The sequence below is a fragment of the Ovis canadensis genome, chromosome 1 (assembly GCF_042477335.2).
Source record: "Ovis canadensis isolate MfBH-ARS-UI-01 breed Bighorn chromosome 1, ARS-UI_OviCan_v2, whole genome shotgun sequence".
NCBI classification, from domain to species: Eukaryota; Metazoa; Chordata; class Mammalia; order Artiodactyla; family Bovidae; genus Ovis; species Ovis canadensis.
The window spans coordinates 31,269,746-31,341,834 of record NC_091245.1 but is presented as its reverse complement, the minus strand read 5'-3'; the positions used below and the strand labels follow the sequence as shown (position 1 = coordinate 31,341,834).

The following is a 72,089-nucleotide window of genomic DNA, read 5'->3' as shown; positions in this document are numbered from 1 at the left end:
CTCCTAATTTCTGTATTTTTCATATCTTTTTTCCATAGCCTTATCACGTATACATTTATTCTCCAAAGAATTTCTTTTAAAATTATTTCTGTTACAATACTGAGTTTAACAATTTGAAATTTACCCAGGGAGCAAACCCAGGTCTCCCACATTGCAAACCCAGGTCTCCCACATTGCAGGCAGATTCTTTACCAGCTGAGCCACAAGGGAAGCCCAACAATATTGGAGTGGGTAGCCTATCCCTTCCCCAGCGGATCTTCCTGACCCAGGAATCGAACGGGGGTCTCCTGCATTGCAGGTGGATTCTTTCTAAATGAGCTATGAGGGAAGCCCTTTTCATAAACGTAGAGGTCTATTTCAGGAATCTCTAATTCTGTAGTTGATTTGTCTGTGCCTGAACCAATACCATGGACTTTCCAGGTAGTGCCGTAGTAAAGAATCCCCTTCCAATGCAGTAGCCGCAAGAGATACGGGTTTGATCCCTGGGTGGGGAAGATCCCCTGGAGTAGAAAGCGGCAACCCCCTCTAATATTCTTGCCTGGAAAATTCGATGGAGAGGAGCCTAGCAGGCTACAGTCCATGGGGGTCGCAGAGTCAGACAGGACTGAGCACACAGGCATGAACCAATATCATAGTGTTTAAATTAATAAACTTTATAGTGAGTTGATATCTGGTGGAAGATATCCTCCCATTTTGGAATTGTATTAGCTATTATTTGATCTTTGTGCTTTCATATACATTTCAAAATTAGGGAGTCAGTTTCCCTAGAACATCCTAATAAACTTTTACCTGGAACTGTACTGTATCTGTTTTACAACAGTTTCTCTTTCCATGAATGTAGTATATTTCTCCCTTAATTCAAGTCTTTATTTGAATTATATTTTCTGGATACTGAAATTTTTCTTATTGTCTTATGAGAGCTGTTTATATTTCCTGTAGGTTTATAAAAATGAAATGAATTTCTCTATATTGATTTTATTAGCAGTCACATTTAAAAATTATTTGCTTATTCTATTAATTGGTACATAGACTCTTTAATCCTGTATATTATTATATAATTCTCAAATATGACTTTTTTTTCTTCCATACACCTATTTATTTTTGTTCCTTCCCTTCATTTGATGTCTCTGTTCATCTGATGAACAGAAACCATGTTCTGTTCCTTAGAGTACTGTGGGACTTTCTAGTACCTAAGACTAAGAGAAAGAATAAGGAGAAAGCTGTAGGATTTATACCTTTTTTTTAATCTAGGAAAATGAGAGATTATTTCACTTAAAATATTTTAAAATGATAATGAAAAACAGAGTTATGTTTTAAGTATTCTACAAATCACACTTATTCATATTACTTATTCTCACATCCCTAATCAAAGTTATTGGGTATCATTATTTCCACTTTACAGATGAGGTAATTGAAACTAAGGATGAAACACACTGTCCACAATCATGACTCTCTGAAGCATGGGATCTGCAATCTGAATCCAGTCTGTCTAGATTGTTCCAGTATGTCAGGCTCACTCAGAACTTGAGGTGAGTAGAGGAAGAGGAAAAGAAGGTCCATGAATTTCTTACAAATAATATAGTGTACTGGGTCCTTATCAGGATGGAGCAGTCAAAAAGGGTGTATGGATGGGTTGGAATAAATGAGTTTGATTCTTGACATGTTTTTACTTTAAGTTAAGACCTATTTTTCTCTTACAGTTTAGTCTGCTGTTGATTCAATTCTCTTTGTTATAGTGAGAAGAATTATTTTATTGGCAATGTACTTAGCACTTTAAGAAAAGAGCACACCCTTCTCTTTTTGCTACACTGCAGCCTGACCCTGTGGCCAGCTGTTCATATATGCCCTTTCCAGCCAGCCAAGAACAGCCGCTAACTGTCAGACCTCAGCCACGTGACAGCCACCTAGTCCATGGCCCACAGCAACGGAATTCACTGTCAGAGCAAATTTAAATAAATCCAAACCTCCATTTAGTACAGCCTGGCAGAGCTCTTGCTTTTGGGGGGAGGTAAGTGTGGGAAGCCCTATTAACATCTCCATCCAAAAAAAGAAAAACTCTTTCTTAAGTCTCCCCAAGAAAGAGCCATTCCATCCAGAACTCTGAGACCTCCACAGGGGTGTAAATCTATAACAGCAGTCATTTTAAGACCCTCAGGCAATCAAAACCATTCTTCTACAATGCGAGGGGCACCAGCTATTTGTATCAGTCAACATCCAAGCTAGAAACAGATGACATTCTCAAACTAGCTGATTTGAGGGTAGTTTCTAAAAAAAGGATTATTCATATGGTATAGTCTTGGATTAGGGAAACATGGAAAGGTGAAGTACCCTGAGGCTAGTAACAACAGGAAATGATTTCAGGCTTGTGCTAGGAAGGTGGAGGAGGGGAGGTGCTTACAAAAATTGAGAGAGGATCAGCTCAGGAGAGGACACTTGACAGGACCTTAAAATCTGGGACACAGCCAGCCTAAGATGATCTTTAACTGAACCCAAGGAAGCCATTGATCTTGGGAGCATATTCATGGGTTCATAAAGGGCAAATCCAGGAGCACAGAGGAGGTTGGAAAATGGTGGAGAGTGATTAAAAATGTCCAGTTGGAAGATAATTGGTCTTGTCTACTGCCTTTGCCCTTTAACTTCCCCCTCTTTCCTTTGTTCAGGTAAATGACTGCCATCTTCAATGTGCATGATACAAAAATCAGATACTGTAACATATATGGAGATCTTTATTTGGCTATATACCCATTTGAGTCTTAAAAGAACCCTAGCCAACACCAAGTTATTAACGAAAGATGGGTAAAAATGAAGGATGGATAAGAAAATAAAATAAAATAAAACATATAGCTATTAATATAACCTCAACCTCCATATAAGTGATTGTTAGACCTATGTAGATAATTATAGCTGCTTTCCTCCACTGCTACTCATATTTCTATTTTTCACTACCTGTCCCTCAGCCAGATGGCATTCTTTACCTATTGAAGTAACCCAGAGCTTTATTTTTATGAAATCTAAGGCCTTGAAAATCATGTTTTTGTTTTTTCTTTTTAACCAAATTTTTAATTGAAGTATAGTTTATTTACAATGTTGTGTTAATTTCAGGTGTACAGCAAAGTGATTTAGTTATACATATACACATCTATATATTTTATTCTTTTCCAGACTCTTTTCAGTTATGGCTTACTACAAGATATTGAATATAGTTTCCTGTGTAGGTCCTTTTTTATCTATTTTATGTATAGTGGTGAATATCTTTTAATCCCAAATTCCTAATTTATCCTTCCCCCACCCCCCTTTCCTTTTGGTAATCATAAGTTTGTTTTCTATACCTATGTATTTGTTTCTGTTTTGTAAATAAGTTTATTTGTATCATTTTTTTTAGATTCCACACATAAGTGATCTCACATAATATTTGCCTTTCTCTGTATGATTTACTTCACTTAGTATGATAATCTCTTGGTTCATCCATGTTATTCCAAGGACAATTTTATTCTTTTATGTGTATTGTGTATTACTTCACTTATTATGATAATCTCTCGGTCCATTCATTTTATTCCAGATGGCAATTTTATCCTTTTATGTGTATTGTGTATATATACCACATCTTCATCGTCCATTCATCTCTCCATGGACATTTACATTGCTTTCATGTCCTTGGTATTGTAAATATTGTTGCTAAGGATACTTGGATGTGTGTATAATTTCAAATCAGAGTTGTTGTTTTTTTTTCTAATATGCCCAGAAGTGGAACTGGAAGATCATATTGTAACTAGTTTTCCATTGAACAGGACTGTTGGAGAACAAGGAGTGGCCCTATGACTCTCCGAGGTTATACAGTCATCTTTACCACTATTGTGTGGTTGCATCTCAATTTCTTTTTGGTGACTGGAATCAAATATCCTTGATGGGACAATGGCACCTTTCTTTGCCTATTGGCTCAGCAGCATGAGAAGCCCAGAAAACGTGGGGAACTAGTAGTCTCAGCATCTTATTCAACAGTAAAAGAATTTATTCTCTGGTGAAAGTATTTCTCCTTTGGGACAATAAGAACTCCAAACCTACTGAACCTAAGATAGTGATTTGGAAAGCAAAAATTTCTCCACAGAATGTTGCCTCCCAGCTGGTACAAAAGATGAGCCTTTATTAGGCCATTCTGTCATTTTCTCAAGTCACCTGTATGTGATTAATGGAGAACATGATAAGGTTAGCAAATTCTGTGAGTGGGAACTCACTGTCATACCTCCTTTATTATAAAATGTTTTCACTAATTGGAAGCAAAGTTATGTAGTAAATTATGGAAATGGATTTATTTGCTATTTTTCACTACACACAACAATGCTTGGTACACAGAAATTACTCAAAAATATTTTTTAAGTGTGGAGTGAGAAAGGAGTAAATTGACTGAGAATGAAATGAATGAAACATAGGAAACACAAATATTTAAGGGGAGAGTAAGGGAAAAAATGAGAAGCTCTGGGAAAGAGTGATCAGAGAGATAGAAATAAATATATAAATAAACAGGGAAAAGTGCTGTCAAAGTAGGGAATGGAAAGAAAGGAATGGCCAAGAGAGTTACCTGCTGCCAAGATACTGTATATAGTAAATGCAGGGAGTGTGTGCAGCGAAATCGGCAACTCTAGGAGAGAGATGAAGAAGACCAAGAAATTGGTGGGTTTAAATGAGGAAATGGAGCCAGGGAGTATAGACTACTCTTTTAATAAAATTGAGTGAGAAAGAAAGGAAAGAAATAAAATAAAATAAAAGGAGATTCAGGGGCAGGTTTTAATTTTGCTTTGATTTTATTGTTGGCCCTAGTATTTTGGGAAGGTTCCAGGTGGTGCTAGTGGTAAAGAACTCACTTGCCAGGGAGGGAAAGATGGCGGAGGAATAGGACGGGAAGATCACTTTCTCCTTCACAAATTCCTCAAAAGAACATTTCAACGCTGAGCAAACTTCACAAAACAAATTATGTAGGCTGGCAGAGGACATCAGGCAACCAGAAAAGCAGACCTTTGTCTTCAAAAACAGTGAACCTCTCTGAGTGTCCCTCAATGTGGAGAAACTTTTCATCTTTAACCTAGATGTTTTATCATCGGTGCTGTATAGATGGAGAAGTCTAGAGGCTACTGTAAAAATAAAACTGAAAGCCAGAAGCAGGAGGCTTAAATCCAAAGCCTGAAAACATTAGAGAACTCATGAATTCAGGGAACATTAAGCAATAGGAGCCCATCTAATGCCTTCATACCTACACCAAAACCAAGCTCCACCCAAGGGCCAACAAGTTCCAAAACAAGACATACCACGCAAATTCTCCAGCAACACAGAAACAATCCCCTGAGCCTCAATATACAGGCAGCTCAATATTATCCCAAAACCTTTGATGTCTTGTAACCCATTACGGGTTACTCCACTGCACTCGAGAGAGAAGAAACCCAGCTCCACCCGCCAAAACTCCAACACAAGCCTCCCTAACCAGGAAACCTTGACAAGCCACTGATAGAACCCCACCCAAAGTGAGGAAGCTCCAAAATAAAGAGAACTCCACAAATTACCAGAATATAAAAAGGCCACCCCAAACGCAGCAATATAACCAAGATGAAGAGACAGAGGAATACTCAGCAGGTAAAGGAACAGGAGAGCTGCCCACCAAACCAAACAAAAGAGGAAGAAGTAGGGAATCTACCGGAGAAGGAATTCCGAATATTGATAGTGAAAATGATCCAAAATCTTGAAATCAAAATGGAATCACAGATAAATAGGCTAGAGACAAAGATTGAGAAGATGCAAGAAAGGTTTAACAAGGACCTAGAAGAAATAAAAAAGAGTCAAAATATAATGAATAACGCAATAAATGAGATCAGAAACACTCTGGAGGCAACAAATAGTAGAATAACGGAGGCAGAAGATAGGATTAGTGAAATAGAAGATAGAATGGTAGAAATAAATGAATCAGAGAGGAAACAAGAAAAACGAATTAAAAGAAATGAGGACAATCTCAGAGACCTCCAGGACAATATGAAACGCTCCAACATTCGAATTATAGGAGTCCCAGAAGAAGAAGACAGAAAGAAAGATCATGAGAAAATCCTTGAGGAGATAATAGTTGAAAACTTCCCTAAAATGGGGAAGGAAATAATCACTCAAGTCCAAGAAACACAGAGAGTTCCAAATAGGATTAACCCAAGGCGAAACACCCCAAGACACATATTAATCAAATTAACAAAGATCAAACACAAAGAACAAATATTAAAAGCAGCAAGGGAAAAACAACAAATAACACACAAGGGGATTCCCATAAGGATAACAGCTGATCTTTCAATAGAAACTCTTCAGGCCAGGAGAGAATGGCAAGACATACTTAAAGTGATGAAAGACAATAACCTACAGCCCAGATTACTGTACCCAGCAAGGATCTCATTCAAATACGAAGGAGAAATCAAAAGCTTTACAGACAAGCAAAAGCTGAGAGAATTCAGCACCACCAAACCAGCTCTCCAACAAATTCTAAAGGATATTCTCTAGAAAGGAAACACAAAAAGGGTGTATAAACCCGAACCCAAAACAACAAAGTAAATGGTAACGGGATCATACTTATCAATAATCACCTTAAACGTAAATGGGTTGAACGTCCCAACCAAAAGACAAAGACTGACCGAATGGATACAAAAACAAGACCCCTCTATTTGCTGCTTACAAGAGACCCACCTCAAAACAAGGGACACATACAGACTGAAAGTGAAGGGCTGGAAAAAGATATACCACGCAAATAGAGACCAAAAGAAAGCAGGAGTGGCAATACTCATATCCGATAAAATAGACTTTAAAACAAAGGCTGTGAAAAGAGACAAAGAAGGCCACTACATAATAATCAAAGGAACAATCCAAGAAGAAGATATAACAATTATAAATATATATGCACCTAATATAGGAGCACCGCAATATGTAAGACAAATGCTAACAAGTATGAAAGGGGAAATCAACAATAACACAATAATAGTGGGAGACTTTAATACCCCACTCACACCTATGGACAGATCAACTAAACAGAAAATTAACAAAGAAACGCAAACTTTAAATGATACATTAGATCAGTTAGATCTAATTGATATCTACAGGACATTTCACCCCAAAACAATGAATTTCACCTTTTTTTCAAGTGCTCATGGAACCTTCTCCAGGATAGATCACATCCTGGGCCATAAATCTAAACTTGATAAATTCAAAAAAATCGAAATCATTCCAAGCATCTTTTCTGACCATAATGCATTAAGGTTAGATCTCAATTACAGGAGAAAAACTATTAAAAATTCCAACATATGGAGGTTGAACAACACACTTCTGAATAACCAACAAATCACAGAAGAAATCAAAAAAGAAATCAAAATATGCATAGAAACTAATGAAAATGAAAACACAACAACCCAAAACCTGTGGGACACTATAAAAGCAGTGCTAAGAGGAAAGTTCATAGCAATACAGGCATACCTCAAGAAACAAGAAAAAAGTCAAATAAACAACCTAACTCTACAACTAAAGCAACTAGAAAAGGAAGAGTTGGAGAACCCCAGAGTGAGTAGAAGGAAAGAAATCTTAAAAATTAGGGCAGAAATAAATGCAAAAGAAACAAAAGAGACCATAGCAAAAATCAACAAAGCCAAAAGCTGGTTCTTTGAAAGGATCAATAAAATTGACAAACCATTAGCCAGACTCATCAAGAAGCAAAGAGAGAAAAATCAAATCAATAAAATTAGAAATGAAAATGGAGAGATCACAACAGACAACACAGAAATACAAAGGATCATAAGAGACTACTATCAGCAGTTGTATGCCAATAAAATGGACAACGTGGAAGAAATAGACCAATTCTTAGAAAAGTACAATTTTCCAAAACTGAACCAGGAAGAAATAGAAAACCTTAACAGACCCATCACAAGCACGGAAATTGAAACTGTAATCAGAAATCTTCCAGCAAACAAAAGCCCAGGTCCAGACGGCTTCACAGCTGAATTCTACCAAAAATTTCGAGAAGAGCTAACACCTATCCTCCTCAAACTCTTCCAGAAAATTGCAGAGGAAGGTAAACTTCCAAACTCATTCTATGAGGCCACCATCACCCTAATACCAAAACCTGACAAAGATGTCACAAAAAAAGAAAACTACAGGCCAATATCACTGATGAACATAGATGCAAAAATCCTTAACAAAATTCTAGCAATCAGAATCCAACAACACATTAAAAAGATCATACACCATAACCAAGTGGGCTTTATCCCAGGGATGCAAGGATTCTTCAATATCCGCAAATCAATCAACGTAATTCACCACATTAACAAATTGAAAAATAAAAACCATATGATTATCTCAATAGATGCAGAGAAGGCCTTTGACAAAATTCAACATCCATTTATGATAAAAACTCTCCAGAAAGCAGGAATAGAAGGAACATACCTCAACATAATAAAAGCTATATATGACAAACCCACAGCAAACATTATCCTCAATGGTGAAAAATTGAAAGCATTTCCCTTAAAGTCAGGAACAAGACAAGGGTGTCCACTTTCACCGCTACTATTCAACATAGTTCTGGAAGTTTTGGCCACAGCAATCAGAGCAGAAAAAGAAATAAAAGGAATCCAAATTGGAAAAGAAGAAGTAAAACTATCACTGTTTGCAGACGACATGATCCTCTACATGGAAAACCCTAAAGACTCCACCAGAAAATTACTAGAGATCATCAATGAATATAGTAAAGTTGCAGGATATAAAATCAACACACAGAAATCCCTTGCATTCCTATACACGAATAATGAGAAAGTAGAAAAAGAAATTAAGAAAACAATTCCATTTACCATTGCAACGAAAAGAATAAAATACTTAGGAATATATCTACCTAAAGAAACTAAAGACCTATATATAGAAAACTATAAAACACTGATGAAAGAAATCAAAGAGGACACTAATAGATGGAGAAATATACCATGTTCATGGATCGGAAGAATCAATATAGTGAAAATGAGTATACTACCCAAAGCAATTTACAAATTCAATGCAATCCCTGTCAAGCTACCAGCCACATTTTTCACAGAACTAGAACAAATAATTTCAAGATTTGTATGGAAATACAAAAAGCCTCGAATAGCCAAAGAAATCTTGAGAAAGAAGAATGGAACGGGAGGAATCAACTTGCCTGACTTCAGGCTCTACTACAAAGCCACAGTCATCAAGACAGTATGGTACTGGCACAAAGACAGACATATAGATCAATGGAACAAAATAGAAAGCCCAGAGATAAATCCACACACATATGGACACCTTATCTTTGACAAAGGAGGCAAGAATATACAATGGAGTAAAGACAATCTCTTTAACAAGTGGTGCTGGGAAAACTGGTCAACCACTTGTAAAAAAATGAAACTAGATCACTTTCTAACACCGTACACAAAAATAAACTCAAAATGGATTAAAGATCTAAATGTAAGATCAGAAACTATAAAACTCCTAGAGGAGAATATAGGCAAAACACTCTCAGAAATAAATCACAGCAGGATCCTCTATGATCCACCTCCCAGAATTCTGGAAATAAAAGCAAAAATAAACAAATGGGATCTAATTAAAATTAAAAGCTTCTGCACAACAAAGGAAAATATAAGCAAGGTGAAAAGACAGCCTTCGGAATGGGAGAAAATAATAGCAAATGAAGCAACTGACAAACAACTAATCTCAAAAATATACAACCAACTTATGCAGCTCAACTCCAGAAAAATAAACGACCCAATCAAAAAATGGGCCAAAGAACTAAATAGACATTTCTCCAAAGAAGACATACGGATGGCTAACAAACACATGAAAAGATGCTCAACATCACTCATTATTAGAGAAATGCAAATCAAAACCACAATGAGGTACCACTTCACACCAGTCAGAATGGCTGCGATCCAAAAATCTGCAAGCAATAAATGCTGGAGAGGGTGTGGAGAAAAGGGAACCCTCCTACACTGTTGGTGGGAATGCAAACTAGTACAGCCACTATGGAGAACAGTGTGGAGATTCCTTAAAAAATTGCAAATAGAACTCCCTTATGACCCAGCAATCCCACTTCTGGGCATACACACCGAGGAAACCAGAATGGAAAGAGACACATGTACCCCAATGTTCATCGCAGCACTGTTTATAATAGCCAGGACATGGAAACAACCTAGATGTCCATCAGCAGATGAATGGATAAGAAAGCTGTGGTACATATACACAATGGAGTATTACTCAGCCGTTAAAAAGAATTCATTTGAATCAGTTCTGATGAGATGGATGAAACTGGAGCCGATTATACAGAGTGAAGTAAGCCAGAAAGAAAAACACCAATACAGTATACTAACACATATATATGGAATTTAGGAAGATGGCAATGACAACCCTGTATGCAAGTCAGGAAAAAAGACACAGATGGGTATAACGGACTTTTGGTCTCAGAGGGAGAGGGAGAGGGTGGGATGATTTGGGAGAATGGGAATTCTAACATGTATACTATCATGTAAGAATTGAATCGCCAGTCCATGTCTGACGTAGGGTGCAGCATGCTTGGGGCTGGTACATGGGGATGACCCAGAGAGATGTTGTGGGGAGGGAGGTGGGAGGGGGGGTCATGTTTGGGAACGCTTGTAAGAATTAAAGATTTTAAAATTAAAAAAAAAAAAATAAAAAAAAAAAAATAAAACTGAAAAAAAAAAAAAAAAAAAAAAGAACTCACTTGCCAATGAAGATGATATAAGAGAGGAAGGTTTGATCCCTGGATCAGGAAGATCCTCTGGAGGAGGGCATGGCAACCCACTCAAGTTTTCTTGCCTGGAGAATTCCCATGGACAGAGAAGTCTGGCAGGCTATGGTCCAAGGGTCACAAAGAGTTGGATACAACTGAAGCAACTGAGCATACACACGGCACAATAGTATTTTTAAAGCAATGTTATTTCTTTTGGATAAAAGAGATTTGATTGGGTTCTGTGCTGAAGGAGGAAGGGAAAGGTAATATCTCAGAGTTCAGTTCAGGTCAGTTCAGTCACTCAGTCGTGTCCGACTCTTTGTGACACCATGAAGCGCAGCATGCCAGGCCTCCCTGTCCATCACCATCTCCCGGAGTTCACTCAGACTCACGTCCATCAAGTCCATGATGCCATCCAGCCATCTCATCCTCTGTCATCCCCTTTTCCTCCTCTGTCATCCCCTTCTCCTCCTGCCCCCAATCCCTCCCAGCAACACAGTCTTTTCCAATGAGTCAACTGTTCGCATGAGGTGGCCAAAGTACTGGAGTTTCAGCTTTAGCATCATTCCTTCCAAAGAAATCCCAGGGCTGATCTCCTTCAGAATGGACTGGTTGGATCTCCTTGCAGTCCAAGGGACTCTCAAGAGTCTTCTCCAACATCACAGTTCAAAAGTATCAATTCTTCGGTGCTCAGCTTTCTTCACAGTCCAACCCTCATATCCATGCATGACCACAGGAAAAACCATAGCCTTGACTAGCTGGACATTAGTCGGCAAAGTAATGTCTCTGCTTTTGAATATACTATCTAGGTTGATCATAACTTTCTTCCAAGGAATAAGCGTCTTTTAATTTCATGGCTGCAGTCACCATCTGCAGTGATTTTGGAGCACCCCAAAATAAAGTCTGACACTGTTTCCACTGTTTCCCCATCTATTTCCCATGAAGTGATGGGACCAGATGCTATGATCTTCGTTTTCTGGATGTTGAGGTTTAAGCCAACTTTTTCACTCTCCTTTTTCACTTTCATCAAGAGGCTTTTTAGTTCCTCTTTACTTTCTGCCATAAGGGTGATGTCATCTGCATATCTGAGGTCACTGATATTTCTCCCAGTAATCTTGATTCCAGCTTGTGTTTCTTCCAGTCCAGTGTTTCTCATGATGTACTCTCCATATAAGTTAAATAAGCAGGGTGACAATATACAGCCTTGACGTACTCCTTTTCCTATTTGAAAACAGTCTGTTGTTCCATGTCCAGTTCTAACTGTTGCTTTCTGACCTGCATACAGATTTCTCAAGAGGCAGGTCAGGTGGTCTGGTATTCCCATCTCTTTCAGAATTTTCCACAGTTTGTGGTGATCCACACAGTCAAAGGCTTTGGCATAGTCAATAAAGCAGAAATAGATGTTTTTCTGGAACTCTCTTGCTTTTTCCATGATCCAGCGGATGTTGGCAATTTGACCTCTGGTTCATCTGCCTTTTCTAAAACCAGCTTGAACATCTGGAAGCTCACAGTTCACATATTGCTGAAGCCTGGCTTGGAGAATTTTGAGCATTACTTTACTAGCATGTGAGATGAGTGCAATTGTGTGGTAGTTTCAGCATTCTTTTGCATTGCCTTTCTTTGGAATTGGAATGAAAACTGACTTTTTCCAGTCCTGTGGCCACTGCTGATGTTTCCAAATTTGCTGGCATATTGAGTGCAGCACTTTCACAGCATCATCTTTCAGGATTTGAAACAGCTCAACTGGAGCTCTATCACTTCCACTAGCTTTGTTTGTAGTGATGCTTTCTAAGGCCCACTTGACTTCACTTTCCAAGATGTCTGGCTCTAGATTAGTGATCACATCACTATGATTATCTGGGTCATGTAGATCTCTTTTGTACAGTTCTTCTGTGTATTCTTGCCACCTCTTCTTAATATCTTCTGCTTCTGTTAGGTCCATAACATTTCTGCCCTTTATCAAGCCCATCCTTGCATGAAATGTTCCCTTGGTATCTCTAATTTTCTTGAAGAGATCTCTAGTCTTTCCCATTCTGTTCTTTTCCTCTATTTCTTTGCATTGATCACTGAAGAAGGTTTTCTTATCTCTTCTTGCTATTCTTTGGAACTCTACATTCAGATGCTTATATCTTTCCTTTTCTCCTTTGCTTTTCGCCTCTCTTCTTTTCACAGCTATTTGTAAGGCCTCCCCAGACAGCCATTTGGCTTTTTTGCATTTCTTTTCATGGGGTTGGTCTTGATCCCTGTCTCCTGTACAATGTCACAAACCTCATTCCACAGTTCATCAGGCACTCTATGTATCAGATCTAGGCCCTTAATCTATTTCTCACTTCCACTGTATAATCATTAGGGATTTGATTTAGGTCATACCTAAATTGTCTAGCGGTTTTCCCTACTTTCTTCAATTTGAGTCTGAATTTCGTAATAAGGAGTTCATTTCTGAGCCACAGTCAGCTCCTGGTCTTGTTTTTGTTGACTGTATAGAGCTTCTCCATCTTTGGCTGCAAAGAATATAATCAATCTGATTTTGGTGTTGACCATCTGGTGATGTCCATGTGTAGAGTCTTCTCTTGTGTTGTTGGAAGAGGGTGTTTGCTATGACCAGTGCATTTTCTTGGCAAAACTCTATTAGTCTTTGCCCTGCTTCATCCTGCATTCCAAGGCCAAATTTGCCTGTTACTCCAGGTGTTTCTTGACTTCCTACTTTTGAATTCCAGTCCCCTATAATGAAAAGGACACCTTTTTGGGGTGTTAGTTCTAAAAGGTCTTGTAGGTCTTCATAAAACCATTCAACTTCAACTTCTTCAGCATTAATGGTTGGGGCATAGACTTGGATAACTGTGATATTGAATGGTTGGCCTTGGAAATGAACAGAGATCACTCTGTTGTTTTTGAGACTGCATCCAAGTACTGAATTTCGGACTCTTCTGTTGGCCATGATGGCTACTCCATTTCTTCTGAGGGATTCCTGCCCGCAGTAGTAGATATGATGGTCATCTGAGTTAAATTCACCCATGCCAGTCCGTTTTAGTTTGCTGATTCCTAGAATGTCGACTTCACCCTTGCCATCTCTTATTTGACCACTTCCAATTTGCCTTGATTCATGGACCTGATTTTCCAGGTTCCTATGCAATATTGCTCTTTATATCATCAGATCTTACTTCTATCACCAGTCACATCCATAACTCGGTATTGTTTTTGCTTTGGCTCCATCCCTTCATTCTTTCTGGAGTTATTTCTCCACTGATTTCCAGTAGCATATTGGGCACCTGCTGACCTGGGGAGTTCCTCTTTCGGTATCCTATCATTTTGCCTTTTCATACTGTTCATGGGGTTCTCAAGGCAAGAATACTGAAGTGGCTTGCCATTCCCTTCTCCAGTGGACCAGGCTCTGTCAGACCTCTCCACCATGACCCACCTGTCTTGGGTTGCCCCGCAGGCATGGCTTGGTTTCATTGAGTTAGACAAGGCTGTTGTCCTAGTGTGATTAGATTGACTAGTTTTCTGTGAGTATGGTTTCAGTGTGTCTGTCCTCTGATGCCCTCTTGCAACACCTACCATCTTACTTGGGTTTCTCTTACCTTGGGAATGGGGTATCTCTTCATGGCTGCTCCAGCAAAGCACAGCTGCTGCTCCTTACCTTGGACGAGGGGTATCTCCTTACCACCGCCATTCCTCACCTTCAATGTGGGATAGCTCCTTTAGGCCCTCTTGCGCCTAGGTCGCCACCACTCCTTTTGATGCTCCTCCTGGGTGCTGGCCCTGGCCTCGGGCTTAGGTGGCTTCTCCTAGCTGCCGCCCCTGGCCTCGGGCTCAGGGTGGCTCCTCAGGGTCACTACCCCTGGCCTCGGGCGTGAGGTGGCTTCTCCCAGCCGCCCCTGACCTCGGACGCGGGGTGTCTCCTCCCGGCCGCCGCCCTTGACCTTGGACACAGGGTAGCTCCTCTCAGCCGCTCCGGCACTGTCGCAGCCTGGCACTCTGGCCGCTGCCCCTGACCTCGGATGTGGGGTAGTTCCTCTTGGCCGCACTTAGTGCGCAGCTCTCGCCTGTCTCAAAGAGATTAATAGAGCAACGTTTTAGAAAAGGCTTAGCCATCCCCTGGAAGAATTGGTTGTAGCTATCATTTTAGCAGCAGTTGGAAGTCCCCTCACAGTTACCTTCATTTTAGAAAGACCTGGCTCAAGATTCATCTGTGTCTTCCTTTTCCTGAGTTTCTGTGCCTGGTTTCTGTCAGCTAATGTAGCTAAGGATGTATCCTAGCTGGAGTGGGGAAGAGGAAATTGAGGAAGAGTTTGGTAAGAGTATCTAACATCCAACGTCCATTTGCGTTCTGGAGCTGACTCACACTCAGCATCTTTCTCACCCGCAGCTGCTTGTGCTTGGGGTTTGTCTACAGAGTTTTTTTTTTTTTCTTTTTAATTTTTCCTATGAAGTACTTCTTATTTTTTCCTCTGAATCAGAGTGGGTTTGGTAATATAAACACAGGAATCATGACAAACTTGCCCATGTGGGAAAGAGAAGATGTCAATGCTGTTTTAGTGGAGCATGTGTGTAGCAGTTATAGCAAGTTTATTAGGACTAAAAATGTTACTTCTTTTCGTTCTTTATCCTTATTAAATAAACTTTATTCACTCTAAGGTGGAAATTCAGGGATGAAAAAGTCAGGTTATTTGTTCTCAAGTAATGGTTGGTGTAGTCAGATACAGAGGTGAAAAATATGGACCAAAAACCAAAGACCAAGACCTCCCTGTAATGGAAGCAAATTTGCAGGTGGGTTCTGTCCTTTCCAAGGCTGAGAATTGAAGATCCCAAGACAAATTAAAAAAGAAATCTTTCCTTGGGGAAATAAGTTTGGAAGTGAATAGAGTGAAGTGGCTGATTCTTCTGCAACCTAGCTAAAATGAAAAGATTAGCAAAAGGAAAAATCAGAATTGAAGAGTACTATTCACTCAGTCATTAAACATGTATAGGGTACCTCATAGTAAACAAAAGAGTCCGAAATGCGGTACTTGGGTGAAATCTCAAAAACGACAGAATGACCTCTGTTTGTTTCCAAGGCAAACCAATCAGTATCACAGTAATCCAAGTCAATGTACCAAGCACTAATGCTGAAGAATTTGAAGAGGTCTATGAAGACTTATAAGACCTTCCAGAACTAACACTAAAAGAAGATGTCCTTTTTATCATAGGGGACTGGAATGCAAAGAGTAGGGAGTGAAGAGATATCTGGAGTAACAGACAAGTTTGGTCTTGGAGTACAAAATGAATCAGGGCAAAGGCTAACAAGAGTTTCACGAAGAGAACACACTGGTCATAGCAAACAACCTCTTCCAACAACACAAGAGATGTCCATGTACACATGGACAATGGTCAATACCAAAGTCAGACTGATTATATTCTTTTCAGCCAAAGATGGAGAAGCTCTATGAAGTCAGCAAAAACAAAATTGGGAGTTGACTGGGGCTCAGATCATGAATTCCTTATTGCTAACTTCAGACTTAAATTGAAGAAAGGGAAAAGCACTAGGACATTCAAGTAAGACCTAAATCAAATCCCTTATGATTATACAGTGGAAGTGACAAATAGATTCAAGGGGTTAGATATGATAGAAAAGTGCCTGAAGAACTATGGATAGAGGTTCATAACACTGTACAGGAGGCAGTGACCAAAACCATCCCCAAGAAAAAGAACTGCAAAAAGGCAAAATGGTTGTCTGAGGAGGCCTTAAAAATAGCTGAAATATACCCATCTGAATGCAGAATTCCAAAGAATGGCAAGGAGAGATAAGAAAGCCTTCCTCAGTGATCAATGCAAAGAAAAAGAGGAAAACAATAGACGGGAAAGACTAGAGATCTCTGCAAGAAAATTACAGATACCAAAGGAATATTTCATGCAAAGATGGGCTCAATAAAGGACAGAAATGGTATGGACCTAAGAGAAGTAGAAGATATTAAGAAGAGTTGGCAAGAATATACAAAAGAACTATTCAAAAAAGATCTTAATGATCCATCAAGATAACCACAATGGTGTGATTAGTTACCTAGAACCAGACATCATGAAGTGTGAAGTCAAGTGGGCCTTAGGAAGCATCACTGTTAACAAAGCTAGTGGAGGTGATGGAATTCCAGCTGAGCTATTTCAAAACCTAAAAGATGATGCTGTGAAAGTGCTGCACTCAATATGCCAGCAAATTTGAAAAAGTCAGCAGTGACCACAGGACTGGAAAACGTCAGTTTTCATTCCAATTCCAAAGAAGGCAATACCAAAGAATGTTCAAAATCCCTCAAAATTGCACTCATTTCACATGCTATCAAAGTAATATTCAATATTCTCCAAGGCAGGCTTCAACAGTATGTGAACCGAGAACTTCCAGATGTTCAAGCTGGATTAGAAAAGGCAGAGGAACCAGAGATCAAATTGCCAACATCCATTGGATCATTGAAAAAATAAGAGAGTTCCAGAAAAACATCTACTTCTGCTTCATTGATTACACTAAAGCATTTGATTGTGTGGATCACCACAAACTGTGGAAAATTCTTAAAGTGATGGGAATAACAGGCTACCTTACCTGCCTCCTGAAAAACCTGTCTGCAGGTCAAGAAGCAACAGTTAGAACTGGATTTGGAACAATGGACTGGTTCCAAATTGGGGAAGGAGTATGTTAAGGCTATATATTGTCACCCTGCTTATTTAACTTATATGCAGAGTACATCATGCATAATGCCAGGCTGGATGAAGCACAGGCTGAAATCAGGATTGCTGGGAGAAATATCAACAACCTTAGATATGCAGATGACACCACCCTTTTGGCAGAAAGTGAAGAGGAACTAAAAAGACTTTTGATGAAAGTGAAAGAAGAGAGTGAAAAGCTGACTTAAAACTCAACTTTCAAAAAAAGAAGATCATAGCATCTGGTCCCATACTTCATGGGAAATAAATGGGGAAACAATGGAAACAGTGACAGACTTTATTTTCTTGGGCTCCAAAATCACTGCAGATGGTGACTGTAGCCATTAAATTAAAAGATGTTTGCTCCTTGGAAGAGAAGCTATGACTAACCTAGATAGCATATCAAAAAGCAGAGACATTACTTTTCTGACAAATATTTATCTAGTCCAAGCTATGGTTTTTCTAGTAGTCATGTATGCATGTGAAATTTGGACCATAAAGAAAGCTGAACACTGAAGAATTGATGCTTTTGAACTGCGGTGTTGAAGACTCTTGAGAGAGTCCCTTCGACAGCTAGGATATCAAAACAGTCAGTCCTAAAGGATATCAACCCTGAATATTCATTGGAAGGGCTGATGCTGAAGCTGAAACTTCAGTAGTTTCCTACATGATGAGAAGAGCTGACTTATCGGAAAAGACCCACATGCTGGGAAAGATTGAAGGTAGGTGGAGAAGGGAATGACAGAGGATGAGATCTTTGGATGGCATCACCAACTCAATGGACATGAGTTTGAACAAGCTCCGGGAGATGGTGAAGGACAGGGAAGCTTGGCTTGCTGTAGTACATGGGGTCACACAGAATCAGACATGACTGAGTGACTAAACAACAACAGGGTGCCTGATGTGAGCTAAGTAATGGGTGGATCAACCTGTAGTAACACAGGGGGTGTTACCTCTCTTTTATAAACTCATAAAACTCATACCCTAGGCAATCTGGGATCCTTAGACTTTTAGAGGCCTGTCATACTGTAGATGCTGTGTAAATAATCTTCTGCCTCTCTGATTGTCCAGTTCTCTTATTTTCATATTCTAGGTTTATATATCCACACCATTTCAGGCAATACTTTCTGCACATAGTTCTTCAAATTGTTATTTAATCGCTTAGTCATGTCCAACTCTTTTGTGACACCATAGACTATAGCCCACCAGGCTGCTCTGTCCAGTGGATTTTCCAGGCAATAATACTGTAGTGGGTTGGCATTTCCTTCTCCAGGAGATTTTCCAGACCCAGGGATCAAACCCACATCTCTTGCACTGGCAGGTGGATTCTTTACCATTGGGCCACCAGGGAAGCCCAGTTATTCAAATATTTCATTCCTTTTCCCTTTCTTCATTTAGTTATTTAAAAAATTATGCTATTTAAACATTTTAAAATATAAATTTATTTATTTTAATTGGAGACTAATTATTTTACAATATTGTATTGGTTTTGCCATACATCAACATGAATCTGCCACGGGTGCACAAAATTATTCTTATTCATTATTTTTAGCTAAAAAATTCATTTGGAAAAATCCTACATCTATTCTCTCAATATTGACTAAACTAGTCAATATTGATCCTGGACTAGTTCTCAAACATTTAGGTCTCAAGAACCCAATACACTCTTGAAAGTCGTTGAGGAACCTGCTGCTGCTCAGTCACTTCAGTTGTGTCCTACTCTGTGCAACTCCATAGACGGCAGCCCACCAGGCTCCCCCGTCCCTGGGATTCTCCAGGCAAGAACACTGCAGTGGGTTGCCATTTCCTTCTCCAATGCAGGAAAATGAAAAGTGAAAGTGAACTCGTTCAGTCGTGTCTGACTCTTAGCAATCCCATGGACTGCAGCCTACCAGGCTCCTCCATCCATAGGATTTTCTAGGCAAGAGTACTGGGGTGCCATTGCCTTCTCCAGTTGAGGAACCTAAACCACTTTTATTTGAGTGGGATATATCTATTACTAGTACAAATTAAAGCTGTGAAATTATAAAGAATATTTGTTAATTTATTTTAAAATAAGTGATAAATCCATTACATTTTAATGACAAATATATTTTATAAAATAAAAATAGTGAAAAGTCTGACATATTTCTTACTTTTGCAACTCTCTTTAATGTCTCCCTTAATAGAAGATAGCTGGATTCTCATAACTGCTCTGCAGTCAGAAACTGCAATATTTGTTTTGTTGAAGTTATGAAGAAAATCCACATACATGGTTGGGTGTAGGATTGATTTTAATAACCTTTTCAGATAATCATGGATAGTTTTCTTTGATACTACACCAAAACTTGACAAGTGTTAATTTTTTCAAGTGTAGTTGCAATGTGAAATTTGAAAACATATCAATGAACCACATATTTTACTACATTGAAATACATTGGCCTATTTTTTGAATGGATTGTTTTGCCCAAACATAATTTTGTAACACCATGTATTGGTTGTATGGAAAATACCAATTTTCTAAATTATGTAGATTTTGAAAATGTTGACTCACTTCATTATACAAAATTAAAAAAAAAATCACATACCTATTATAACCACCAATCTCATCAGAAAATCTACATTAGGATATTGCTCATGATGGCATTTGGAGAAGGAAATGGCAACCCACTCCAGTGTTCTTGCCTAGAGAATCCCAGGGACGGGGGAGCCTTGTGGCCTGCCGTCTATGGGGTTGCACAGAGTCGAACACGATTGAAGTGACTTAGCAGCAGCAGCATGATGGCAAACAAAAGTTTTCAAAAATTCAAGTTTTTGCTTGAAAACTTACATTTAATCATTGGAAACTAACATCACGAGTTATTTTCTTTGAAGTGGTGGGCTCTCTTAATTCATTTTTGAGAATACTTCTGACTTATTCCCAAGTCTGTATAACCATAGTTTTCCAGTTAATCCCTCTTATAAGTAATACAAATAACTTTTACTGCTTCTTCAAGAAGACTTTTAAATGGAATTAGCTTTTATATTGCTTTTAAACTGACTGTGAGTTATTAAAGATTACAACTACTAATAGAATTTTGTACCATTATCTTGACCTCTTTTAAAGCATTAGTGGTTTTACTCACCAGCGCTTTTGTACTGTCAGTTAACACTGTGTAGGCACTGTGGAAAAAAAAAAAAACCAACTTCTATTATTATGAAAATGTTTTTTTCTTTTATAGATTCCCTGAAAAAATCCTGAGTATTCTCAGGATCCATGGACCACATTTTTGGAGACATTGCTAATATTTTTTTTATTTTAATAGATAAGCTCTTCTCCACTGTGGACTAGACATCAAGGATAGTTCGAAGGCAGTTCTCACTTTACTTTGACAATGATCACACCTCCTTTTCCAAATGACATCTGCCTAATATGTCATTGGTGACTACATCCAAGTAAATATGTGGAAAATGAGAGCAAGTGGGTGTGTGGGCTCAGAGGGAATTGCTTGTTTGGGGAATGTTGGGAGAGTGCAGTTCTGGAAGGAGTTCAGTGTTATGAGTGTGTATTTCTAGTCTTCAAAAGATTACCACATACATGCTGTCATACAATTTAAAATGTGCCCAAGAAGATTAGCTTAATATAGAGAAGGAACATGGGTTTTGCACTCAGCCAGGCCTGGGTTCTAATACCAGCTCAGTTGTTACTGTCTATGTGATCTCTTCCATGTTATGTTTACATTAATTGTCCCATCTGATAATGAAGCTACAGTGGTTAGAGCATTATGATGTTAGGCATTTAAAGAACGAGACATTGGGTGGATGCTACCATGTGCCATGTAGATCTTCCCTCAGGAATGGACTTACTTCCCCAGCTGCAGAAAGTACTACCAATGATAGCCCTTGGTGTCAGTCCTTGGCAAAAGAAAACTGCTTTGCTCAATGTCACTCCTTCTCTCAAGAGATGACCCACTTCTAATAATTAATCAATGGTCTTGCCAACTCATCCCAACATGGTGTAGCTCTGAAAGGCATCTCAACTCCAAAACTCTTCTTGGGGTCAGTTGAGGCCTTGTTAGGAATGTATCATAGCTCAGCTTCTCACTCTGTCTCACCCTGTCTTTCCTCTCCCTCCCCTTCCACAAACACTAACCTCAAAGAACTCTTAAATAAAATTGTGAGTGCTAAGTTTCAAGTAAGAGTCTGGTTTCACGACTGAGTGACTTAACTGAACCGAAATTCAACTTGAAGTGTTAGTCATTCAGTTGTGTCTGATTCTTTGTGATCCCCTGGACTGTATAGTCCACCAGGCTCCTTTGTCCATGGAATTCTCCAGGCAAGAATACTGAAGTAGGTTGCCATTTCCTTCACCAGAGGATCTTCCCAACCCAGGGATTGAACCCAGGGATTGAACCTGAGTCAATTGCATTGCAGGTGATTCTTTACCCACTGAGCCACCAGAAAAGTCCAAACTCAACTTGAAGCAGATGCCTTATTAATCTTAAAATTGTTTATAACCCTCTACGCTTTCCTATGATGGGTGGGCCCTAGTGGCCAATGGAGCCCTCTGTATGCTGAGTACTCTGATAGTTGTAAGAAGGTTTTGAGGCTAGATCCAGGAGAAGGTTGAACTAATCTCCATATTTAGAAGCATGTCAGTATAGTTTATGAAGAGGAAGAAGCTGAGTTACAGTGAGATTGGAGATTGGAAGACTAGGTAGAAGAGGACAAGAAGAATATACTCTGTAAAAAGAGGAGACTTGGGAGGTCAGACATGTCTGATGAGAATTTCTATATAGTAAAGATTCTAGAACAACCACATTTAGGGATCAGTCCCAGCTCTGCCTCTTACTTTTACTGTGATTGAGCAAGTTACTTTACGAGTTATGTCTCATTTTCCTCATCTGTAAAATAAGAATAGTAAGAGTATCTATGTCAAAGTGTTATCCCAAAGATTAAATGATTTGATTAAAAATAAGATATTCACCTAAAACTATCACAACATTGTTAGTCAGCTACACCAATACAAACAAAATCTAAAATTAAAAAAATAAAAATAAAAAAATAATTTTTTTTAACCATCTACTTAGCAAACATCTATGTGCTATTATCCAACGAAGAGTCAGAGAAACACATACAAATTATAGCCATAAGGTTTTATGATGTGGATGCACATGATTTGAGTAGTTTCATAGAAGACAGAAGGAGAAAGGGCCACATGGGAGAAAGGCCACATGGGAGAAAGAATGAGTCTTGGCAGAAAAAATGACATTTGAGAGATTGTAGAATGAATGGGGAAGGAGATTAACAGGGAAGACAGATATGGAAAGATATAGAGGATAGATGGTCCTTGTGAGGCTCAGTGGTGTGAGAGGTCTCATAAGGATTTCTAAGGTTAGTGACTTGATCTGACTGAAAGCTACAAACTGTGGAAGGGAGTATGTTGTCAGAGATGACATGGAAGATTGGCCGGAAACCAACCTGTTCTGCTGTATCCTGTGTGCTAGCTAGGATCTCAGCCTGTGGGTGCTAAGAAATAGCAAGTGATAAGACCAGATTAATATTCTGCTACTGGAAGAAGCACAAGCTGGAGTCAAGATTGCTGGGAGAAATATCAATCACTTCAGATATGCAGATGACACCACCCTTATGGCAGAAAGTGAAGAGGAACTAAAAAGCCTCTTGATGAAAGTGAAAGAGGAGAGCGAAAAAGTTGGCTTAAAGCTCAACATTCAGAAAACGAAGATCATGGCATCTGGTCCCATCACTTCATGGGAAATAGATGGGGAAACAGTGGAAACAGTGTTCGACTTTATTTTTCTCGGCTCCAAAATCACTGCAGATGGTGATTGCAGCCATGAAATTAAAAGACGCTTACTCTTTGGAAGGAAAGTTATGACCAACCTAGATAGCATATTCAAAAGCAGAGACATAACTTTGCTGACTAAGGTCTGTCTAGTCAAGGCTATGGTTTTTCCTGTGGTCATGTATGGATGTGAGAGTTGGACTGTGAAGAAAGCTGAGCGCTGAAGAATTGATGCCTTTGAATTGTGGTGTTGGAGAAGACTCTTGAGAGTCCCTTGGACTGCAAGGAGATCCAACCAGTCCATTTTAAAAGAGATCGGCCCTGGATATTCTTTGGAAGGAATGATGCTAAAGCTGAAACTCCAGTACTTTGGCCACCTCATGCGAAGAGTTGACTCATTGGAAAAGACTCTGATGCTCGGTGGGATTGGGGGCAGGAGGAGAAGGGGATGACAGAGGATGAGATGGCTGGATGGCATCACCAACTCGATGGACGTGAGTTTGAGTGAACTCCGGGAGATGGTAATGGACAGGGAGGCCTGGTGTGCTGCGATTCATGGGGTTGCAAAGAGTTGGACACGACTGAGCAACTGAACTGAACTGAATCTTTGAGGAAATGAATAAAAAATGTGGAGTCAGGAGGGTGAAAAAGATATTTCCATCTTTATTTTCCTCCTCATTAGATGATTCATAATAAGGGTTATTGAATTAATATTCACAAAGTTATTCTGGAGTTCTTATCCATACTGTTATTTGCTATTGTTCAGTCGCTAAATTGTGTCTGACTCTTTGTGACCCCATGGACTGCAGCATGCCAGGCTCCTCTGTCTTCCACTATCTCCTGGAGTTCACTCAAATTCATGTCCATTGACTTGGTGATGCTATCTAACCATCTGCTACCTTCTTTTATAGCCTTGACTCTTTCTCAGTTTCAAGGTCTTTTCAATGAGTTGGTTCTTCACATCAGGTGGCCAAAGTACAGGAGCTTCAGTTTCAGCATCAGTCCTGATGAATATTCAGGGCTATTTTCCTTTAGGATTAACTTGTTTGATCTCCTTGTAGTCCAAGGGACTCTCAAGAGTCTTCTCCAGCACCCCAATTTAAAGCATCAATTGTTTGGTGCTCAGCCTTTTAATTGTCCAACTTTCACATCTGTACATGACTACTGTAAAGACTATAGCTTTGACTATATAGACCTTTGTTGGCAAAGGGATGTCTTTGCCTTTTAATACACTGTCTAGATATATCACAGCTTTCCTTCCAAGGAGCAAGTGTCTTTTAATTTCATGGCTGTGGTTGTTGTCCATAGTGATTTTGGAGACCAAGAAAATAAAATCCGTCTCTGCTTCCATTATTTCCCCTTCTGTATGCCAAGAAATGATGGGACTGGACGTCATGATTTAAGTTTTTGAATTTTGAATTTCAAGCCAGCTTTTTACTCCTCTTTCACCCTTATCAAGAGTCTATTTAGTTCCTCTTCACGTTCTGCCATTAGAGTGGTATCACCTGTATATCTGAGGTTGTGGATATTTCTCCCAGCATTCTTGATTCCATCTTGTGATTCAACCAGCCTGGCATTTTGCATGAGGTACTCTGCATATAAGTTAAATAAGTAGAGTGACAATATATAGCCTTGACATACTCTTTTCCTAATTTGGAACCAGTCCCTTGTTCCATGTCCAGTTCTAATTGTTGCTTCTTGACCCAAATAAAGGTTTCTCAGGAAATAAGGTGGTCCAGTACTCTCATCTCTTTAAGAATTTTCCACAGCATGATGCAATCCACCCAGTCAAAGGCTTTAGCATAGATAATGAAGCAGAAGTAGATGGTTTTCTGGAATTCCCTTGCTTTCTCTATGATCCAACAAATGTTGGCAATTTGATCTCTGGTTCCTCTGCCTTTTCTAAAACCAGCTTGTACATCTGGAAGTTCTAATTATACTTAAATGTTAAAATGTAAATTGCAGGAATCTTTTTGGAGAGCAATTTGTCAATATCTTTTCATTTTGAAAAGCACATACACTTTAACCTATACTTCTCACTTCTAGATATTTAATTTTATTAACAGATGTACAAACATATTTGAAAAATTGTGTTCCCTAAAGCATTGTTTGTAACAGCCAAAGACTAAATACACACTTAGTATGTATAAGTGCTGTGCTTATTTGCTCAGTTGAGTCCAGCTCTCTGTGATCCCAGGACTGTAGCCCACCAGGCTCCACTGTCCACGGGGATTCTCCAGACAAGAATAATGGAATGGGTTGCCATGTCCTCCTCCAATGTATAAGTATGGTACTGATTAATTTAAATATGGTAATTTAATGGTATACTATGAAATCGTGAGAAAGAATGAAGCAAAAGATACACATGTAGACATGGGACAGTCTCAACTTTCTACTTACAGGAGGAATAATCATCAAACATAGTGCTTAGTTTCACTTTATTTGAATAAGTATATTATACACAAAATGTTTTTGACAGAATACTCAGACACTGGTGACACTGATTGTCTTTGGAGAAGGAAATGGGCTGACTGATAGTCTAGAGTAGAAGGGTATAATGGGATGAATACTTGTATCCCCCCAAAGTAAATATTTTTATGTCCTAGCCAACAGTGTGGCTTTATCTGGAATTGAGATCTCTAAGGAAAAGATCAAGGTTAAATGCAGTCATGAAACTAAGGTCTTGATCCAATAGGATTAATGTTCTTATAGGAAGACACATCAGAGAGTTCACTGTCCACACAGGCACCAAGGAAAGACCATGTGAGGATATAGTTAGAAAGCAGCCATCTACAAGCTGCAAGACTACACTCACCAGGAACTGAATTTGCCGGCACCTTGAGATCAACCCTAGGATTTCTTTGGAAGGAATGATGTTAAAGCTGAAGCTCCAGTATTTTGGACACTTCATGCGAAGAGTTGACTCATTGGAAAAGACTCTGATGCTGGGAGGGATTGGGGGCAAAAGGAGAAGGAGACGACCCAGGATGAGATGGCTGGATGGCATCACCAACTCGATGGACGTGAGTCTGAGTAAACTCCAGGAGTTGGTGATGGACAGGGAGGCCTAGTATGCTGCAGTTCATGAGGTCACAAAGAATTAGACACGACTGAACTGAACTGAACTGAAGCTTAATAAAGAGCCACTAAATTAAGAAAGTTGAAAATATCTTCCCCTCCCTGTCTAAGAACCTCAAAGTTCTCAGTTGTCCCTCTTCAAGGCTCTTTCCTTTCTCTGGCTGTGGACTGGAGGGTATGTCCACCCCAGAGGCCATCAATGTTTACTGCTACTGTAGAAATCTCTGATGCCTAGAAGATTCAGCAACACCTGCAGCTCTTCAAAATCTGATGTGAGGCATCAGTGTTATTCAGTTTGCCTTAGTCTTTCAGGTTGACCTGACTGGTATAAAGCAGCAGCAAAGCACAGTAGAGGGTGTGTGAGTTTCCAGCCAGACAGGCTTATGTTTGAGACTTTAGCTCTGCACCTTATTAGTGATCTTGCCACAGTCATCTCTAAAACTTCTCTGAGCCTCTGTTTCTTCATTTGATAAAAAGAAAGAAGACAGGAATCAACAGTACCCAAAGAGACCCATCATGAAGATTAGTTATAAAACACACAGAGGGTATCTGGCATCTAATGGGCACTCAGTAAGTGGCAGCTATTAACACAAATGACAGTGCTATTTTTCTTGTTTCTTTTGTTCTTGAAGATGACTTTTCCAACCCAACACACACCAGTGGCCATTTTCTGTCTGATTAGTGGGACTCAGTTCAGTTCAGTTCATTTTAGTCACTCAGTGTCCGACTCTTGGCGACCCCATGAATCGCAGCACACCAGGCCTCCTGTCCATCACCAACTCCCAGAGTTCACTCAGACTCACATCCATCGAGTCAGTGATGCCGTCCAGCCATCTCATCCTCTGTCGTCCCCTTCTCCTCCTGCCCCCACTCCCTCCCAGCATCACAGTCTTTTCCAATGAGTCAACTCTTCGCATGAGGTGGCCAAAGTACTGGAGTTTCAGCTTTAGCATCATTCCTTCCAAAGAAATCCCTGGGCTGATCTTCAGAATGGACTGGTTGGATCTCCTTGCAGTCCAAGGGACTCTCAAGAGTCTTTTCCAACACCACAATTCAAAAGCATCAATTCTGTGGTGCTCAGCTTTCTTTAACAGTCCAACTCTCACATCCATACATGACCACAGGGAAAACCATACCCTTGACTAGACGGACCTTAGTTGGCAAAGTAATGTCTCTGCTTTTGAATATGCTATCCAGGTTGGTCATAACTTTTCTTCCAAGGAGTAAGCATCTTTTAATTTCATGGCTGCAGTCACCATCTGCAGTGATTTTGGAGCCGAGAAAAATAAAGTCTGACACTGTTTCCCCTCTATTTCCCATGAAGTGATGGGACCAGAGGCCATGATCTTCGTTTTCTGAATGTTGAGCTTTAAGCCGACTTTTTCGTTCTCCTCTTTCACTTTCATCAAGAGGCTTTTTAATTCCTCTTCACTTTCTGCCAGAAAGGTGGTGTCATCTGCATATCTGAGGTGATTGATATTTCTCCCGGCAATCTTGATTCCAGCTTGTGTTTCTTCCAGTCCAGCATTTCTCATGATGTACTCTGCATAGAAGTTGAATAAGCAGGGTGACAATATACAGCCTTGACTTACTCTTTTTCCTATTTGAAACCAGTCTGTTGTTCCATGTCCAGTTCTAACTCTTGCTTCCAGACCTGCATACAGATTTCTCAAGAGGCAGGTCAGGTGGTCTGGTATTCTCATCTTTTTCAGAATTTTCCATAGTTTATTGTGATCCACACAGTCAAAAGCTTTGGCATAGTCAATAAAGCAGAAATAGATGTTTTTCTGGAACTCTCTTGCTTTTTCCATGATCCAGCAGATGTTGGCAATTTGATCTCTGGTTCCTCTGCCTTTTCTAAAACCAGCTTGAACAACATCAGGAAGTTCTCGGTTCACGTATTGTTGAAGCCTGGCTTGGAGAATTTTGAGCATTACTTTACTAGCACGTGAGATGAGTGCAATTGTGCGGTTGTTTGAGCATTCTTTGGCGTTGTCTTTCTTTGGGATTGGAATGAAAATGGACCTTTTCCAGTCCTGTGGCCACTGCTGAGTTTTCCAAATGTCCTGGCATATTGAGTGCAGCACTTTCACAGCATCATCTTTCAGGATTTGAAACAGCTCAACTGGAATTCCATCACCTCCACTAGCTTTGTTCGTAGTGATGCTATATCAAGACCACATTTTTGTTAATTAGTTGCTAGGCTATGTCTAACACTCTTGTGACCTTCATATACTATAGGCCACCAGGTTCTTATGTCAATGGAATTTCCCAATGGAGTGGATTGCCATTTCCTTCTCCAGGGGATCTTCCTGACCCAGGGATAGAATCCATGTCTCCTGTATTGTCAGGCTGATTCTTTACCACTGAGACACCTGGGAAGCCCATTAAAACCATAGCTTCTTACTCTTTCTATTTTGTTATGGCGTATAGTTTGGAGGGGCTTTTGAGATATGTTCTTTCTGATTTTGTAGGAGGTCATTTGCATGAGAGTGCCAGAGCCCGCAGATAATCATAGATACTCCTTTTGTTGACCTTAACCACCAGACCTTGTAATCTTTTAAAATAAACTTTAAAAATTAGTTTATTTATTTATTTTTGGCTATGCTAGGTCTTTGGTGCTGTGTGCTGTCTTCCTCTGTTTTGGTGTGCTGGCTTGTCTTTGTGGTTGCTTATCTTACTGCAGAACGGGCTCTAGGCATGTGGGCTCAGTACTTATGGATCATGGGCTCTACAGTTGTGGCACACAAGCTTAGTTCCTCTGTGGCATGTGGAATCTTCCCGGACCAGGGATTGAACCCATGTGCCATGCATTGGCAGGCAGATTCTTAACCACTGGACCATCAGGGAAGTCCTGTAATCTTCTTTTAGCTTGTAGTTATTTCCTGGTCAACGTACAGCTTGAGGGCAACCTTCCAATGAACCAATTTTGTTTGATATTTTAATACCCACCAAGTGAAAAAAGCATATTCTGCAATTTTTTAACTTGTCATTCAGGTGGATCATTAAATGAAATGAGAATAGCACTGACTTTGAGCTCAAACATCCCTGTATTGATTTTGCTTTTATCCTGATAGTTGGGTGAACTTGAGCAAGTTGCTCAGCTTTGGTTATGTCCTCTGTCCAAAAGAAATAATTCCTATATCATAGAAGGCTGAGAGAATTCAGTGGATTATTAAATGTCAAGTTACTGAAACAATGCTTAGTGTATTTTAGATAACTCATAAATAGTAGTTTTCACTTTATATCCTTGCAAATAAGAAAACAGTATTGGCCTTCAGAGGTGTGCCAGAGTACCTGAAGTTGTCATGGGGATTGAAGTTGTTCTCCCAGACCTCCAAAACTAAATTAAGTTCAGAGAACAGATTTGTGAGCCACTGCACAATTTAAGTGATAAATAGGCTTTGGGAGTCATTTTTGTAAATTGTTTTTAACAATTTTACTATGGTATTTGCCATAAAGTTCTAAACACCAACCTTATGCATGTCTTTAATGTTATCCATTCGCTCTGCTTCTCCTAATGATTTAGAAATATTTAATTTTGTATTGACATGTTTTTGTAAGCTCTCCCAAAGTCTTTGTGAAAAGAATAGGGGTAAAGAGCACATAAACAAAACAATGGAGTGAAGTACAATAAATAAAACAGCAGAAGAAAGGATTTATCCAGGACAACTTTCTGTCTCAATGCATGCTTTGCATCTTAATTAGGCTGAAAGCCTTGAGAGAAACATACCATTTTAATGACAAAACACTACTTGACCTTTCTCATTTTTTTTTTTTCCTACCCGCAAAGAAAATACCTAAAGGACAAAACTTTCTGATATGGAACAAATTCTTATTTTTCTCTGGCACATCATTTATGGACTTGTCAAAGACAAAGGAAAAAAGACTTGCTGAGGGTCATGGGAGCCTGTGGTGCTTGCGATGCACCTGGCATTCATGGATCCATCTCCTACTGGGGCACAGATCTTTGTAAAGGGCTGGATGTTTTCAATCACATGCTGGCTTTGTCTGTAAGATTAACCCTATGAGCCTTCTCCACTCTTCTCATAACATTTGGAGTGTATCTCCTTCTTCAACTCTGGGCTAATAGGACAAACTAGGAGAATCAGTTGACACGATCTGTATCAGAAGCAAGTGGGCTTGTCTTATCCAGAGCCAATAACGCACAACACACAAGATGGCTGGCCTCCAAGTTCGTGGCACATTGACAGAGGGGAGGAGAATTATCAGCAGAGAAATACAATCAAGCACCATGTGGATAGGTGACAAGAAGTCCTCTGGCCAGAGAAACAGATTACATACCAGCACTACCTTGGCTCACTGCCCTGAAGAAATACACAGCAATCCACACTCAGGGAAAATTCCATGAAATAGCAGAGCAGGAACATCCCGAAGCCAATGGCAACACATTCCAAGAAAAACATCCAATGAACCAAACGCCAAACAACACAGACCTCAGAAACGTAAATAAAAATTAACTGAAAAAGGAAACCTTCAGAGTCTTGGGAAGGAACACAACAGATTAAATGACCACAAAACACTAAAACACCAACTAGTTATTTACCCACTGCTTTGTGGTAAACACAAGGCCCATAGTCTCCAAGAGGTTATTTCTGGGCGCCAATGACTTAGCACATAGGCCAGCAAAAAGCATGGACTTTATTTTCCTCCCCAGGGCAAGTGGCATTTATCATGGGCCTGAGAACTAGAAGGAAGTTCCTTTGGACCTCTTAGTGTTATAGTTATTTATAAGAATGAGAGAGGAGCAGAGGGTGGGAAAAGTGCTGGGCGTAGAGTCAGAAGCTCTGGGTTTGTATAGCCTGCCACTTATGAACTCTACTATCTTGGGCAGACTACTTAACCACACTGAGTTTACTGGTTTCCTCATTTAGAGAAATGAGTTGATACTAATAATTATCATTTCTCCCTTACAGTGTTGATCTGAATAGTAAATGAGAAGATGACTGTAAAGAGCACTTCATTAGAGGTAAATTACAATACAACAGCGAGTCATGCCTGTTCATTCCTATTGCTGTTACTAGTTCATTTATCTGGATTCATAGGAGAATGAATGAAGCCACCTACCTGAGAGCTGAGGTGTACCCCACTGAGCATCTATTTCAATGAATTTGACCAACGTCTATAATCAACATCAAAAGGTTATTGAATGAAGTTTAAATTTTTATTTTTTCCCAGTGGCAACTATTTTAGATTTTTCTTTCTTAATTTTTTTTAAATTGAGGTAAAATAATGTTTATGATGTTGTGGTGTTTTCTGCTGTGCAACAGTGTGAGTCAGCTATATGTACACATACACCCCTTCCCTCTAGTGTCTCCCTCCCAACTACCCCACACCTGTTTTACCCCTCTAGGTCATCACAGACCACCAAGCTGAGATCTCCGTGATATACAGCAGCTTCCCACTACCTATCTGTTTTACACGTTAGTATATATATATGTCAATGCCACTCTCTCAATTTGTCCCACCCTCTCTTCTCCACCCCATCGTGTCCACAAGTCTGTATCACTATTCCTTTTCTTCAAATAGGTTCATCAGTACATTTTTCTCTAGATTTCAAATATATGCTTTAATACATGATATTTGTTTCTCTTCTTGATGACTTACTAATAGAATCAACTTTGCAAACACCTACTAGTGTTCTTAGTAGCAATAATCCAGTTACAAACACCTACCATTGTTCTAAGTAGCAGTAGTTCAGTTCTGTTTGTGTGTTTTGATTTTCTCTCCTTCTGGGAGGTGAAGCAGAGCCTCAACCACAGAGCTGTCTGAATAAGCTTCTTCTCTCTCCCTTCTGCTTGTCTATTTCTAATTTGGGCAAAACTGAATTAACTGAGCTTGTTAAAACTGAGTGCTGACTATGAATGAGCCAGTCTCTATGCAGACTCAGTCATAAAATATGTGGTGTTGATGCAGGATATTTGAGATCTTCATGGTAGAGTTCAGAGATCTTTTCTGGCCTAAGATTAGAGAGTGAAAGCTATTAGAAAAGCTCACCTCAGGATGGACACGTGGAGCCTGAAGTATGAATACTTTGAATATCTTTGGTCTGCCCTCATCTCTCTCTTGTTTCAACATAGGTGGGTACAACTGTGCTCATCATCATTTTACAGTTAGTGAAGAATGAAGCCTCAGACAGAAGGATTGGTGTTAGGAACATGGACGTGTCTTGAGGACCTGTGGGGCATTATCATTCAACTAAATTAAACTCTTTATTTAGACTAAGAGTCATACAGTTCAGGGACTTCCCTTCTGGTCCAGCAATTTATATTCTGTGCTTCCACTGCAGGGGGTGCAGGTGGGGAAGTTCTTCCTGTCATGAGGTGCAGCCAGTGGAAAAAAAAAAAAGAGAAAAAACTTAAAAATCAGCAGTAATCATATTTTTAAAAGAATCATACAGTTCATCAAAATAGATTATTAGGTATGTTTCTTCTCTGGATTAATTTTACCCCAGTAAACTATTGTTTTAGAAGCATCACCTCTCACTATGATAGAATCATGAAAGAATCACAGGACATTCATGCTAGAAGAAACCTTCCAGGTGAAACAGACTGTGCTTCCCGGATGCTATTCTAAAGGACCTTGTTGGTCCTGAAAAAATTTTTCCAGTCTGGGAAAATGAAATAAAAATGAGGAAAGTGAGAAAATTCAGCCATTTTAAAATAAAGTTAACTCATTCCATTTAAAGAAATGCCTTGTATCCTATAATTTTGCTCTTCCTTCTTTTCTGATGTCCTGGATCCTTTTATTTAAAATGATTGTAATGGTAAGTGCCAGTTTTCTGAAAGGGATCTAAATATTTATCAAGTCAAAAGTTTGAATTCTATGTCACACTTCTGGTTTATGATTACTCTGGTTTTATTGTTTGATCTATAAATTTCAAGTTTGAGAATTTAAGAGTTAAAACTTAAGAATTTCAGCCAGCTCCTTTATTTTCAGATGGGAAAACAGAGACCCTGAGGAAAATGCCAAATGGAACACAACCAGAAAGCTGGAAAGCCAGAACCAAAGGCTGGCCTTGCTGTTGTTTCTGCTCCACATCTCTGTCCTTCAATAGGTAGGATGTTAGTCTTATTACCAATTCTGTGGGATGAGAAACATGAAGTTTTTAAAGAGGAAGGGATGGGAGAAAAGGGAATTCTATTTCTCAAACACACTGATGTGCCAGACAATCTGAATACTTCATATATATTATTTTGTTTATTCTTTTAAACAACTCTAAAAGAAAGTTTAAGATTGAATACACAGTATAACTGGAGAAAACTAAGTTCAGAAATGTGAAATAACTTGATGATTCAGAGTCCACCAAATCACATTATCACCTAGTTATTGGTCATTCAACAAATATCTATAGAGTCTCTTCCCCATGCAGGATAAGTCTAATGTAAGTAATTAAATAATTTAGCAAATTATAAAGTGATAACCAAGCATTCAGTAATTGTTTACAATTCCTCTCAAACAGTGCTGTGAAGCTGGTTATCATTATCTCCATTTTACGATGAGGAACACAAGCTAAGAGAGTTTAAGTGGCTGGCCCAAAGCCTTATATTTGCCATGTTGTTGAGCTGAGGCTGGCTTTCTGACTTTTAATCTTATCTTCCTTGCCCTATTTTATGTTAGGCATATCTTTTTCTAGAGAGGAAACATGATGCACTGGCAAAACTTTAGTCTACAAAGGATCATGAGTCCATAAGCTGCAACTGTTGCTTTGAAAAGGCAGAAGTAAAAGAAGAGTTGATGGAGATACCAGACATGAAAGGGTTGTAAGTTCTGGGCTTTCCAATAATAAGCCATTCTCCTCCAGATGATTTTAATAATCTCCAGCACATGTGTTCTAACCCCTTGATGCTGTACAATATGTGTAACCAAATAAAAGATCTCTCCAGATTCAGAGATTTACTGTTTGTGATGGGAAAAGGCCAACCAGATGACATCATTTATATTCCAAATATGAGCTGCTGCCAAGGCTAGTGATGTTAAGCTGGAGAAATTGATCCTCAACATTATTCTATGAAGGAAAAAAGAAAAAGGTCTTGGCCTTGATAGTATCATTTTTAAAAATTTATGTGACTGCGAAGACGAGTTTAATAAGCTTCTATTTTATCTAGAATTGCTTAAGTCCAATGTGTGGGTTGTTTAGGCACACAATCACTTCCATATATTGCAAGTTACCAGGTTAGGGACTAAGAGTTATCATTTTGCTGTTGCTATTGAATGCTGTTGAATTGGTGGGCAGACTGACCTGAGTGTCTGCTCCAGCAGAGCGCACAGCTTTCAGGGCTGTGCTCACTTGTTTCAAATCAAAGGTCCCCAGTTTATAAGTGCAGTATAATAATCTCTGCTCCCATTTCTCAACTTCTTCATGTCTAACACAATCATGGTTTCTTCTTTTTTTTTTTTTCAGGTATTAATATCCTGCACTACTATGATATACAGGGAAAGTTGGCCCCATTACCAGTTACAAAGGTAGGTCATGATTCAGTTCAGTTCAATTCAGTCGCTCAGTCATGTCTGACTCTTTGCGACCCCATGGACTGCAGCTAGCCAGCCTTCCCTGTCCATCACCAACTTCTACTTAAACTCATGTCCATCGAGTTGGTGATGCCATCCAACCATCTCATCCTCTGTTGTCCCCTTCTCCTCCCACCTTCAATCTTTCCTAGCATCAGGGTCTTTTCCAGTGGGTCAGTTCTTCACATCAGGTGGCCAAAGGATTAGAGTTTCAGCTTCAGCATCAGTCCTTCCAATGAATATTCGGGACTGATTTCTTTAAAGATTCACTGGTTGGACCTCCTTGCAGTCTAAGAGACTCTCAAGAGTCTTCTCCAACACCACAGTTCAAAGGCATCAATTCTTCAGCACTCAGCTTTCTTTATAGTCCAACTCTCACATCCATACATGACTACTGGAAAAACCATAGCTTTGACTACATGAACTTTTGTTGACAAAGTAATGTCTTTGCTCTTTAATGTGCTGTCTAGGCTGGTTATAGCTTTTCTTCCAAGGAGCAAGTGTTTTCTAATTACATGGCTGCAGTCACCATCTGCAGTGATTTTGGAGTCCAAGAAAAGAAAGTCTGTCACTATTTACATTGTTTCCCCATCTCTTTGCCATGAAGTGATGGGACCAGATGCCATGATCTTTGTTTTCTGAATGTGGAGCATTTAGCCAACTTTTTCACTCTCTTCTTTCATTTTCATCAAGAGGCTCTTTAGTTCTTCTTCGCTTTCTGCCATAAAGGTGGTGTCATCTGCATATCTGTGGTTATTGATATTTTTCCCAGCAATCTTGATTCCAGCCTGTGCTTCATTCAGTCCAGTGTTTCTCATGATGTACTCTGCATATAAGTTAAATAAGCAGGGTGCCAATATACAGCCTTGACATACTCCTTTCCTGATTTGGAACCAGTCTACTGTTTCATGTGCAGTTCTAAGTGCTGCTTCTTGACCTGCATAGCGATTTCTCAGAAGGCAGGTAAGGTTGTCTGGTATTCCCATCTCTTTAAGAATTTTCCACAGTTTTTTGTGATCTACACAGTCAAAGGCTTTGGCATAGTCAATAAAGCAAAAGTAGATTTTTTTTCTGGAACTCTCTTGCTTTTCGATGATCCAATGGATGTCAGCAATTTTATCTCTGGTTCCTCTGACTTTTCTAAATCCAGCTTAAACATCTGGAAGTTCACAGTTCACATACTGTTAAAGCCTGGCTTGGAGAATTTTGAATGTTACTTTGCTAGAGTGTGAGATGAGTGCAATTGTGCAGTAGTTCAAATATTCATTGGCATTGCCTTTCTTTGTGATTGGAATGAAAACTGACATATTCCAGTCCTGTGGCCACTGCTGAGTTTTCCAAGTTTGCTGCCATGTTGGTTTAGATCTTGGTTAATCTAAACCAATATGCACATGCCATTCCCCTATGACCAGTGATCCAAGAGTGACCTGTTATAATCAGACAAAGGAAAGGACTTGGGTTCTACTTGAGGGAAAGGACTTTTCATCTCTCTCCCTTGCTATATGATTACAAATAGGTATTGAGCCCCAATTACTCTTGGCATCCCATCTATAATTTCAGGGTGGAAGGATCAGGTTTAGAATGAGGCCAAAGTTGGGGATGGCTGATTGGAGAGATGAAAAAAAATTCAACATGTTTGATTATATCATTGAGCTTCAGATTGTCCGATGCTTTCCCTATCCTTAGACTTTTATGGAAATATTGCATTTCCTTATTACTTAAGCCAGTTTTTATTTCTGTTGCTTGCAGCTGAAGCATTCTGATTGGAAGAGGTGACAAAACTCGCTTCCTGAGGTCCTATCAACTTTTTGAACTGCACCCTCATGCTGTTTTGCATTGTCTTAAATCTATGCTGAATGAATCATTTTATGTGTTCAGTTGTCACCAATGCAGATTTAGTAATTTTAAGTCAAGAATTACTCACAATATTCCATGACTTCTTGTTGTTACCCCTTCCAGCCTCATCTCTAGCCGCCTTGCTCATCAGTCACTCTAACATCTTGCAATTATTCAGATATGCCAGTCTTTCTCTCATTTCTAGCCTTGTTCATGCTCTTTCCACTGACTCTGACAATTTCCTTGATGACCTCTTTCCCCAAACTTTCCCTCCACTGAATCTTGACTTAGGCATAATTTCCCCCGGGAAGCCTTCTCTTCTTTGGCCTTTCTTATATTTCTCTAGCATGCTAGTCTTCCCCTATCGGAGTACTTTCCATTGTATATGGAAGTGACCCATCATCTCTTCTGGCCTGTGGATCCTTTGAGGACAGGAAACATCTGTTTACAGTTTTGTCCCCAGGGCTTAACACATAGTTGGTACTACATAAAATATTTGTTGAAAGAATGATGAATTAATTACTTAAAGCTATTCAGACATGCCGCATGCCTAGTGCCCAAGTGCCTTAATATGGCTTTCAATGATCTGGCCCTGACTTCCTGTCCAGACCCCTCTACTGTTACTTACCAGAAATTTCTTACTTAAAGCCTACTGAATCACATATCCTTTGCTGTTTCACGTCTCAATGCCCACGATAGGCATCTTGCTACTTCCTAAACCTACCCATTGTTTTGTAGTTCTGCTTCCTTAGGTAGGGAGGGTGCTGTGAAATGATAAAATGAGTAAAAACAAAAACAAAACCCACCCCAAAAAGCCCAACCTGGGTTCAAATTCTGATCACTCTTCTCAGTGACATTGGGTAGTATACTTCATCACTTGATCACAATGTGGTTATATAATTGCACCCAATGGGGTTGTCATGAAGATAAATGGATTAAGAAGTCACCTGGCACAATACTCTTTGAACTAAGTTCTTAGAATATCTGTTTGCTGAATCATTGTTGAACTCTGCCCTTCTGGCTTTAGAAACAACCAGCAATTTGATTCTATACTATTTCTTTGAATAAGTAAAATCAAAGAATAAAAATTGACCATGAAGTTTGGCTTCAGGAAAAGAAAATGTTTGTGAAGGAACAAAGTGGCCTTGCAGGGCCTTTATTCATCTCTACTTTAAAGTCTGGAGAGTTTTGGGTCAGCGGAAATGCTGTTTGGGGTTAATGGGAATACTCTTTGGGAAATTAACTTGGTTTTGGCTAAAATGATTCCTTCATTAAGGGTGAACCTGCAATTTCCAAGAAGTTTCAGAGTTTCCACAGTTTCAACAAAAATTGCAGCGCCCACAGGGCAACCCCTCATGGCCGGATGAAAACACAATGGCAGGTGTTTAGTGGTGCTTTTCAGATGCTGCTGGGCAAGAGAGGAAGAACTGGGGAGAAACCCATTACAACTTTTCCAGCTAGGAAGGAACCATGCTCTCTGGGTTCACAGAATGAGCTGGACTGACTGTCCTTGCAACTTCCTCCCATCTTATTTGGTTCTATTTCTTGAATGAGCTCCTGGTTTCTGATCCCTGTCTTCACCTCAGTGGTTTCTGTGGTTTGGGGCACTTTACCTTTTCAGCAACCAGCTTTTCCTAGACCCATTTTAGAGGGGCAGAGGAGGAAATAAGATAGCTTCTAGAAAAGAGTACAGAAATTAGAGACTGCATCTAACAGGACTTTGCCATCACTTAAATGTCTTCACTGTTAATTGAGAGGGGACAACATGTGCTTTGGAACCCCAGAGAGTCAGTTTTGAGTTTTGGCTTATCCACATGACTTTGGGCATGCTATTTAACCTCTTTGAGCCTCAGATTTTTCATCTATAAAATAAGGATAATATCTGCCTTGTAGAGTTTTTATGGTGATGAAATGAGGCCATGAATGCAAGACATCCAGAAAAATGCAGAATGCTTAGTAGGTGTTTAACAAAGGTGACTTTATTGCTAATCTTTTATTATCACAAGAAAGTTGTATTCCCTGTAAGTTGACTGTAGTCACTTCAGAGTAGGGTGGGAGGGACAGTTCTCTTTTAACCTGATTTACAATTTATAAGGGAGGAGATATAATTCAGAAAGTGTCACAATCATATTCACTTTACATTTTAACCTCTCTGAAAGCTTTATCCACTAGGAGAGTGGGCCAACACAGTGTCTTAGAATACCAAGAACCAGATCCACATTCCTCATTGGGAATGAAGTGAAGGATGGGGCAGGCTCTCCATGGAAGGAGAATTAAGTATGATCTTTCATAGAGGTAAGAAGTAAATGGGCAGAGAGGAGAACTAAAGGTAGAAGTGGGAGTAAGAATGTCCTGAGACTCAGATTCCTCATTTGTAGAATAAAGAGGTGGATGACTGTGAATTGCCAAATTATTTACATTTCCTTCAAGGGGCCCAGGGAGAGCAGGGATGAAAGGAAGAAGAGAGAAGGGAAAAACAGTATCATCACTGTACTAAGGATCAGGAGTGGGTAGGAAAAATGTAGTGATATTTTCTGTCTTTGGTCCATGGAATCCAACTAATGCTTAAAGTCGCTTACAACAATTTCCTTTCATAAAAAATTAATAACCAACAAATACAATATTCCAGGGAAAATATACTCAAACTAAACAGGCCAGAGAGCAACAGTTAGAACTGGACATGGAACAACAGACTGGTTCCAAATAGGAAAAGGAGTATGTCAAGGCTGTATATTGTCACCCTGCTTATTTAACTTACATGTAGAGTACATCATGAGAAACGCTGGACTGGAAGAAACACAAGCTGGAATCAAGATTGCCGGGAGAAATATCAATAACCTCAGATATGCAGATGACACCACCCTTATGGCAGAAAGTGAAGAGGAACTAAAAGCCTCTTGATGAAAGTGAAAGAGGAGAGTGAAAAAGTTGGCTTAAAGCTCAACATTCAGAAAACGAAGATCATGGCATCCGGTCCCATCACTCCATGGGAAATAGATGGGGAAGCAGTGGAAACAGCGTCAGACTTTATTTTTTTGGGCTCCAAAATCACTGCAGATGGTGACTGCAGCCATGAAATTAAAAGACGCTTACTCCTTGGAAGAAAAGTTATGACCAACTTAGATAGCATATTCAAAAGCAGAGACATTACTTTGCTGACTAAGGTCTGTCTAGTCAAGGCTATGGTTTTTCCACTGGTCATGTATGGATGTGAGAGTTGGACTGTGAAGAAGGCTGAGTGCTGAAGACTTGATGGTTTTGAACTGTGGTGTTGCAGAAGACTCTTGAGAGTCCCTTGGACTGCAAGGAGATCCAACCAGTCCATTCTGAAGGAGATCAACCCAGGGATTTCTTTGGAAGGAATGATGCTGGAGCTGAAACTCCAGTACTTTGGCCACCTCATGCAAAGAGTTGACTCATTAGACAAGACTTTGATGCTGGGAGAGACTGGGGGCAGGAGGAGAAGGGGATGACTGAGGATGAGATGGCGGATGGCATCACTGACTCAACGGACGTGACTCTGAGTGAACTCTGGAAGTTGGTGATGGACAGGGAGTCCTGGTGTGCTGCAATTCATGGAGTCGCAAAGAGTCGGACACGACTGAGCAACTGAACTGAACTGAACTGAACAGCTACAAACAGCTATTGAGCAACTGAACTGAACTGAACTGAACAGCTACAAACAGCTATTGTATTAAGTACTAGGGATATGAAGATGATTAGAATGTGGTCCATGATTCCATTGACTCCTACAGTCTAGTGGAAGAGACAGAGACCATATACATCACTTCAGTTAAGAGCCGTGAATGTTGTGATGGGGGAAGCCTAAGGGCCGTGAGTTTTGAGGAAGCAACTTGATGGCAAATATTGGGGAGGTCACCCTCAAGGATGTGATACCTTGCTGAGTCTTGAAGGATGAATAGGAGTCAGTCTTGTAAGGAAAGGGTCTCCATTCAGAGTGACCCTAGTAATCCTGGGTTATTTTTCTGAATCACTCTTGGGGCAACAACATGGAAATCATTCCAAATCATTGGCTTGGGATGGTTTATTTTGGATGTGCTCAATTACTGAGTACATATTTTTCCAGGATTTGTGAGGAGATGTATTTCCATGTGTGCTGTGCTTCAGCATGTCTCCTCGGGGTGTTTATTTACTGTGCTTTATTCCATAACTTAGCAGGGTGTCACAGCTGGAGGCAGCTGGTGGTAAACAAATAGCTTCCATTACCCAATCCCATCACAATCCTCCATTCTGCTTCAGAAACATGGTTTCAGCCTATGGTTCCTTCACTCTCAAATCCATTGCAGTATCAAAGCCCCATGGAGTTGCAGGAGTTTCTTTTTAAAAATAAAATTGAGAGATAAAGCAAAAGACAATTTAGGGCACCGGGGAATTTAGACTCTAAGAAGATAGACTTTCTTAGTGAAACCTAATCAATCACATCAGTTCCTTGATAGGAAAACAGAGACACAAACAAACAAACAAACCAAACTTCTCATATTTGGTCTGCTATGAATGTGATTTTGGTGTGATTCAGTTAAACATGGTTTGCTTGAGACTCCTCTGTGTGTCTCTGCTTTCCTATACTTTATCTCGTTTGGTGAATAATATGTGCTAGGTTTTCCAAACAAATAATGAATGAAGGCAGAGCAAATGGGAAGGATGAAGGAAGGAAACTAGAATTATCTGCTTTCTGCCTGGTAGAGGGTTGGTGTAGTAAAATTCAGATACAGACTCGCAATTAATACTGTTGTATCAAATATTATAGTGCAGAAAAGAAGGAGGGGGCTCTTCACTAGTCAACAGCCAAACATTCTCAGTCCAGTTCTTTAATATATGCAACTTACAGGCTTTCAGTTATATACAAATTCAACCTAAACTCTCCTTCTTGTGCTGTCTGGGAGGAGGGGGTCTAGTGGTATACATGAAGAGGAGAGGACAGCTTAGACACTTAGTAGAGGAGAGCAAGGCAGGCCTTAGATTCCTGAGTTAGCAAACTCTAAGAAGCCTCTAAAAAGTGGAGCTAAAAACACACATTAGAAGTGTATATGGTATTTATCCACTGAGATATCTAACATTTAAAAAGCAAAGTATGTGTCCAAGGGAGGAAAACATTGAGTGCATATAATTTTATGTTTTCATTTAACATAGCATTAGCAAACACATGATAAAGTGGAATAAGGAATTCTTAGATCTTTGCCTTGATCACATCCCTGATAATATTCTTTTACTAGGCAGGCGTTGAAGTTACGCTTGATAAGTCTCCATGAATAGCTCTTGGCAAGTAACAGATCAGGGTAAGACCGAACTATTGCCACAAAAACAGTTTCTGTTAGACTCTGAAACAGCTACCAATCCAGTTGGCACTTGAGCAATCAGGAGGCCAGGATGAAAAATAGAAGCCTTGTTGTAGAAATAAATGCATTTCTTCTTCAACAAGTTTGAATATGATCTCCCTTCTGAGCCTTTCCTGTTATCTTGATAAACTTGACATCAAATGAGTTCTCTGAGGAGAACAGGAGAGAGAGCAGCACATGAAGAAAAATCATGGTAGAAAAGAAAGCACGTTCTGCCTTTTGGGAGCAATTCTTTCATTTTAACAAAATCCTATAAATAGGTTTTGTTCATTTATTTGTTTGTTTTAGCTTGAGACAGTTTTTGGCATCTATGGAGCCACAGTGTTATGGGGTATTGAACTTATTTCAAGGTATTCTAAAAACTGAGACCAGAAAAGATTTGCCACAGAAATTTGGATGCATATCTGAAGGCTTCCAAAATGCAAATAGTTAGTGTGTAGTCATCATAAAAGCAAATCGCATACTCATCTTGTCTAAAAATGTTCAAGTTTGAAACTTATGAGAACGGTCATAAAGCTTGAAATCTGTCCGTATGCACAGAGAGATGATATTTCATAGTATTAAGAAAGTATTTTTTAATATTTCTATATTTCATTTGTTAATTGAATTTAATTATAGGCCATATTGAAAGCAAAGACTGGATAATCAAGTAGTTAAGATTTTTTGACAGTTTCTTTGTTTTGTTTTTTGGTGTCAATAAATGTTCATTTAATTTAAGGAAAACTGTTCTCTATGGGCCCTATGCACCTGTAAGTGTGCTAAAGCCAACAAAATAATTTTTTTGGTGACCTTATCTTTTTTCCTAAATTTACCAGCCCATAGTAGCATCATGCTATAGAGGTTCTTATATAATCTTTATCATTTGACATGTTAAAATCTATTGACTTGTCCATAGATGGCACAAAACACCATTTATTAAATGTTAGAGCACTCATCTGCCCCAGCCCTTTTTTCCTTTTCTGCCTGTGGAGATAGAGTAGATGAGGAATCTTTCAAAATAGATGGATAGAGAGATTAATGCATAAACTTGAGATATGTTATCATTTAGATCAAAGGGATCAGATGTTATCGGCTCTGCAACTACAAAGGCTTTGAGGTTGTAGAATGTCACATGACTCATAGGCATAAAAGCTCATCTAGGCTTTTTCTTTCCTTTCAAGCTCTAATAGCATGACAAGAATCCTCATAAATTCACCCAACACAAGACCTGTATGTGGCAGTCTTCTGACTCCTTGGCTCCTGTGTTCCTCTTCTCAGCACAGCCGAGGGGCTTCATTATCACCTTGCATGTTTAACTTGGTCTTTCCATTAGAAAAAAGCTGGCCACTGTGCTCCTATTTCCTTGTCCATGAAGTGGGAATAATCATTCCTGTCTTTGGGGAGAAGAGGTCTTTCGAGGATTAAATCAGATAATAAAGTAATATATCTAGTTCCTGATATTGACCAAGTTTTCAACACGGTAATTTTTGCCTTCTCTGTCTCCTTGAAGGTCAATAGTCAGTGCTGTTTTAGGGGTGATTTGAAGTCCCCTAATTAAGTGTATATGGTGGCTAAGCTTCAAGGTAACCTGCTTAATAGTTCTGCAATGAATGTATATTTCATTTCTAAACTCTTGGTCTTTTAATATATCCCTAAGCGGGGGGGGGGGGGGGGGGGGCGGGGGGTTGCGGCGCAGAACTTATCCTGTACTTGAAGAAGAAACCTTGGATCTCTCTCTCTTTTCAATCTTGACCTAATTGGTACTTTCCAACCAGCTGTTCAGAATGAGCCCCAAGGCTTTTATAGCTTTTCCTGTCCAGCCAAAGTTTTCTGCCAGCAATGAATTGCAATCTAGCCTCATTCACTAATGCCATTAGTAATCCTTTAGGTGACACGGTTAAGAGTCGAGCTCTCTTTGAGATCTAAAGAAGATTGGTTCCAATCCTTACTTCTCTGCCTTTCTCAAGATGACTGTGACTTTCAAGAGACTTAAGTGATGGTGGCTATATTTGACTCTGTTTTCTCTCTTATGAATGATCTTACTATTTCCATCTAATTTCTCTGTTCTACATTATATTGTTCCTCTGCCTTGATTTCTATGCAAAATCAGCTCATACAGTTGAGCTGATTTATTTGTGATACATTTATTAAGGATAAACAGGATTCTAAGAAGGAATTTACACTGCTACAGTGAAAGCAATTTTAAATTTAGTGTGAAGCTTTCGGTATATTAGATCATTGTTTAGCAAATATCTACTCCATACCACTACCTCTGCCTTCATCAGAGGAGTTTACCTCTCTACTCCAATGATAATAGGCTTGGTCACGTGACTTGCTTCAGCCAACAGAACATTATCAGAGGTAACAGAAGCAGAGGCTGGAAATGTGATGTGATTGTGAGAAGGGATCTGGCCCTTGCAGGACCCCACTGGTCCCAGAGGAATGAAGGTCATATATAGTAGACCTGAGAGAAACACAAGGCCTAGAGCCAGAATTAGCCTAGACTTTCAAACTCACAAATGCTAGTTAACAATTACTTATTGTTGTTTTCTGTTTTGGAATCACCTGTTATACAGCAATATATAACTGATACAAGGTCTCATTGTTCTTGAATATCTTTTGGAAATGGAGAATTTCTTTGGCCATGGTGAATTTCCACTGTTCTCTTCATTCTGTACAGTAGCCTAGCCCCATGCATTTAATTTTTCTCCACTTCCCCTACTTTTCACTAATCTCTTTTTCCTCTATCACCCAAACTCATATTAATTTTGGATGTAGTGTACATTATTTCTTCTTTTCATGCCTTAGCTTCTGCATCCCCCAGAACAATAGTTTCATTTCAAGCTGCTTTATAAGTTTTTAACAAACAAAGAAAAATTTTCCCTTAGAGGAATTCTTGCTCTACTTGTTAAAACAACATTTTCTCTTATCTATCATCTGCTCCCATCTCCATTCCCCATTTCAGAGCTCAGATCCACATATGGTAGCATCTGGGAGAATTTCAGCAATGATATCGGGTGGCAGGCCAAGCTTGATTGGTCTGGGCTTGCTTAGATTATAATGTTTGCTTGGTATTCATACTGGCCTGAGCATTTAAACTAGTGTGATCAACACTAAATAGCATGTATCCTTGAAAAAGTATTGTGAAACCTCTTTTTTTGGCCCTACCTTTGGCCTCATTCTCCTATCCATTCCAATATTTCTGTAGTTCTATATAATTTGATTGTGTCTCCTAGTCTTTGGGCTTCCTTGGTAGCTCAGCTGGTAAAGAATCCACCTGCAATGCAGGAGATCCTGGTTGGACTCCTGGGTCAGGAAGAAACCCTGGGAGGGGATAGATTACCCACTCCAGTTCTCTTGGGCTTCACTGGTGGCTCAAATGGTTAGTCTTTTATTCTCTGCCACTGTTTCTTTTTTTTTTTTTTTAACTTTTATTTTATATTGGAGTATAGTTGATTGACAATATTGTGATAGTTTCAGATGTACAGCAATATGATTCAGTTATACGTATATATGTATCTATTCTTTTCCATATCCTTTTCCCATTTAGGTTGTTATATAATATTGAGCAGAGTTCCCTGTGCTGTATAATGGGTTCTTGTTGGTTATCCATTTTAAATACAGCAGTGTATATGTGTTAATCCCAAGCTCCCTAACTATCCCACTGATTTTTAACTAGCAAGTATTCACTTGATCTTTCCTATTCCAGGTCCCTTCTATAACTGCCACTTTCTTCTCTGCTCAACTTTAATGACAAAAGACTCCCATACACCAGAACAGTCCCTCAGTTCCCCTGATCAGAAGGCTCTGAGATAAGGGTAATCACGGTTTTTCCATCCACTCAGGGCCTAATGAAGGGATGGGGGAATACAATCCACAATCCCAGCCATGTTTGACACTGTTGTTTCTGCCAGTACTCTGTTTATTGCCAGTACTGCATCTAGAATATCTTTCCTTCTGGGGTTTGGACAAAGTTCTGGCTGATTCTGTTCTTTCTGGAGTTGTTGCCTTCTCTGACCTGGGCTCCTAAGATCAGTCTCTGTCCCACCCCTCTTGATTCCCATGTTCCCCAGAACTGTGTTTCATCTGCTACCCTGACCTGTCCTTGTGACTTAAATGTAGAAGTGTTCACCCTTCTACTGAGTGACCACTGCTGTTTACCTCATGTTCCTGCTGAAGCATGCTATTTCTTGCACTCAATGCCTCTCTGCTATGGGCCTGTCAGGCAGAAGGACTCTCGGGGTGTGGTCTGACCTTTTAGGAGCGCTTGTTGACACTCAGTACCCCAGTGCCTCCTGGATCAGGATCAGGGTTACTAGATATCTAAAACACTGAAAGGATTATGGTGTCCCTCCCTCATATGCAAATCAAAATAAAATTGAATAAAGCCATAAAACTGATAGGCTAGGTGAAATTAAAATCAACTCCTCTTTCAGTTTTTTTTTTTTTTTTAATTTTTTTTTTTTTTAATTTTTAGTTTTTTATTTTTTAAATTTTAAAATCTTTAATTCTTACATGCATTCCCAAACATGAACCCCCCTCCCACCTCCCTCCCCAGAACATCTTTCTGGGTCATCCCCATGCACCAGCCCCAAGCATGCTGCATCCTGCGTCAGACATAGACTGGCGATTCAATTCACATGATAGTATACATGTTAGAATGTCATTCTCCCAAATCATCCCACCCTCTCCCTCTCCCTCTGAGTCCAAAAGTCCGTTATACACATCTGTGTCTCTTTCCCTGTCTTGCATACAGGGTCGTCATTGCCATCTTCCTAAATTCCATATATATGTGTATATATACTGTATTGGTGTTTTTCTTTCTGGCTTACTTCACTCTGTATAATCGGCTCCAGTTTCATCCATCTCATCAGAACTGATTCAAATGAATTCTTTTTAACGGCTGAGTAATACTCCATTGTGTATATGTACCACAGCTTTCTTATCCATTCATCTGCTGATGGACATCTAGGTTGTTTCCATGTCCTGGCTATTATAAACAGTGCTGCAATGAACATTGGGGTACATGTGTCTCTTTCAATTCTGGTTTCCTCGGTGTGTATGCCCAGAAGTGGGATTGCTGGGTCATAAGGTAGTTCTATTTGCAATTTTTTAAGGAATCTCCACACTGTTCTCCATAGTGGCTGTACTAGTTTGCATTCCCACCAACAGTGTAGGAGGGTTCCCTTTTCTCCACACCCTCTCCAGCATTTATTGCTTGCAGATTTTTGGATCGCAGCCATTCTGACTGGTGTGAAGTGGTACCTCATTGTGGTTTTGATTTGCATTTCTCTAATAATGAGTGATGTTGAGCATCTTTTCATGTGTTTGTTAGCCATCCGTATGTCTTCTTTGGAGAAATGTCTATTTAGTTCTTTGGCCCATTTTTTGATTGGGTCGTTTATTTTTCTGGAGTTGAGCTGCATAAGTTGCTTGTATATTTTTGAGATTAGTTGTTTGTCAGTTGCTTCATTTGCTATTATTTTCTCCCATTCAGATGGCTGTCTTTTCACCTTGCTTATATTTTCCTTTGTTGTGCAGAAGCTTTTAATTTTAATTAGATCCCATTTGTTTATTTTTGCTTTTATTTCCAGCATTCTGGGAGGTGGATCATAGAGAATCCTGCTGTGATTTATGTCTGAGAGTGTTTTGCCTATGTTCTCCTCTAGGAGTTTTATAGTTTCTGATCTTACATTTAGATCTTTAATCCATTTTGAGTTTATTTTTGTGTGCGGTGTTAGAAAGTGATCTAGTTTCATTCTTTTACAAGTGGTTGACCAGTTTTCCCAGCACCACTTGTTAAAGAGATTGTCTTTACTCCATTGTATATTCTTGCCTCCTTTGTCAAAGATAAGGTGTCCATATGTGTGTGGGTTTATCTCTGGGCTTTCTATTTTGTTCCATTGATCTATATGTCTGTCTTTGTGCCAGTACCATACTGTCTTGATGACTGTGGCTTTGTAGTAGAGCCTGAAGTCAGGCAAGTTGATTCCTCCAGTTCCATTCTTCTTTCTCAAGATTGCTTTGGCTATTCGAGGTTTTTTGTATTTCCATACAAAGCTTGAAATTATTTGTTCTAGTTCTGTGAAAAATGTGGCTGGTAGCTTGATAGGGATTGCATTGAATTTGTAAATTGCTTTGGGTAGTATACTCATTTTCACTATATTGATTCTTCCAATCCATGAACATGGTATATTTCTCCATCTATTAGTGTCCTCTTTGATTTCTTTCATCAGTGTTTTATAGTTTTCTATATATAGGTCTTTAGTTTCTTTAGGTAGATATATTCCTAAGTATTTTATTCTTTTCGTTGCAATGGTGAATAGAATTGTTTCCTTAATTTCTTTTTCTACTTTCTCATTATTCGTGTATAGGAATGCAAGGGATTTCTGTGTGTTGATTTTATATCCTGCAACTTTACTATATTCATTGATTAGCTCTAGTAATTTTCTGGTGGAGTCTTTAGGGTTTTCCATGTAGAGGATCATGTCATCTGCAAACAGTGAGAGTTTTACTTCTTCTTTTCCAATTTGGATTCCTTTTATTTCTTTTTCTGCTCTGATTGCTGTGGCCAAAACTTCCAGAACTATGTTGAATAGTAGCGGTGAAAGTGGACACCCTTGTCTTGTTCCTGACTTTAGGGGAAATGCTTTCAATTTTTCACCATTGAGGATAATGTTTGCTGTGGGTTTGTCATAAATAGCTTTTATTATGTTGAGATATGTTCCTTCTATTCCTGCTTTCTGGAGAGTTTTTATCATAAATGGATGTTGAATTTTGTCAAAGGCCTTCTCTGCATCTATTGAGATAATCATATGGTTTTTATTTTTCAATTTGTTAATGTGGTGAATTACATTGATTGATTTGCGGATATTGAAGAATCCTTGCATCCCTGGGATAAAGCCCACTTGGTCATGATGTATGATCTTTTTAATGTGTTGTTGGATTCTGATTGCTAGAATTTTGTTGAGGATTTTTGCATCTATGTTCATCAGAGATATTGGCCTGTAGTTTTCTTTTTTTGTGACATCTTTGTCAGGTTTTGGTATTAGGGTGATGGTGGCCTCATAGAATGAGTTTGGAAGTTTACCTTCCTCTGCAATTTTCTGGAAGAGTTTGAGGAGGATAGGTGTTAGCTCTTCTCGAAATTTTTGGTAGAATTCAGCTGTGAAGCCGTCTGGACCTGGGCTTTTGTTTGCTGGAAGATTTCTGATTACAGTATCAATTTCCGTGCTTGTGATGGGTCTGTTAAGATTTTCGATTTCTTCCTGGTTCAGTTTTGGAAAATTGTACTTTTCTAAGAATTTGTCCATTTCTTCCACGTTGTCCATTTTATTGGCATACAACTGCTGATAGTAGTCTCTTATGATCCTTTGTATTTCTGTGTTGTCTGTTGTGATCTCTCCATTTTCATTTCTAATTTTATTGATTTGATTTTTCTCTCTTTGCTTCTTGATGAGTCTGGCTAATTGTTTGTCAATTTTATTTATCCTTTCAAAGAACCAGCTTTTGGCTTTGTTGATTTTTGCTATGGTCTCTTTTGTTTCTTTTGCATTTATTTCTGCCCTAATTTTTAAGATTTCTTTCCTTCTACTAACTCTGGGGTTCTCCAACTCTTCCTTTTCTAGTTGATTTAGTTGTAGAGTTAGGTTATTTATTTGACTTTTTTCTTGTTTCTTGAGGTATGCCTGTATTGCTATGAACTTTCCTCTTAGCACTGCTTTTATAGTGTCCCACAGGTTTTGGGTTGTTGTGTTTTCATTTTCATTAGTTTCTATGCATATTTTGATTTCTTTTTTGATTTCTTCTGTGATTTGTTGGTTATTCAGAAGTGTGTTGTTCAACCTCCATATGTTAGAATTTTTAATAGTTTTTCTCCTGTAATTGAGATCTAATCTTAATGCATTATGGTCAGAAAAGATGCTTGGAATGATTTCGATTTTTTTGAATTTATCAAGTTTAGATTTATGGCCCAGGATGTGATCTATCCTGGAGAAGGTTCCATGAGCACTTGAAAAAAAGGTGAAATTCGTTGTTTTGGGGTGAAATGTCCTATAGATATCAATTAGGTCTAACTGATCTAATGTATCATTTAAAGTTTGCGTTTCTTTGTTAATTTTCTGTTTAGTTGATCTGTCCATAGGTGTGAGTGGGGTATTAAAGTCTCCCACTATTATTGTGTTATTGTTGATTTCCCCTTTCATACTTGTTATTATCAGAATATAAAAAGGCCACCCCAAACGCAGCAATATAACCAAGATGAAGAGACAGAGGAATACTCAGCAGGTAAAGGAACAGGAGAGTTGCCCACCAAACCAAAGAGGAAGAAGTAGGGAATCTACCGGAGAAGGAATTCCGAATATTGATAGTGAAAATGATCCAAAATCTTGAAATCAAAATGGAATCACAGATAAATAGCCTAGAGACAAGGATTGAGAAGATGCAAGAAAGGTTTAACAAGGAGCTAGAAGAAATAAAAAAGAGTCAAAATATAATGAATAACACAATAAATGAGATCAGAAACACTCTGGAGGCAACAAATAGTAGAATAATGGAGGCAGAAGATAGGATTAGTGAAATAGAAGATAGAATGGTAGAAATAAATGAATCAGAGAGGAAACAAGAAAAACGAATTAAAAGAAACGAGGACAATCTCAGAGACCTCCAGGACAATATGAAACGCTCCAACATTCGAATTATAGGAGTCCCAGAAGAAGAAGACAGAAAGAAAGATCATGAGAAAATCCTTGAGGAGATAATAGTTGAAAACTTCCCTAAAATGGGGAAGGAAATAATCACCCAAGTCCAAGAAACACAGAGAGTCCCAAATAGGATAAACCCAAGGCGAAACACCCCAAGACACATATTAATCAAATTAACAAAGATCAAACACAAAGAACAAATATTAAAAGCAGCAAGGGAAAAACAACAAATAACACACAAGGGGATTCCCATAAGGATAACAGCTGATCTGTCAATAGAAACTCTTCAGGCCAGGAGGGAATGGCAAGACATACTTAAAGTGATGAAAGACAATAACCTACAGCCCAGATTACTGTACCCAGCAAGGATCTCATTCAAATACGAAGGAGAAATCAAAAGCTTTACAGACAAGCAAAAGCTGAGAGAATTCAGCACCACCAAACCAGCTCTCCAACAAATTCTAAAGGATATCCTCTAGACAGGAAACACGAAAAGGGTGTATAAACCCGAACCCAAAACAATAAAGTAAATGGCAACGGGATCATACTTATCAATAATTACCTTAAACGTAAATGGGTTGAACGCCCCAACCAAAAGACAAAGACTGGCCGAATGGATACAAAAACAAGACCCCTCTATATGCTGCTTACAAGAGACCCACCTCAAAACAAGGGACACATACAGACTGAAAGTGAAGGGCTGGAAAAAGATATACCACGCGAATAGAGACCAAAAGAAAGCAGGAGTGGCAATACTCATATCCGATAAAATAGACTTTAAAACAAAGGCTGTGAAAAGAGACAAAGAAGGCCACTACATAATGATCAAAGGAACAATCCAAGAAGAAGATATAACAATTATAAATATATATGCACCCAATATAGGAGCACCGCAATATGTAAGACAAATGCTAACAAGTATGAAAGGGGAAATCAGTTTTGTATTAATAGAACATTCTGGATCTACCAGAGCAGAACTTCTATTATATTGTTTCTTGTAAAATTACTCATTCATTCGTGTATTTAATTGTGTATTAGGTAACCTTTCTTAAGGCATGGTTCAGATGGCTGCAATTAGAAAACCCCACATTGATTAAATCTCAGTCTTGTTCACACTGCCCCACCCCTTGCCCATGTTACCTTTGGGCATGTGTGTGTTCTCAGTCGCTTCAGTCATGTCCCACTCTGCCTCCCCATGGACTGTAGCCTGCCAGGCTCCTCTGTTCATGCGATCTTCCTGTCATAATACTACAGTGAGTTGCCATGCCCCCTCCAGGGAATCTTCCTGACCCAGGGATTGAACCCACATCTCCTGCACTGCAGGTGGATTCTTTATCTTGGAGCTACCGGGGAAGGCCTGTTACCTTCGTAGCATGCCTTTATACGCTTGCATGCTACACATTTCCTCTTTCCAGGCCCTCCAGAAAGATGAGTATTCTTGTCCACTGTTTAGAAAGACCTTCCTCTCCTGCTGTCTTGTGGGGAGAGTAACCTAGTGCTGTGAGTGGCTAAGCCTGGTTAGTGCTGTGAGGAGCACTGATATTTCCTTCACTGAATTTCCAGGCTGGTTTGCTTTTGCAGGGCAAGGGCAGGGAGGGGCAATGAGTAACGTCTAGCAAGGCCTCTTATGCTGAAATCCAAACACACTTAGGTTGTGCACTTACAACTAGCCCAGGAAGGCTGCCAGGTGTTTATACTGCCTTTCCACAGAAAGCAAAGCTTTCTTATTTTTGTTTGCTTATTTGTTGAGTTGTGAAAGGGAAGTTTGAATAAGACCCATTCCTGGGCAATGGAGGGCAGAATGTTTAGAGGTGCTGATGAAATACATGACTGATCTCTAGGTGGGTGATTGTCTTGCTCTTTGATAGCTGGGGAAACTGGAGGTCCTTGGAGCACAGACTGGACAGGATCTTTTTCTGGCTTGTTGTTTGGAGAGCTATGTGCTTGTTGTACAAGTAACAGTCCCTAGGGAATATGGCTTTGCAGCTAAGAACCTAGGCTCTGGAATTAGTTCTGGGATTGAATCATAGTTCTGCCTTAGGCAACTTGTATCCTATGTCTGGGCCTTAGTTTCCTTACTGAAAAATGGGGATCATATCTTACTGGGCTCTTTATTTTAGAAATTAATGATATAATCTAGTTCAAACAATTAACACAGTAACTGGAACTTCCTGAAAGCTCTGTTCCTTCATCTACAGGTGAGATATAGGACTTCATCTGGCTCACGTGTTCTTGGGATCCATGGTGGTATCAGGACTGCTCTGGGCTGCTTGCTTTCACAGGTAGACACCCCTTTCTTGGCCTCTGGATGTTCTTCAAGGTTTTCCTTGTCTTGTCTTGTTGTCCTGACAACTCAGGCCTTGACTCATGAAGAGCCTCTCTCCACATGAACAAACACATTGATGGTATGTATGTATCTTAGACCAGAAGTTGTGGCCTGTGTAACCAAGGGAGAATTTCTGTTGAGTCACAAAATTAGCTGCTAGCATTTAGACACTAGAAGTCAGAAAATGTAAGGGTGTATGTTATGGGGATGTTTTCTGCCTTCTTTTAGTGGTTGCTTGTGTTGACCCCTCACTAATAACGTCTTTCTCTTCACTTCACCCATTGGTCGTACTGACAGACAGCATGGAGCAGAAAAGAAGCGCTCACCAGGATTCGGTCTTGTATCTGCTACTGTCTCACAGTGGTGCCTCAGGAACATATTTCAATATTTTGATCTCTTTGAGGCAGTATGCATGATGAGTAGAGCATGGACTAGAGTATCTGGTTTCAAATCCAATTGCTCAGTGAGCTTTGTGACTTTGAACACACTACTGACCTTCCTCAGTCTCAGGTTAGGATGAGGATAACAATAGCACCTCTCCCATTGCTTGTTTCAAAGATTAGATAAGATATAGTAATAATTAATGCTTCCCTAGTGGCTCAGAGGTAAAGAATATGCCTGCCAATGCAGGAGATGCAAGAGACATAGGAGATGCAGGAGACATCCCTGGGTTGGGAAGACCCCCTGGAGGAGGAAATGGCAACCCACTCCAGTATTCTTGCTGGAAAATCTCATGGACAGAGGAGCCTGGTGGGCTATAGTCCATTGAGTCACAAAGAGTCAGACATGACTGAGCAACTGAGCACCGCACGGCAGTAATAATTAATAAAGCTCACAATAATATATACTAAATATATATACTTAATGTGTATATATATATACATTAAATAGCTGATATGTGTGTGTATACACACACACACACACACACACACACACACACACACACACACACACACCCTTGGAGGAGGAAATGGCACTCCACTCCAGTATTCTTGCCTGGAAAATCCCACAGACAGAGGAGGCTGGCAGGATAGAGTCAATAGGGTCATAAAACACAACTGAAGCAACTGAATACACACACTTGCACATATACACACACACACAAACATATGTAGAGATACTTTTATCACTCATTTATTATACATAAAATTATATAAATATATACACAAATATATCACTTAGAATTGTGCTCAGTGCATAGTCAATGCTAAGTTAGAGGCTGTTGTCACTGTAATCATCATCCAATTCTTTTCCTGTAAAATGAGTGATGATAAAACTCCTTCATAAAGTTGTTTTAAGGTGAAGTATTTCCTTTTCTTCATTCTTGTTCCTAGTCCAGCTCAACTTTCTCTTTCTCTCTCTCTTTCTTTCCTTTCTTCTGTCCTGCCTTCTTTCCCCCTTTCCTCCCTCTCTCCTTTCCTTCTTTCTGTCTTTCAACTGTAGGGACTTTGTTGTACTCAAGACATAAATACAAAGCAGAAAACAGTATAATTACAACAATTGAGTCTGGAGAATAACAGTCTAGAGAAATATATAAAACATTTTTAGCTGGTTGAAAACAAAGCTTGCTAATAATTGCTTTCACTATGAAGTGCAAATGAATACCAAAATCAGATTGATTATATTCTTGCAACCAAAGATGGAGGAGCTCATAAGTCAGCAAAAACAAGACCAGGAGCTCATTGTGGCTTAGATCATGAACTCCTTATTACAAAATTCAGACTTAAATTGAAGAAAGTAGGGAAAACCACTAGACCATTCAGGTATGACCTAAATCAAATCAATTATGCTATGAAAGTGACAAATAGATTCAAAGACTTAGATCTGATAGACAGAGTGCCTGAAGAACTATGGACTGAAGTTCATGACATTTGTATAGGAGGCAGTGATCAAGACCATCCACAAGAAGAAGTGAAAAAGGCAAAATGGTTGTGTGAGGAGGCCTTACATATAGCTGAGAAAAGAAGAGAAGTGAAAGGCAAAGGAGAAAAGGAAGATATAGCCATTTGAATGCAGAATTCCAAAGAATAGCAAGGAGAGATGAGAAAGCCTTCCTCAGTGACAAATGCAAAGAAATAGAGGAAAACAATAGAGTGGGAAGACTAGAGATCTCTTCAAGAAAATTAGAGATACCAAGGGAACATATCAGGCAAAGATGAACACAATAAAGAACAGAAATAGCATGGACCTAACAGAAGCAGAAGATAAGAGGTAGTAAGAATGCACAAAAGAACTAAAAAAAAAATATCTTCATGACCCAGATAACCATGATGGTGTGATCACTCACCAGAGCCAGACATCCTAGAATGCAAATTCAAGTGGGCCTTAGGAAGCATCATTTCAAACAAAGCTAGTGGAAGATGGAATTCCAGTTGAGCTAGTTCAAATCCTAAAAGATGATGTTGTTAAAATGCTGCACTCAATAGGCCAGCACATTTGGAAAACTCAGCAGTGGCCACAGGACTGGAAAATGTCAGTTTTCTTTCCTATCACAAAGAAAGGCAATGCCAAAGAATGTTCAAAGTACTGGACAATTGCACTCATCTCACACTCTAGCAATGTGATGCTCAAATTCTCCAAGCCAGGCTTCAACAATACATAAACCGGGAACTTTCAGATGTTCAAGCTGGATTTAGAAAAGGCAGAGGAACCAGAGATCAAATTGCGAATATCCTCTGGATCATCAAAAAAACAAGAGAGTTTCGGAAAAACATCACTTCTGTTTTATTGACTATGCCAAAGCCTTGATTGTGTTCAGTTCAGTGCAGTTCAGTCACTCAATTGTGTCTGACTCTTTGTGACCAAAGGGACTGCAGCATGCCAGGTTTCCCTGTCCATCACCAACTCGCAGAGCATGCTCAAAATCATGTCCATCAAGTCGGTGAACTGCCAACCATCTCAACATCCTCTGTTGTTCCATTCTCCTCCTGTCTTCAATCTTTCCCAGCATCAGGGTCTTTTCCAATGACTCAGTTCTTCGCATCAGGTGGCCAAAGGATTGGAGTTTCAGCTTCAGCATCAGTCCTTCCAATGAATATTCAGGACTGATTTCTTTTAGGATTAACTGGTTTGATCTCCATTCAGTCCAAGAGACTCTCAAGAGTCTTCTCCAGCACCGTAGTTCAAAAGCATCAGTTTTAGTGCTCAGCTTTCTTTATAATCCAACTCTTACATCAATAAATGACTACTGGAAAAACCATAGTTTGACTAGACTGACCTTTGTTGGCAGAGTAATGTCCCTGCTTTTTGATATGCTGTCTAGGTTACTCATAGCTTCTCTTCCAAGGAGCAAGCATTTTTTAATTTCATGGCTGCAGTCACCATCTGCAGTGATCTTGGAGCCCAGGTAAAGAAAGTGTCACTGTTTCCATTGTTGCCCCATCTATTTGCCATGAAGTGATGGCACCGGATGCCATAATCTTAGTATTCTGAATGTTGAGCTTTAAGCCAACTTTGTCACTCTCCACTTTCACTTTCATCAAGAGGGTCTTTAGTTCTGCTTTGCTTTCTGCCATAAAGGTGGTGTCATTAGCATACCTGAAGTTATTGATATTTTTGCTGGTAACCTTGATTCCAGCCCTGCATTTCACATGACACACTCTACATATAAGTCGAATAAGCAGGGTGAAAATATACAGCCTTGACCTACTCCTTTTCCTATTTGGAACCAGTCTGTTGTTCCATGTCCAGTTCTAATTGTTGCTTCTTGACCTGCAGACAAATTTCTCAGGAGGGAGGTAAGGTAGACTGGTATTCCCATCTCTTTAAGAATTTTCCAGAGTGAAGTAAGCCAGAAAGAAAAACACCAATACAGTATACTAACACATATATATTGAATTTAGAAAGATGGCAATGATGACCCTGTATGCAAGGCAGCAAAAAAGACACAGATGTTCATAGCGGACTTTTGGACTCAGAGGGAGAGGGAGAGGGTGGGATGATTTGGGAGAATAGCATTGAAACATGTACACTATCCTGTAAGAATCGAATCGCCAGTCTATGTCTGATGCAGGATGCAGCATGCTTGGGGCTGGTGCATGGGGATGACCCAGAGGGATGTTATGGGGAGGGAGGTGGGAGGGGGTTCATGTTTGGGAATGCATGTACACCCGTGGTGGATTCATGTCAATGTATGGCAAAACCAATACAGTATTGTAAAGTAAAATAAAGTAAAAAGAAAAAAGAAAAAAAAAGAATTTTCCACAATTTGTTGGGATTCACACAGTTGAAGTCTTTGGCATAGTCAATAAAGCAAAAGTAGATGTTTTTCTGGAACTGTCTTGCTTTTTTGATGATCCAGAGGATGTTGGCAATTTGATCTGGTTCCTCTGCCCTTTCTAAATCCAGCTTGAACATCTGGGAGTTCACGGTTCACATACTGTTAAAGCCTGGCTTGGAGAATTTTGAGCATTACTTTGCTAGCATTTAAGATGTGTGCAATTGTGTGGTAGTTTGAACATTCTTTGGCATTGCTTTTCTTTGAGAATGGCAGGAAATTGGACTGTTCCCAGTCCTGTGGCCACTGCTGAGTTTTCCACATTTGCTGACATATTGAGTGCAGCACTTTAACAGCATCTTATTTTAGGATTTGAATTCCATCACCTCCACTAGCTTTGTTTGTAGTGATGCTTCCTAAATCTCACTTGTTTTCATACTCCAGGATGTCTGGCTCTAGGTGAGTGATCATGTCATCATGGTTACCAGGGTCATGAAGATCTTTGTTGTATAGTTCTTCAGTGTATTCTTGCCACCTCTTCTTAATATCTTCTGCTTCTGTTAGGTCCATACAATTTCTGTCCTTTATTGTGCCCATCTTTGCAAGAAATGTTCCCTTGGTATCTCTAATTTTCTTGAAGAGATCTCTAGTCTTTCTCATTCTATTGTTTTCCTCTATTTCTTTGCACTGATCCCTGAGGAAGGCTTTCTTATCTCTCCTTGCTATTCTTATGAACTCTGCATTCAAATTGGTATATATTTCCTATTCTCCTTTGCCTTTCACTTCTCTTCTTTTCTCAGCTATATGTAAGGCCTCCTCAGACCATTTTGCCTTTTTGCATTTCTTTTTCTTGGGGATGTTCTTGATCACTGCTTCCTGTTCAATTTCAAGAACCTCTGTCCATAATTCTTCAGGCATTCTTTCTATCACAGTGTGCGTCTTTGACTGTGTGGATCACAACAAACTGTGAGGAAATCTTAAAGAGATGGGAATAACAGACCACATTATTTGCCTCCTGAAAAATCTGTATGCAGGTCAAGAAGCAACAGTTAGAACTGGATATGTAACAACAGACTGGTTCCAAATTGCAAAAGGAGTATGACAAGGCTGTATATTGTCACTCTGCTTATTTAACTTATATGCAGAGTACATCATGTTTAATGCCAGGCTGGATGAAGCACAAACTGGGATCAAGAATGGTGGAAGAAATATCAATAGCCTCAGATACACAGATTATACCACCCTTATGGCAGAAAGTGAAGAAAGTCTAAAGAGCCTCTTGATGAAAGTAAAAGAGAAGAGTGAAAAAGTTGGCTTAAAATTCAACATTCAAAAAACTAAGATAATGACATATGGTCCCATCATTTCAGGGCAAATAGATTGGGAAACAATGGAAACAGTGACAGACTTTGTTTTCTTGGGCTCCAAGATCACTGCTAGTGGTAACTGCAATCATGAAATTAAAGATGCTTGCTCCTCAGAAGACAAGCTATGAGTAACCTAGACAGCATATTAAAAAACAGAGACATTACTTTGCCAGCAAAGTTCTGTCTAGTCAAAGCTATGGTTTTTCCAGTAGTCATGTATGGATGTGAGAGTTGGACTATAAAAAAAAGCTGAGTACCAAAGAATTGATGCTTTTGAACCGTTGGAGAGGAGTCTTGAGAGTCCTTTGGACTGCAAGGAGATCCAACCAATCAGTCCGAAAGGAAATCAGTCCTGAATATTCACTGGAAGGATTGATGCTAAAGCTGAAACTCCAATTCTTTGGCCACCTGATGTGAAGAACTGACTCATTGGAAAAGTCCCTGATGCTGAGAAAGATTGAAGGCAGAAGGAGAAGGGGATGGCAGAGGATGAGATGGTTAAATGGCATCACTGACTCACATGACATGAGTTTGAGCAAGTTCCGGGAGCTGGTAATGGACAGGGAAGCCTGTTGTGCTATTGTCCATGGGCTCACACAATTTGGACAGGACTGAGTGACTGAAATGAACTGATGAAGTGCTCCTTTCAAGAGTAAGAAAAAAAATTCCTTCTCCAGAGGATCGTCACAACCCAGAGGTCGAACCCAGGTCTCCCACATTGCAGGCAGATTCTTTACCATCTGAGCTACCAGGGAACCCCTTAAAGAAAAAAAATTAACTTAGACTCAAAATCTTTTGTGTGATCTTTTAGGCAATTCCACTAAATGTCAAAGTTGAAAAAACAACATAGGCACTAATTTTGCACATAACTGTGTTGGCTTATGGAAAATTTGTTAGACAAGTGTGATTTCATTTCTTAGACAAGTGTGATTAATCATGATTTAATAAAATAGCTGGATTTCTTCATGCTTTTTTAGCTAACCTATCATCTTCTGATCCTTCCAGCTCACATCACTTATATCTTTTTCTGCATCCCCAGCATGTGATACCTAATAAAAGTAAATAAATATTGTTTAAAGGATAATAAGAACCATAGTTGAGAATGTTCTTTTAAAATTCAAGGCTCAGGTCAAATCTACTTTTGCTTTTGTAGACTCTCCCAAGGCAACTCTATCTCATCTTTCTCTATGTGCCTCAGTTCAGTTCAGTTCAGTTGTTCAGTCATGTCTGACTCTTTGCGACCCCATGAATCACAGCACGCAAGGCCTCCCTGTCCATCACCAACTCCTGGAGTTCACCCAGACCCACGTCCATTGAGTCAGTGATACCATCCAGCCATCTCATCCTTGGTCGTCCCCTTCTCCTCCTGCCTCTAATCCCTCCCAGCATCAGAGTCTTTTCCAATGAGTCAACTCTTCACATGAGGTGGCCAAAGTACTAGAGTTTCAGCTTTAGCGTCAGTCCTTCCAAGGAAATCCCAGGGCTGATCTCCTTCAGAATGGACTGGTTGGATCTCCTTGCAGTCCAAGGGACTCTCAAGAGTCTTTTCCAATACCACTGTTCAAAAGCATCAATTCTTTGGTACTCAGCTTTCTTCACAGTCCAACTCTCACATCTATACATGCCCACTGGAAAAACCATAGCCTTGATTAGACAGACCTTTGTTGGCAAAATAATATCTCTGCTTTTCAATATGATACCTAGGTTGGTCATAACTTTTCTTTCAAAGAGTAAGTGTCTTTTAATTTCATGGCTGCAGTCACCATCTGCAGTGATTTTGGAGCCCCCCAAAATAAAGTCTGACACTGTTTCCACTGTTTTCCCATCTATTTCCCATGAAGGGATGGGACCAGAACCGTGATCTTCATTTTCTGAATGTTGAGTTTAAGCCAACTTTTTCACTCTCCACTTTCACTTTCATCAAGAGGCTTTTTATTTCCTCTTCACTTTCTGCCATAAGGGTGATGTTATCTGCGTATCTGAGGTTATTGATATTTCTCTGGGCAATCTTGATTCCAGCCTGTGCTTCCTCCAGACCAGCATTTCTCGTGATGTACTCTGCATAGAAGTTAAATAAGCAGGGTGCCTATATACAGCCTTGACGTACTCCTTTTCCTATTTGAAACCAGTCTGTTGTTCCATGTCCAGTTCTAACTGTTGCTTCCTGACCTGCATATAGGTTTCTCAAGGGGCAGGTCAAGTGGTCTGGTATTTCCATTTCTTTCAGAATTTTTCACAGTTTATTGTGATCCACACAGTTAAAGGCTTTGGCATAGTCAATAAAGCAGAAATAGATATTTTTCTGGAGCTCTCTTGCTTTTTCGATGATCCAGCGGATGTTGGCAATTTGATCTCTGGTTCCTCTGCCTTTTCTAAAACCAGCTTGAACATCTGGAAGTTCATGGTTCAAGTATTGCTGAAGCCTGGCTTGGAGAATTTTGAGCATTACTTTACTAGCATGTGGCACAAAGTGCAGGTGGCGGCGGCGGGCCGGTGCACTAAGTGCGGCCGAGAGCTACCCCACGTCCGAAGTCAGGGACACCAGCCCAGAGAGCCCCGCTGCGACAGCACAGGAACGGCTGGGAGGAGCCACCCCGAATCCGTGGTCAGGGGCGGCAGCCGAGAGGAGCTACACCGCATCCAAGGTCAGCGGCGGCCGGCAGGAGACACCCCACGTCTGAGGTCAGGGTGGCGGCCGGGAAGAGCTACCCAGCGTCCGAGGCCAGTGGCGGCCGGGAGGAGACACCCCACGTCCGAGGTCAAGGGTGGCCAGGAGAAGCCACCTCGTGCCTGAGGCCAGGGGCGGTGATCGTGAGGAGCCACCCTGAGCCCGAGGCCAGGGGCAGTAGCTGGGAGGAGGCAACCATACCCGAGGCCAAGGCCAGCGGCCAGGAGGAGCAACCTGAGGAGTGGTGGCTGATCAGGCGCAGGAGGGCCTAGAGGAGCTATCCCAGTTGAAGGTCAGGAACAGCAGCGGTAAGGAGATACCCCTCATCCAAAGTAAGGAGCAGCAGCTGTGCTTTGCTGGAGCAGCCATTAAGAGATACCCCATTCCCAAGGTAAGAGAAACCCAAGTAAGATGGTAGGTATTGCAAGAGGGCATCAGAGGGCAGACACACTGAAACCATACTCACAAAAAACTAGTCAATCTAATCACACTAGGACACAGCCTTGTCTAACTCAATGAAACCAAGCCATGCCTGTGGGGCAACCCAAGACGGGTGGGTCATGGTGGAGAGGTCTGACAGAGCCTGGTCCACTGGAGAAGGGAATGGCAAGCCACTTCAGTATTCTTGCCTTGAGAACCCCATGAACAGTATGAAAAGGCAAAATGAGAGGATACTGAAAGAGGAACTCCCCAGGTCAGTAGGTGCCCAATATGCTACTGGAGATCAGTGGAGAAATAACTCGAGAAAGAATGAAGGGATGGAGCCAAAGCAAAAACAATACACAGCTGTGGATGTGAATGGTGATAGAAGCAAGATCCAATGCTGTAAAGAGGAATATTTCATAGGAACCTGTAATGTCAGGTCCATGAATCAAGGCAAATTGGAAGTGGTCAAACAAGAGATGGCAAGGGTGAACGTCGACATTCTAGTAATCAACGAAGTAATATGGACTGGAATGGGTGAATTTAACTCAGAAGACCATCATATCTACTACTGCGGGCAGGAATCCCTCAGAAGAAATGGAGTAGCCATCATGGTCAACAGAAGAGTCTGAAATTCAGTACTTAGATGCAATCTCACAAACGACAGAATGATCTCTGTTCATCTCCATGGCAAACCATTCAATATCATAATTATCCAAGTCTATGCCCCAACCAGTAACGCTGAAGAAACTGAGGTTGAATGGTTTTATGAAGACCTACAAGACCTTTTAGAACTAACACCCAAAAAAGATATCCTTTTCATTATAGGGGACTGGAATGCAAAAGTAGGAAGTCAAGAAACACCTGGAGTAACAGGCAGATTTGGCCTTGGAATGCGGAATGAAGCAGGGCAAAGACTAATAGAGTTTTGCCAAGAAGATGCACTGGTCATAGCAAACACCCTCTTCCAACAACACAACAGAAGACTCTACACTTGGACATCACCAGATGGTCAACACCAAAATCAGATTGATTATATTCTGTGCAGCCAAAGATGGAGAAGCTCTATACAGTCAACAAAAACAAGACCAGGAGCTGAGTGTGGCTCAGATCATGAACTCCTTATTACCAAATTCAGACTCAAATTGAAGAAAGTAGGGAAAACCGCTAGATAATTTAGGTATGACCTAAATCAAATCCCTTATGATTATACAGTGGAAGTGAGAAATAGATTTAAGGGCCTAGATCTGAGAGATAGAGTGCCTGATGAACTATGGAATGAGGTTCGTGACATGGTACAGGAGACAAGGATCAAGATCATCCCCATGGAATAGAAATGCAAAAAAGCAAAATGGCTGTCTGGGGAGGCCTGACAAATAGCTGTGAAAAGAAGAGAGGCGAAAAGCAAAGGAGAAAAGAAAAGATATAAACATCTGAATACAGAGTTCCAAAGAATAGCAAGAAGAGATAAGAAAGCCTTCTTCAGTGATGAATGCAAAGAAATAGAGGAAAAGAACAGAATGGGAAAGACTAGAGCTCTCTTTAAGAAAATTAGAGATACCAATTGAACATTTCATGCAAAGATGGGCTCAATAAAGGACAGAAATGGTCTGGACCTAACAGAAGCAGAAGATATTGAGAAGAGCTGGCAAGAATACACAGAAGAACATAATAAAAAAGATCCTCACGACCCAGATAATCATGATGATGTGATTACTAATCTAGAGCCAGACATCTTGGAAACTGAAGTCAAGTGGGCCTTAGTAAGCATCACTATGAACAAAGCTAGTGGAAGTGATGGAATTCCAGTTGAGCTATTTCAAATCCTGAAAGATGATGCTCTGAAAGTGCTGCACTCAATATGCCAGCAAATTTGGAAAACCCAGCAGTGGCCACAGGACTGGAAAAGGTCCGTTTTCATTCCAATTTCAAAGAAAGGCAATGCCAAAGAATGCTCAAACTACTGCACAATTGCACTCATCTAACATGCTAGTAAAGTAATGCTCAAAATTCTCCAAGCCAGGCTTCAGCAATACGTGAACCGTGAACTCCCTGATGTTCAAGCTGGTTTTAGAAAAGGCAGAGGAACCAGAGATCAAATTGCCAACATCTGCTGGATCATCACAAAAGCAAGAGAGTTCCAGAAAAACATCTATTTCTGCTGTATTGACTATGCCAAAACCTTTGACTGTGTGGATCACAATAAACTGTGGAAAATTCTGAAAGAGATGGAAATACCAGACCACCTGACCTGCCTCTTAAGAAATCTGTATGCAGGTCAGGAAGCAACAGTTAGAACCCAAATAGGAAAGGAGTACATCAAGGCTGCATATTGTCACCCTACATATTTAACTTCTATGCAAAGTACATCATGAGAAACGCTTGACTGGAAGAAACACAAACTGGTATCAAGATTGCTGGGAGAAGTATCAATAACCTCAGATATGCAGATGACACCACCTTTATGGCAGAAAGTGAAGAGGAGCTAAAAAAGCCTCTTGATAAAAGTGAAAGAGGAGAGCGAAAAAGTTGGCTTAAAGCTCAACATTCAGAAAATGAAGATCATGGCATCCGGTCCCATCACTTCATGGGAAATAGATGGGGAATCAGTGGAAACAGTTTCAGACTTTATTTTTTTGGGCTCCAGAGTCACTGCAGTTGGTGACTGCAGCCATGAAATTAAAAGACGCTTACTCCTTGGAAGAAAAGTTATGACCAACCTAGATATTATGTTCAAAAGCAGAGACATTACTTTGCTGACTAAGGTCCGTCTAGTCAAGGCTATGGTTTTTCCTGTGGTCATGTATGGATGTGAGAGTTGGACTGTGAAGAAGGCTGAGTGCTGAAGAATTAATGCTTTTGAACTGTGGTGTTGGAGAAGACTCTTGAGAGTCCCTTGGACTGCAAGGAGATCCAACCAGTCCATTCTGAAGGAGATCAGCCCTGGGATTTCTTTGGAAGGAATGATGCTAAAGCTGAAACTCCAGTACTTTGGCCACCTCATGCGAAGTGTTGACTCATTGGAAAAGACTCTGATGCTGGGAGGGATTGGGGGCAGGAGAAGAAGGGGATGATTGAGGATGAGATGGCTGGATGGCATCACGGACTCAATGGACATGAATCTGAGTAAATTCCTGGAGATGGTGATGGACAGGGAGGCCTGGTGTGCTGCGATTCATGGGGTCGCAAAGAGTGGGACACAACTGAGCGACTGAACTGAACTGAAGTTACTAGCATGTGAGATAAGTGCAATTGTGCAGTTGTTTGAGCATTCTTTGGCATCGTCTTTCTTTGGGATTGGAATTAAAACTGACCTTTTCCAGTCCTGTGGCCACTGCTGAGTTTTCCAAATTTGTTGGCATATCGAGTGCAGCACTTTCAGAGCATCATCTTTCAGGATTTGAAATAGCTCAACTTGAATTCCATCACCTCCAATAGCTTTGTTCATAGTGATGCTTTCTAAGACCCATTTGACTTCACATTCCAGGATGTCTGGCTCTAGGTGAGTGATCACGCCATCGTGAATATCTTGGTCATGAAGATGTTTTTTGTACAGTTCTGTGTATTCTTGCCACCTCTTCTTAATATCTTCTACTTCTGTTAGGTCCAGACCATTTCTGTCCTTTATTGAGCCCATCTTTGCATGAAATGTTCCCTTGGTATCTTTAATTTTCTTCAAGAGATCTCTAGTCTTTCCTATTCTGTTGTTTTCCTCTATTTCTTTGCATTGATCACTGAGGAAGGCTTTCTTATCTCTCCTTGCTGTTCTTTGGAACTCTGTATTCAGATGTTTATATCTTTCCTTTTCTCCTTTGCTTTTCGTTTCTCTTCTTTTCACAGCTGTTTGTAAGGCCTCCTCAGAGATCTATTTTGCTTTTTTTCATTTCTTTTCCATGAGGATGGTCTTGATCCCTGTCTCCTGTACAATGTCATGAAGCTCCATCCATAGTTCCCAGTTGGAGATAAAAGCTGTAAGGGAAACACTGTTTGCTCTTAACTGATTACTGTCCTCAAAAATCCTTTTTTGTATGCAGCTAGATGAGGTTTCCCACTCTCCCTTATATGAAGCGTTAGCACGTGTCTGAGTTCCCTCCAAGAGTCTGTGAGCATAGTGATGGCTCTTACTCCAGGTCTGGCCCACATCAGCCTCCCACATTTGCTTCTCCATGCTCATTCTCTCTTCCAGCCCACTTAGATGTCGACACCTAGGGTAATCTTGGAAGCCACAAAGTAAATATTCCAAGCTTCCATCAGTATGGAGGAGAGTGGCCCTGCCAACACACACTACGGACCATTAAGTGAACAAGAAATACATTTTGATTGTGTTAAGCCACTGAAGTTTTGTCTGTTTGTTACTGCAGCCTGGCCTAATACAATATTAGGTACATAAACAAATCAAATTTGGGGTGCAAAAAATAGGATCACAAGGGAAACTGAGCTACCAAAGTGAAGGGTAATAGAAACTAACTTTCCTTTTGGGCTCACTGAATACCAAAACTAATACTTGGCAAGTGGCAGGTGCATTGCATAATTTCTCCCATATAATTTTTCTTGGAAGCCATAATGCCAGGTATTATGATCCCTGTTTAACAGATGAGGGATGTGAAATAGAGAAAGGTAATATAAATTGCACAGCAAGTAGGTGAGAGAACGGAGATTCAAGGCAAATCTGATGAAGTCCAAAGCTCTTCTGCCCACCCCTTACTGCCTCTGGGGAGATGTCCAGTCCATTGCTGTAGTCCATAGGTGTTCAATGGGGGCAAAGAAAGCATCGTATAAGTAGATTTATGTCAGTCTTGTTTTCAGACACTTTGAATGAGCTGCTTATTTTTTTAACCACATAACAGGCTGTTTCATGAGAAGTCTCTACCCCTGCAGACTGGGGAATCATCCATCCCACAGGACTAAGTATGAACACAGGTGACTCTGTCAAGAGCCTGGCATGTGGCCTGGTGCCAGGTCAGAGCAGCTGATCCCAGTTTTCATGGCGCTATTTACGGTTCATGGCCTTCCTGGCCTCTGTCATACCCCTCAGAGTGGCTGCCTTGTCTACATTCCTTGGTCACTCTGGATAAACAGAACACCCTGGCCCACTTATGCAACTTTCAAGAGAGATTTCTAAACATAGAGATGTTTGTAAACTTTCCTTCTCCCACTTGTTTTAATGGAGTGTTGGGGTTTGGAAACCAGTCTCCCAGCTGGGTCATCTTGGGCACATCTCTGGGCTTCAATTTATCCCTCTGCAAAAGAAGCTGGTCTAGAGCTGGATATTTAAAACTTCATATCACTAAAGACATCATTTGATATAATAAATGATCTCAAGCACCCTTTAATTTTCTAATAAAAAGAAAAAACTAAGGACATGTCTTATCTTTGGTGCCTAATACAATGCCTGGCACAAAACCAGTGTTCTATAGATATTTGCTTACAGGATTAGTGTCTCTAAAACTTCCCTAAGCTTAGTAGTCATTTGTGCTTTTTACCAAGTATTTCAAATGCTCTCCTCTCCCAGGCATATGGTAGGATGGCTCTGCCAAGTCCCCTCATGGCTGCACTAGGCCACCGGATGTATTCTGGCCAGTGAGCTGTGAGAGAAAGGCTAAACACTGTCTCCAGGGCAAGATCCTCAAATCTTCCATTTCTGTCCACAGGAAGAAGGTGATGTTATAGATGGGGGCTATCTGATTCACCTGAGTCCTGGAGGGAGTGGAGGACGTGGAGTCTTAGCTGACTCAACAGATGTGCACCCGAAGCAGAGGCATACTTTCATTGTTCTAAAGCACTGAGACTTTTATTTATCTACTTATTTATTCTTAGCTGCACTGGGCCTTTGTTGCTGTGTGTGGGCTTTTTCTAGTTGCCGTGAGCAGAGGCTACTCTTCATTCTGGTGTGAGGGCTTCTCATTGCAGTAGCTTCTCTTGTTGAGGAGCGCAGGTTCCAGGAGCACCGGCTTCTGTAGTCTCCGTTTGCAGACCCTAGAGCGCAGGCTCAGTAGTTGTAGCATGAGGACTCAGTTGTCCCACAGCATGTGGAATCTTCAAACCCACGTCCTTTGCATTGACAGGCAGGTTCTTACTCATTAAAACCAGGGAAGTCCAATACTGACATTTTGAAGATGTTTATTGTCATAGTGTAATCTGGCCTGTCCCAACTGATTCAGTAAATTAAATCATAATCAAGTGGATTTCTCACTTTTAAAAGCCACTTCCAAATACAGCCTCTAACAAGAATAAACAAAGTAGTGTGATCATATTCAACTGATAGCATTCCTGCCAAAATCAAAGCAATGTGATAATTTCAGTAGCAATGATCACAATAGATAGTTTATCCCACTTAAAAATATAATTTATGTTAGGTTTTCATTTTTTATTTTAATTAAAATTTTTAATTGAAGGAGAATTGATTTACAATGTTTCGAGTATACAGCAAAATGATTCAATTATACATACATATTGTTCAGTCACTAAGTTGTGTCCAACTCCCTGCTACTGCAGCCCACCGTGCTTCCCTGTCCTTCACTATCTCCCAGAGTTTGCTCAGATTCATATCCACTGAGTTGGTGATCTATCTAACCATCTCATCCTCTGCTCTCTTCTCCTTTCGCCTGCAATCACCAGAATTAGATAATCCATGACTCAGGGATTGCACTTGGGTTTCCTGCATGGTAGGCAGCAGCAGCAGGCAGATTCTTTACCATCTGAGCCACCAGGAAGCCATATATATATATATATATATATATAGATAGATAGATAGATAGATAGATAGATAGATAGATATATAGTCTTTTTCAGATTCTTTTCTATTTTAGGTTCTAACACCTCAATTTTCCCCGGGGAAATAGGATATAAAAGAGAGGCAACTCAATAATTAGTGCTAGCATGGCTGGGTTCTGGTGAGGGCTCTCTTCTGGGTAGCAGACTGCCCACTTCTCCCGGTGTTCTCACATAGCTGAAGGAGAACAAGTGAGCTATCTCATGACTTTTATAAGGGCACTAATACCATTCACGAGGGTTCTACCCTCTTGATTCCACTTATTAATCCCAGTTACCTCCCAAAGACCCTACTTCCTAATACCATCACATTCAGTTCAGTTCAGTCGCTCAGTCGTGTCCAACTCCTTGTGACCCCATGAATCGCAGCACGCCAGGCCTCCCTGTCCATCACCAACTCCTGGAGTTCACCCAAACTCATGTGCATTGAGTCGATGATGCCATCACATTAGAGGGGAAAATTTCAATATATGAATTTTGGAAGAAATACAAACATTCACTCCATAACATTCTTTATACATTTTCCCTAGATTTTCCAAATGTCAATATCTTATTAAAATTTTAGAAATTCTTTTCTCTTTTTCTCTGTGTTTTTTGAAACATTTGAGAATAAGTTGTAGACATATTTCTTTAACCCTAAGTGCTTCAGTGTGTTTTTCCTAAAAACAAAGTTACACTCTTTTGTAACCACACTACAATTAGCAAACTCAGGAAGTTAGCATTGAGAGTATGGTGGTGGTGGTTAGTCACATCTGACTTTTGGAAACCCATGGACTGTAGCCCATCAGGCTCCTCTGTCCATGGGATTTCCCAGGCAAGAATGCTGGAGTGGGTAGCCATTTCCTTCTCCAGGGGGTCTTCCTGACCCAGGGATTGAACTCACATCTTCTGTATTGCAGGCAGATTCTATACCAATTGAGCAACCAGGGACGCCTCAAACTATTATCTAATCTATGAACCTTATTCAAAACTTTCCAGTGTCCCAATAATATCTTTTATAACAAAAGAAAACTGTGGCTTACTCATTACACTCAATTTTTATGCCTCTTTGGTCTTAGTTAATCTGGAGCAATTTTGTTCAGTCTCCCTATTTCTTTCATAGCACTGACATTTTTTAAATGTGCAGGTCAGTTATTGTGTGGAATGTTCTTAAATTTGGTTATCTATGTTCCCATAGGATTAGATTCAGATTATGCATTTTTGGCAAAAGTATCACAGAATGATGTTACAGTCTTCTCAGTGCTTTATGTCAGGAGGCATGTGGTGCCTGCCAATTTTCTCTACTGTAAAGATCCTGTTTTCTTCTTTATAATTAGTTTTGGAGAGATACTTTGAAATTATACTGATATCCTGTTACTCCTCAAACTTTCACCCACTAGTTTTAGCACTCATGATAATTCTTGCCTGAATCAATTATTGTCATGACTGCCAAGTGGTGATTTTCTAAATCCAATATTTTGTCTGTTTTTATTAGTTGGTTTTCTACTGTAAGGAATATCTTTTCCTTCTTCACCATTTGCTTAGATTCTTACAGACTCAACATGTATTCTTTCTTAATTCAGTGAATTACAATCTTTGCTATATTTATTTGTTTTGCTGCTCATGTTGTACCATTGGTCACCTCTAGTCATTTTCCATATTTGTTTCAAAACTCATCGTTTTCAGAAGCCTGGTCCAGTCCACCTGGGCCAAGTGAGCATCTCGCTTCTTTGCGTGCCCCTGTATCATGAATGTCCCCTTCCTTACACATGTTTCTTGTTGGGTACTTCTTGGTTTCTATTTTCATATTAAATTGTGAGCTCTTGAGTATAGGGAGAGTGTCTGATTCATCTCTATATCTTCAGTGTTTAGTGCAGTGACTGGTGAAAGGGGAAAACTCAGTTCATCCTTGTTCAGAGCTTGAATGAATGGAAGAAAGAAAAACAGTGCTTAAACTTCTACCAATCTGCCTCAATCCTGTTTGGGGGCACTAGCTCCAACTAGCTAAAAGGAAATCATCTATTAATGTTCATAGCAGGCTACTGTGGGTCTTGCAATAGCAAGGCCAAATCAACGCGGATTAAATTGTTGACATGTAGGAACTTAACATAAACGTTCCCCCCCATCGCAGGGGCTGCCTGCCAACTCTGATCTCATATCCTTACTATTTCTTTACCATTAATTTGATATGGTTCTGGTTTTCCTATTGGTTCTTCATTCATTAAGAACCTCTCTTCTCAAAAATGAAATAAAGAGGTGTTATCAACCCTTCCACTGGAGGTGGTGAATTAGTGGAAAGAGTCTGGGCTCTTGATTAAGGGACTTGGGTTAGTTCCCTATCTGTGCAGCTAGATATGTGACTCTGGGTGAGTTATTAACTTTATTGGGTCTTTGTAGCCTTTACTCTGAAACAGAGCTCATAAGACCTGTGATGCAAAGATATTCTGGGCTCCAAATGAGGTAACCTCCATGAAATCACTTTGAAATTCTCTTGGAGAATCTGAACTTTTACTTGGTGTTCCATTTTGTCTGAGACAAACCTTCCTGGTCTCTGCTGCCTCTTTATTGGAAAATCCCTCCTTAAGATTCAGAATTCCACTCATATATTGTCTCCTGGCATGTGGCATCCTTGGGTGACATATTGTACCCTTCAGATCTCAGGTTTGTCTTACTACAACAAAAAGGGACACTGGGATATATATTTTCCATCCACAAGCCATACACTGAATTTTTCCCCCTGAACTGTACCTTGATTATATTCATGGTCCTGGCATTTATTTGTATAGATTCTTTGCACAATCCCTCAGTTAAACTTTCAGCTCTCGGATTCTGAAAGTTTCATTTGGTTCCCAAAGGATCCCCCTCTCAGGGTAATCCATGCCCCAAAGCCTCATACTTAGGCTGACCTCCTATGTCAAACACTCTTTCCTGCCTCACCCTAACTCAATGGATTGTCCCTAGATTTGAGAAGAAGAAGAAGAAAAAAAAAAAACTGTTGGAGATGGAAAGGAAGACTGCCCAAACCAGAACATGTGTATTAAAAAGGTAGCAGCTATTTTAATTAGGAATTTACAGATGGAGCCAGATGAGACACATTAAGCTTTTCCTTTGGTTGTCCATCCCCAATAAGGAGAATTCATCCCTTCTAACCCTGCCTCTGTAGTGGTAGTAGGTTTACAGTATGCTACAGTGAGGAGGATTTTATAGTTGTTCCCAGGATGAAATGGAGTAATTGATTTGCAGTTCTTCCAAGGACACAGAAAGGAGGAATTGGCAGCACCTGTGCCATATTCGTGCCATCCTTGATCTAGTCCAATGTCGTCTACAGTTAATGAACCTTATTGTCATCTTTGGACTAGACGTTCTTTCTGGTCCTTAACAGTTTTACATTCTCAGTGCCTGGTCCCTCCCATTCAGAAGGCAGTGCGGGTAAGATGCTCTCCAAAGGTGAGGTATAGCAGGATGATGGATGATTTTTCTGCCACTATGTCACTCCTGAATTTTCATCACCGCATTCCTGATTTGACAAGTGATTTAGCGTCCCAGGCTGGGGAAGGACTGATGGATGAATCGGTCCTCTGTGCATGGCCGTTGGGCAGGAAATTAATAAGAATGCTAGCTGACATGATCTATGGTACTGTAAGCTCATTATGCCTGATTAGCTTCCAG

The 72,089-nt window shown here is 40.0% G+C and overlaps 1 long non-coding RNA gene across 1 annotated transcript; it reads left to right on the top strand.

The window, feature by feature from the left end:
- Positions 1–33,269: 33,269 nt before the first annotated feature.
- Positions 33,270–52,938, top strand: LOC138429115 (uncharacterized). The gene is made up of 3 exons (XR_011252693.1): positions 33,270–33,342; positions 34,690–34,751; positions 52,869–52,938. It is a non-coding gene; the product is annotated as an uncharacterized lncRNA (long non-coding RNA).
- The last annotated feature ends 19,151 nt before the right edge of the window (positions 52,939–72,089 follow it).